Below are 72,089 nucleotides of genomic sequence, written 5' to 3' on the forward strand. Positions count from 1 at the left end.
TTTGAAAAAAAATGCTGAATATCTGCGGTCGCCCGTCACATTGACGGCTAGGGTGCAGTCACACAGTAGAGAAGTGTAAAGTCACTGAAACCACTCACCCTTCTCTCTGCCTGTGACCTGGCCAACGCTCCCTGCCCACACTCATTTGTATACTCGCCTGTCAGATGTGAATTTAATTGCTGTGTGTACCACCAGGACAGGAGGAGAGGAGCTGTCATCTCCCTTGCTCCGCTAGGATCTCCAGCAATACACAGGCCGCTTCCAGGTAAGGCTGGTTTCACATTTGTGTTTTTTTTCGCGGTAATTTAGCGCTAAATAGCGCATGCGTTTTTTTTTCCTATACTTTGCATGGGATGCGCTTATGCGCGCATACACATGCGTTTGTACGCGTTTTACCGCGCTTGCGTTTTTTTGCGGTATGCGCTCGGGCGCACAAAATGCAACTTGTTGCATTTTTTGTGCGTCCGATTTGCCTCAAAAAAACGCATGCGCGCGCAATGCGTTTTTTTACAGCAAGACACCCAATATAAGTCTATGGGTGCGCATATGTGCGCATTGGCATGCTTATGTATGCGTTTTTTTGCACATGCGTTTTTTTTGTTAACCATGGAATTTAGGGGTTTGGGTTAGAGTTAGGGTTAGTTAAGGGGGTTTAGGGTTATTGTTAGGGTCAGGGTTAGGGTTAAGTATGGTTTGGTTAAGGGTTAGGGTCAGGGTTAGGGTTAGGGTCAGGGTTAGGGTTAGGGTTAAGTATGGTTTGGTTAAGGGTTAGGGTCAGGGTTAGGGTTAGGGTTAGGGTCAGGGTTAGGGTCAGGGTTAGGGTTAAGTATGGTTTGGTTAAGGGTTAGGGTCAGGGTTAGGGTTAGGGTTAGGGTCAGGGTTAGGGTCAGGGTTAGGGTTAAGTATGGTTTGGTTAAGGGTTAGGGTCAGGGTTAGGGTTAGGGTTAGGGTCAGGGTTAGGGTTAGGGTTAAGTATGGTTTGGTTAAGGGTTAGGGTTAGGGTTAGGGTCAGGGTTAGGGTCAGGGTTAGGGTTAAGTATGGTTTGGTTAAGGGTTAGGGTCAGGGTTAGGGTTAGGGTTAGGGTTAGGGTTAGGGTCAGGGTTAGGGTTAGGGTTAAGGTTAGTTAGGGTTTGGGTTAGGGTTAAGTATGGTTTGGTTAAGGGTTAGGGTTAGGGTTAGGGTCAGGGTTAGGGTTAGGGTCAGGGTTAGGGTTAGGGTTAAGGTTAGTTAGGGTTTGGGATAGGGTTAAGTATGGTTTGGTTAAGGGTTAGGGTCAGGGTTAGGGTTAAGTATGGTTTGGTTAAGGGTTAGGGTTAGGGTTAGGGTCAGGGTTAGGGTTAGGGTTAGGGTCAGGGTTAGGGTTAGTAAAGTCATGGTTTGGGTTAGTGTGAGGGGCCACCTAATGTTGGAAAAAAACGCAAACGCGGTAAAAACGCACTAAAAACGCATACAAACGCATAAAAACGCTGCGTTTTTTTCATGCATGCTCATAAAAATGCTTGAAAAAAACGCAGCAGTTGTATGCTTTTGTATGCGTTTTTCAATGCGTTTTTTTGCGGGAAAAACGCGCTGCAAAAAAAAGCAAGTGTGAAACAGGCCTTAGAACTATTGCTAAGGACATACTGGAAATTGTAGGGTCATAGGTTCATGTGATACAATTCTTTATGGGGCGGACTTGATAATACAATTGATTCTTGTACTAAGCTTGCTTCCTGTATTCATGTACTCTGGTTCTGGTCATGTATTCATGTACATGCGAGGGTTCTGGTGACTTATTCATGTACTCATGGAGGTTCTGGAGACGTATTAATTTACTGATAGTGGATCTGGTGACAGTCAAATACTGATGGTGGGTCTGTTGATGTATTCATGTGCTGATGGTGGTTCTAGTGATGTATTCATATACTGATGGTGGTTTTGGTGACATTCATGTATTGATGGAGGTTTTGGTGATGTATTTATTTACTAATGATGTTTTTGGTGCCATATTCATGTACTAACATGTAAATCAACAGCCGCGGAGACACCATCACATGTTTCTCAACGCAAGCAATGACTAGCCAGGTCTTTCACCGGGAAGGAACAACCACGGGAAGGGCAGTCTCCAATGAAGGAAACCACCTATGCCAAAACATGGTATCCATCCACAGACAGCTGTTTCGGGGTATTGCCCCTCATCAGTGTGGAGTAGGAAACTGGCTAGTAGGAGCAATGCCTAGTAAAAAGACTGTGAACATGAGGATGAGTGACCTCATGGAGATCAACATCCAACACTGCGGAGACACCATCACATGTTTCTCAACGCAGTGATTCTAGGGCATTGCTCTAGAATCACTGCGTTGAGAAACATGTGATGGTGTCTCCGCAGTGTTGGATGTTGATCTCCATGAGGTCACTCATCCTCATGTTCGCATATTCATGTACTATTGATGCTTTGATATAATGATGTACTGATGATGATTTTGGCTTCATATTGTGAGGCAGTGACAGGTATTATTTGCGAGGATCACTATGTGTCCCCCATGATATGGACAGAGTCCTATTAGACCCACTGGAGTGCCTTGTTTTTACAGCAGGATGCCTGTAAGTCACGAGGCAAAATAAAAGTAAGTGTGGACTTGGTCAAGCTATTTGGCTAAGGCAATGTTCAGGAAAACCCGTTAAGGGCCTTTATTTTTTAAGCGGCCTACAGGATGGTAGTGGGGCGGTCTGCTTTTTCCAGGCCGGGTCTTACAAGTGGCCCATGGCCACAGGTTCCACTTTAAAAACCCTGCAGCAGAGGGTTGGGTGTGTCAGTCTTGGCTTGCAAACTTGCAAAGCAGGAGTGTCATGTCGGACGCTATTCACACCACAGCGTCCGGCAGGCAGAGGTAGTTTCACCTCTGTCCACTATAGCCTCAGTGGCGCCGGCTTGATTGTTTCAGGCTATTGGGGGTTAATCTAGCTGGAGATCAGGTTGGATGTTTGTTCACGCCCACGGTCTTTAAATAGTCATGCTGGTCTATGGGTGTCGCTGATTATAGCTTGTGTTTCATACCAAGTGGTTCCGGTCTGGAGTGGAGGTGTTGGAGAGAGAGAGATTCGTATCTGGTGGCGTATGATCCGTTGTTACTTTTTCGCCTTCCCGTATCTGTGTTTTGTTGTGCCCTGTTCACATTACTGTATAGTCCTGTGTGTATGCGGCGCGGTGCAGTTTAAGTTCTCCCCGTCTGTCATTACTGTGTTGGGCTTTGGTGGTTTGTCTCCTCACTGGGTGGAGGGTGGAGGGTTAAGCTTAGGGCTTAGCAGGAGATAAGGAAAGGTTGGAGGCTCAGGCATTTGCACCATTAGCAAAAACCCTGGGTTGAGGGTCAGTCAGGGTTTCACCTAGTTAAAGGGACACCACAGGGGCCCCGGGTATTTCAGCCTTAGCCGACCTAAGCCCCGCGTGACATTATAATCGGACTACATTTTTCAGGAGTCCATGGATCCCATGGATTCCATCACCCGCCAGTTGGCGGCGCTGTCCTTACAGGTCTCCGAGTTGAAAGGGGCAGTTCAGCAGCAGGGCCTGGTAGTAGCGAAGGTGCAAACGGCATCTGCAGGTATCGGTGCAGAGCCGAAGATTCCGCTGCCAGAATGATTCTCAGGGGAACGCAGCAAATTTGTCATATTTCGGGAGGCCTGCAAGTTATACTTCCGCATGCGCCCTATCTCCTCAGGTAATGAGGCTCAGCAGGTGGGTCTGGTGTTATCTTTACTGAGTGGTGAAGCATGGGCATTTTCCTTACCAGCTAACTCTGCTACATTTCATTCTGTCAATAATGTTTTTTCTGCACTTGGGCTCATTTATGATGATCCTGACAGATTGGCTCTAGCGGAATCTAAAATCCGCGCCCTCCGCCAGGGGGAGCGCTTGGCGGAGGACAATTGTTCGGAATTTCGCCGTTGGGCAGTAGACACACAGTGGAACGACCCAGCGCTGCGGAGCCAGTTTATTCATGGGGTCTCAGGGAACGTTAAACAGGCCCTCCTGATGTACAGTGGGGAAAAAAAGTATTTAGTCAGTCAGCAATAGTGCAAGTTCCACCACTTAAAAAGATGAGAGGCGTCTGTAATTTACATCATAGGTAGACCTCAACTATGGGAGACAAACTGAGAAAAAAAAATCCAGAAAATCACATTGTCTGTTTTTTTTTCATTTTATTTGCATATTATGGTGGAAAATAAGTATTTGGTCAGAAACAAGCAATCAAGATTTCTGGCTCTCACAGACCTGTAACTTCTTCTTTAAGAGTCTCCTCTTTCCTCCACACATTACCTGTAGTAATGGCACCTGTTTAAACTTGTTATCAGTATAAAAAGACACCTGTGCACACCCTCAAACAGTCTGACTCCAAACTCCACTATGGTGAAGACTAGAGTTGAGCGAAACGGGTCGAAAAAATTCAAAAGTCGCCGACTTTTGGCAAAGTCGGGTTTCATGAAACGAAACCCGACCATAGGATGAGGTCGGCCACGAGGTCGGCAACTTACGCGCCAAAGTCGCGTTTCAAAAGTTTGTTTTGCGCTCTTTTTCAGCCAATCAGGATCCACGGACACTGTGGGCAACGTGATGACCTAGGCACGGGTCACCACCATCTTTCAGAAGGGCATGCAAGTGATTGGCTTGCTTTGGTGGGCGTCACAGGGGGTATAAAAGGGCGTGCACGCCGACCGCCATCTTACTTCTGCCGATCTTAGTATAGGGAGAGGTTGCTGCTGATTCTGTAGGGAGAGCGTTAGGCAGGGAAGAAGACAAAAAAACTGCTTCTGCTGCTAGCGATTTGGCCTGCACAACACACAAGTCACTGTGTGTGCAGTGCAAGGGGAGGCTATATTGTGGTGTATCAGTGGTGTTGGTTGTTGGGCTGCCTTTTAAGGCTTCCTGACACGCTGGCATTGCTGTTTACCCACTGCTCCGCAAACTGCTTTTTTAAAAGCAATCCAATCTCCCTTATCCTCTAGTCACTTTTGTCACAGCTGTGCCATCGAGCGTGTCACATAGCGCTCAGATATCAGTGGGCCTCACACAATCCACAAGTGTCCAGTGTCCAAAAGTGTACGCAGAGATTCAAAATCTCCATTATCCTCTCGTCACTTTGGTCACAGGCAGCTGTGCCATCGAGCGTGTCACATAGCGCTCAGATATCAGTGGGCCTCACACAATCCACAAGTGTCCAGTGTCCAAAAGTGTACGCAGAGATTCAAAATCTCCATTATCCTCTCGTCACTTTGGTCACAGGCAGCTGTGCCATCGAGCGTGTCACATAGCGCTCAGATATCAGTGGGCCTCACACAATCCACAAGTGTCCAGTGTCCAAAAGTGTACGCAGAGATTCAAAATCTCCATTATCCTCTCGTCACTTTGGTCACAGGCAGCTGTGCCATCGAGCGTGTCACATAGCGCTCAGATATCAGTGGGCCTCACACAATCCAAAAGTGTCCAGTGTCCAAAAGTGTACGCAGAGATTCAAAATCTCCATTATCCTCTCGTCACTTTGGTCACAGGCAGCTGTGCCATCGAGCGTGTCACATAGCGCTCAGATATCAGTGGGCCTCACACAATCCACAAGTGTCCAGTGTCCAAAAGTGTACGCAGAGATTCAAAATCTCCATTATCCTCTCATCACTTTGGTCACAGGCAGCTGTGCCATCGAGCGTGTCACATAGCGCTCAGATATCAGTGGGCCTCACACAATCCACAAGTGTCAAGTGTCCAAAAGTGTACGCAGAGATTCAAAATCTCCATTATCCTCTCGTCACTTTGGTCACAGGCAGCTGTGCCATCGAGCGTGTCACATAGCGCTCAGATATCAGTGGGCCTCACACAATCCACAAGTGTCCAGTGTCCAAAAGTGTACGCAGAGATTCAAAATCTCCATTATCCTCTCGTCACTTTGGTCACAGGCAGCTGTGCCATCGAGCGTGTCACATAGCGCTCAGATATCAGTGGGCCTCACACAATCCAAAAGTGTCCAGTGTCCAAAAGTGTACGCAGAGATTCAAAATCTCCATTATCCTCTCGTCACTTTGGTCACAGGCAGCTGTGCCATCGAGCGTGTCACATAGCGCTCAGATATCAGTGGGCCTCACACAATCCAAAAGTGTCCACTGTCCACAAGTGTGTGCAGAAATTCTAAATCTCCCCTGTCCTATAGACACCTTGTACCTTGTTTTACATTACTATATAGTTTGTTGGATTTTGTCTACATTTCTACCAAAAATGAGGAAGGCTGGTGGAAGAGGCCGTGGAATTGGGCGGGGGTTGGCAGCTGGTAATGATGGTGTTGGTGGTGGATCTGATGGTAGTGGCAAAAGCAAAATAGGACCGAATGCAGGAGGTGCTGACCCTGCGTCATCGTCTGGCTACATAAGGCCTCGAACGCTTAGTTTTCTAGGAGTTGGCAAACCGCTTTTAAAGGCAGAGCATCAGGAAAAAGTTTTGTCTTACATTGCTGACTCAGCCTCCAGCTCTATCGCCTCCTCTTCTTCAGTTGTAAAAAGTAAAAGCACTGAGTCGTCATTGGAGGCTCATGTTCATGAACCACACCTTTCCTTGTGTCCTTCACCCCAACCAAGATTGAAGGATGACGCAGGCCATACTACTGATTACTCCATGGAGCTGTTTTCACATACCATGCCTGGATTATCAAGTCAAATGGTGAATTACCCAGGCCAAGATGAATCTGACATGGAGTGCACTGATGCACAGCCGCTGATGGATGATTCTGCTGGTACATTCACTCAGAGCACTACATTGTCCTCGCAGTGTACAGAGCCAGATTTTGACCCTGATGAGACTCAGGTGCCCCTTCCCGCACACTATACCACCATACACGGTGACACAGAGAAAGGTGCACATGACATAGAAGAGGAGGTGATGGATGACCCAGTTGTTGACCCAGATTGGCATCCATTGGGGGAAGAGGGTGCTGCTTCCAATAGCTCAGATGAGGAGCATCCACAGCAGACATCGACATCGCAACAGCTGTTATCTGGCAGGCCCAGAGCACTCCAAAGACAGTTTCCAAACATCAAAAGAGTTGCTGGACAGCTTGTCCAGAGGGTCAAAAGATCACAGCGTGCTAGGCCGCAAAATGTCTGCCAAAGTAGGAAGAGTGCAGTGTGGCACTTTTTTGAACAAAATCCTCATGATCAGGCCAAGGTTATCTGTAAGAAGTGCGCAAAGACCTTTAGCCGAGGGAAAAATCTGAAAAATTTGAATACCAGTTGCATGCTTAGACATTTAACCAGCATGCACTTGCAAGCGTGGACACAACACCAAACCTCAAGTGCCACATGTGCAACTGATCACAACGAAGGTAGTCAGCAACGCTACATTGTTTCCCCCACTGTAAGCCCACCGGTTAGCACAGCAGCAAATGTTGAGGTGTCGTTGCAAGGCCACAGCAGTCAGGGAATCCCACTGTTATATCAACGAAAGACTGATTCTAGGCCATCAGAAAGAACACCAACTCCATCACCATCATCAACCCTCTCTCAGTCCGCCCTGTCCACCGCTACTTCCACCATATGCAGCTCTCAAGTCCAGCTCACCCTCCCAGACACTATGAGTAGGTCAAGAAAGTACTCAGTCTCTCATCCGCGTACACTGGGTTTGAACGCCCACATTGCCAAACTAATCTCGTTTGAGATGATGCCCTTTCGGTTGGTGGAAAGCACAGCTTTCCGCGAACTCATGGCCTATGCAGTACCACGCTATGACCTACCCACTCGCCACTTCTTCTCTCGCAAAGCCATCTCAGCCCTCCACCATCATGTGAAAGACCGCATTGTCCATGCACTCAAGCAGTCAGTGAGCGGAAAGGTGCACCTCACAACTGATGCATGGTCCAGTCGGCATGGCCAGGGCCGTTACGTGTCCATCACTGCGCACTGGGTTAATGTGGTGGATGCAGGGTCCACAGGGGACAGCGGTGGTGGGACAGTGCTGCCTAGCCCACGGTATAGGAAACAGTTGGCTGTAGGCGTTCCACCCTCCTCCTCCTCCTCCTCCTCCTCCAGAAGCGAAAGCTTGTCCACAGAGCGCAGTCGTACGAGCACTCCATCTGCAGCTGCCACTGTTGCACACGATGTGTCCCCCTATCAAGCAGCTAGTGGAAAGCGTCAGCAGGCTGTGTTGCAGATGATGTGTTTGGGCGACAGACACACCGCCGAGGTGCTGGCCGAGTACTTGAAGCGACAAACTGAGTCATGGCTGGGCAGTGTACATCTTGAGGCAGGCAAGGTAGTTAGTGATAACGGCTGTAATTTTGTGGCAGCCATAGCCCTTTCAAAACTCAGCCACATACCTTGCTTGGCTCACACCTTGAACCTGGTGGTGCAGTGCTTCCTCAAAAATTATCCGGAGTTAACAGCCCTGCTCCAGAAGGTGCGAAGACTGTGCGTGCACATCCGCCGGTCGCCTGTACACTCCGTTCGTATGCAGAAGCTGCAGCGATTGCTCCACCTTCCCAACCACCGCCTCATTATCGACATTGCAACAAGGTGGAACTCCACCCTGCACATGGTGGAGCGGCTGTGCGAGCAGAGGCAGGCCATAATGCATTTGTGGGAGGATACACGGCCAGGCACTTTGAGAGCAGACATGGAGTTGACAGGCGTGCAGTGGTCGAAGCTGAAAGACCTTTGTAAAGTCCTTCAGTGTTTTGAGGAATGCACACGGCTGGTAAGCGCAGACGACGCCATCCTAAGCATGAGCATCCCACTTATGCGTCTGCTCATGCAAACTTTGACGCACCTTAAGGAGCAGGCGTCTGCAGCCAATGTTGATGAGGAGGAAGAGGAGGAGGGAATCCTTGATGACATTCAGCCATTGTCTGCTCAGGGACCTCTCCTGGACGAGGTGGAGGAAGAAGAGGAGGAGGAGGATGATGATGGGGATGATTACTTAGGGGAGGAGGATGCATCTCGTGGGGCAAGTGAAAATGTTGGCGTGGCAAGGTCTGGTACAGGGTTTGTGCGTGACTGGAGGGATGTGGATTTGCAAGAAAGTGCTCCTCCACCCAGCACTCGCAGTGCATCATTGACACCGGGAACATTGGCCCACATGTCAGATTATGCCTTGCGGATCCTAAAAAGGGACCCCCGCATTGCCAAAATGATGAACGATGACGACTACTGGTTGGCCAGCATCCTGGATCCACGCTATAAAGGCAAATTACAAAACATCATGCCACAGGAGAACCTTGACCTAATATTGGCTAATAAACAAGCAACTCTGGTAAATCGGTTGCTTGAGGCATTCCCAGCACACAGCAGCGGTGATGGTTCTCACACGAGCCGTACGGGCTGGGGGCAGCTTGGCAGAGGTGTTCGTGGTGCACACAGCAAAATGGCGTTGGAGACAGGGGTTTCATGACAATGTTGTGGACTGATTTTTCAAATACCGCTCACACAACTGGTAATACTGCATCGATGGAAAGTGACAGGAGACAGCAGTTGTCAACTATGGTTACAAACTACTTTTCCTCCCATATCGATGTTCTCCCACACAGGTCATTCCCCTTTGACTATTGGGCCGCTAAACTGGACACCTGGCCTGAATTGGCCCAATATGCCTTACAGGAGCTCGCTTGCCCAGCTGCAAGTGTGCTATCGGAAAGAGTCTTCAGTGCAGCTGGATCAATCCTGACAGAAAAAAGGACCCGTCTGTCAACCAAAATGTGGATGATCTAACCTTCATTAAAATGAACCACGCATGGGTTTCCAAGGATTTTGTCCCACCTTCCCCTGATGACACATAGGGTGACAGAAAAATGGCTTGCTTTGGTCCACCTCTTCCTGGTACTTCACCTATTTCGCCTTTTGCATCAGCTGAATGTCCAACATCAACATATGCCACTTTCTAAAACTCCCTAACTGTGCTGCCTCCCCCCCCATGGCCGGGGTAACCACCTACCGCACGACACCGTGCGAGTGCCGTTGCCCTGGACAGGTGGGTAGGCCGACTCTTGGGCGCGGGCACTGGCACAGGGTCCCTCATAGTGCAATCAAGTGTCTCTGACGGTGGTGGTGCACACCCGCCGTCAGACACACCGCTGTACTATGAGGGGCCCAGTGCCAGTACCGACGCCCACGAGTGGGCCCCCCTTGCTTGGGCAGGGCCCCAGCATTTGCAATCTTTACCTCTCCCTGCTCCTCCGCTGTGTAATCTGGGCCGTCAAATCCATACTGTGCCTGACACCGTCTGAGCCTGCCTCCTGAGACATATATTTTGAATGTGTACGCTATCCATACATGTTATCCAGGGATACGGTACCCTTTCTAACCTTTGTGCAATCACGTGCAATCCATACTGGGCCTAACACCGTCTGAGCCTGCCTCATGCTGTATAGACATATATTTTGAATGTGTACGCTATCCATACATGTTATCCAGGGATACGGTACCCTTTCTAACCTTTGTGCAATCACGTGCAATCCATACTGGGCCTAACACCGTCTGAGCCTGCCTCATGCTGTATAGACATATATTTTGAATGTGTACGCTATCCATACATGTTATCCGGGGATACGGTACCCTTTCTAACCTTTGTGCAATCACGTGCAATCCATACTGGGCCTAACACCGTCTGAGCCTGCCTCATGCTGTATAGACATATATTTTGAATGTGTACGCTATCCATACATGTTATCCAGGGATACGGTACCCTTTCTAACCTTTGTGCAATCACGTGCAATCCTTACTGGGCCTAACACTGTCTGAGCCTGCCTCATGCTGTATAGACATATATTTTGAATGTGTACGCTATCCATACATGTTATCCAGGGATACGGTACCCTTTCTAACCTTTGTGCAATCACGTGCAATCCATACTGGGCCTAACACCGTCTGAGCCTGCCTCATGCTGTATAGACATATATTTTGAATGTGTACGCTATCCATACATGTTATCCGGGGATACGGTACCCTTTCTAACCTTTGTGCAATCACGTGCAATCCATACTGGGCCTAACACCGTCTGAGCCTGCCTCATGCTGTATAGACATATATTTTGAATGTGTACGCTATCCATACATGTTATCCGGGGATACGGTACCCTTTCTAACCTTTGTGCAATGACGTGCAATCCATACTGGGCCTAACACCGTCTGAGCCTGCCTCATGCTGTATAGACATATATTTTGAATGTGTACGCTATCCATACATGTTATCCGGGGATACGGTACCCTTTCTAACCTTTGTGCAATGACGTGCAATCCATACAGGGCCTAACACCGTCTGAGCCTGCCTCATGCTGTATAAACATATATTTTGAATGTGTACGCTATCCATACATGTTATCCAGGGATACGGTACCCTTTCTAACCTTTGTGCAATCACGTGCAATCCATACTGGGCCTAACACCGTCTGAGCCTGCCTCATGCTGTATAGACATATATTTTGAATGTGTACGCTATCCATACATGTTATCCGGGGATACGGTACCCTTTCTAACCTTTGTGCAATGACGTGCAATCCATACTGGGCCTAACACCGTCTGAGCCTGCCTCATGCTGTATAGACATATATTTTGAATGTGTACGCTATCCATACATGTTATCCAGGGATACGGTACCCTTTCTAACCTTTGTGCAATCACGTGCAATCCATACTGGGCCTAACACCGTCTGAGCCTGCCTCATGCTGTATAGACATATATTTTGAATGTGTACGCTATCCATTCATGTTATCCGGGATACGGTACCCTTTCTAACCTTTGTGCAATCACGTGCAATCCATACTGGGCCTAACACCGTCTGAGCCTGCCTCATGCTGTATAGACATATATTTTGAATGTGTACGCTATCCATACATGTTATCCGGGGATACGGTACCCTTTCTAACCTTTGTGCAATCACGTGCAATCCATACTGGGCCTAACACCGTCTGAGCCTGCCTCATGCTGTATAGACATATATTTTGAATGTGTACGCTATCCATACATGTTATCCGGGGACACGGTACCCTTTCTAACCTTTGTGCAATCACGTGCAATCCATACTGGGCCTAACACCGTCTGAGCCTGCCTCATGCTGTATAGACATATATTTTGAATGTGTACGCTATCCATACATGTTATCCGGGGATACGGTACCCTTTCTAACCTTTGTGCAATGACGTGCAATCCATACTGGGCCTAACACCGTCTGAGCCTGCCTCATGCTGTATAGACATATATTTTGAATGTGTACGCTATCCATACATGTTATCCGGGGATACGGTACCCTTTCTAACCTTTGTGCAATGACGTGCAATCCATACTGGGCCTAACACCGTCTGAGCCTGCCTCATGCTGTATAGACATATATTTTGAATGTGTACGCTATCCATACATGTTATCCAGGGATACGGTACCCTTTCTAACCTTTGTGCAATCACGTGCAATCCATACTGGGCCTAACACCGTCTGAGCCTGCCTCATGCTGTATAGACATATATTTTGAATGTGTACGCTATCCATACATGTTATCCGGGGATACGGTACCCTTTCTAACCTTTGTGCAATCACGTGCAATCCATACTGAGCCTAACACCGTCTGAGCCTGCCTCATGCTGTATAGACATATATTTTGAATGTGTACGCTATCCATACATGTTATCCAGGGATACGGTACCCTTTCTAACCTTTGTGCAATCACGTGCAATCCATACTGGGCCTAACACCGTCTGAGCCTGCCTCATGCTGTATAGACATATATTTTGAATGTGTACGCTATCCATACATGTTATCCGGGGATACGGTACCCTTTCTAACCTTTGTGCAATCACGTGCAATCCATACTGGGCCTAACACCGTCTGAGCCTGCCTCATGCTGTATAGACATATATTTTGAATGTGTACGCTATCCATACATGTTATCCGGGGATACGGTACCCTTTCTAACCTTTGTGCAATGACGTGCAATCCATACTGGGCCTAACACCGTCTGAGCCTGCCTCATGCTGTATAGACATATATTTTGAATGTGTACGCTATCCATACATGTTATCCAGGGATACGGTACCCTTTCTAACCTTTGTGCAATCACGTGCAATCCATACTGGGCCTAACACCGTCTGAGCCTGCCTCATGCTGTATAGACATATATTTTGAATGTGTACGCTATCCATACATGTTATCCGGGATACGGTACCCTTTCTAACCTTTGTGCAATCACGTGCAATCCATACTGGGCCTAACACCGTCTGAGCCTGCCTCATGCTGTATAGACATATATTTTGAATGTGTACGCTATCCATACATGTTATCCGGGGATACGGTACCCTTTCTAACCTTTGTGCAATCACGTGCAATCCATACTGGGCCTAACACCGTCTGAGCCTGCCTCATGCTGTATAGACATATATTTTGAATGTGTACGCTATCCATACATGTTATCCGGGGATACGGTACCCTTTCTAACCTTTGTGCAATGACGTGCAATCCATACTGGGCCTAACACCGTCTGAGCCTGCCTCATGCTGTATAGACATATATTTTGAATGTGTACGCTATCCATACATGTTATCCAGGAATACGGTACCCTTTCTAACCTTTGTGCAATCACGTGCAATCCATACTGGGCCTAACACCGTCTGATCCTGCCTCATGCTGTATAGACATATATTTTGAATGTGTACGCTATCCATACATGTTATCCGGGGATACGGTACCCTTTCTAACCTTTGTGCAATCACGTGCAATCCATACTGGGCCTAACACCGTCTGAGCCTGCCTCATGCTGTATAGACATATATTTTGAATGTGTACGCTATCCATACATGTTATCCAGGGATACGGTACCCTTTCTAACCTTTGTGCAATCACGTGCAATCCATACTGGGCCTAACACCGTCTGAGCCTGCCTCATGCTGTATAGACATATATTTTGAATGTGTACGCTATCCATACATGTTATCCGGGGATACGGTACCCTTTCTAACCTTTGTGCAATCACGTGCAATCCATACTGGGCCTAACACCGTCTGAGCCTGCCTCATGCTGTATAGACATATATTTTGAATGTGTACGCTATCCATACATGTTATCCGGGGATACGGTACCCTTTCTAACCTTTGTGCAATGACGTGCAATCCATACTGGGCCTAACACCGTCTGAGCCTGCCTCATGCTGTATAGACATATATTTTGAATGTGTACGCTATCCATACATGTTATCCAGGGATACGGTACCCTTTCTAACCTTTGTGCAATCACGTGCAATCCATACTGGGCCTAACACCGTCTGAGCCTGCCTCATGCTGTATAGACATATATTTTGAATGTGTACGCTATCCATACATGTTATCCGGGATACGGTACCCTTTCTAACCTTTGTGCAATCACGTGCAATCCATACTGGGCCTAACACCGTCTGAGCCTGCCTCATGCTGTATAGACATATATTTTGAATGTGTACGCTATCCATACATGTTATCCGGGGATACGGTACCCTTTCTAACCTTTGTGCAATCACGTGCAATCCATACTGGGCCTAACACCGTCTGAGCCTGCCTCATGCTGTATGGACATATATTTTGAATGTGTACGCTATCCATACATGTTTTCCGGGGATACGGTACCCTTTCTAACCTTTGTGCAATGACGTGCAATCCATACTGGGCCTAACACCGTCTGAGCCTGCCTCATGCTGTATAGACATATATTTTGAATGTGTACGCTATCCATACATGTTATCCAGGGATACGGTACCCTTTCTAACCTTTGTGCAATCACGTGCAATCCATACTGGGCCTAACACCGTCTGATCCTGCCTCATGCTGTATAGACATATATTTTGAATGTGTACGCTATCCATACATGTTATCCGGGGATACGGTACCCTTTCTAACCTTTGTGCAATCACGTGCAATCCATACTGGGCCTAACACCGTCTGAGCCTGCCTCATGCTGTATAGACATATATTTTGAATGTGTACGCTATCCATACATGTTATCCAGGGATACGGTACCCTTTCTAACCTTTGTGCAATCACGTGCAATCCATACTGGGCCTAACACCGTCTGAGCCTGCCTCATGCTGTATAGACATATATTTTGAATGTGTACGCTATCCATACATGTTATCCGGGGATACGGTACCCTTTCTAACCTTTGTGCAATCACGTGCAATCCATACTGGGCGTGAGAACGGCTGGCGAGCTGTTAAGCAAGCTACAGCACCTGTCCAGACAAGTACAGGGATTCCCTAGCGAGGAGACTTATTTGATTGTTTTCAATGTTGGGACAGCAATTTTTGGGGAGCACTATACTCTGGAGAATGATAGATGGGGCCCACCATACACTGGAACATTCCAAAGGTGGACATCAGACACTGGAGCAGCATTTACAGGGCCCATTATACACTAGAGCATTAGAAATGGGGCCCATTATGTTTGGAGCATTATTTGGGCCCATAAGACAGTGGAGCTTCATCCATGGGGACCAACATATTCTGTAGCATTATGTGGAGCTCATCATATACTGTTTCAAACATTATATGGGACCAATGATTCTGTATGGAGAAATAGATGGGCCTCGTCATGAGATGTAAAAAGTGAGGTATTTTTCATTGTACTATACCGCTATTTATCTGCCGTATCGGAGCATGATGAGTTGTGGTATGTGTTAAAGGGGCGCTCTTTCGCCCAGGGCACATGAAAACCTGCAGCCAGCCCTCCCCCCCCACAACTTTAGCCAAATAACCCCCATTTTTCAGTGCGTAACTTATATTATGAAGTTAATTAAGGTTGACAAGCTTAAGTAAGAAGAATTGATGCTTTTGGCATTCAAATGGGCACTGTAGGTGTGTTTCCTGTCCTCCTCTCACTGCTGACTTTTATTCCCCATTGACTTACATTGGGTTTCGTGTTTCGGGACGACCCCGACTTTTCCCTATAATCGGACGATCTTGCTAGACCCGACTTTTGGAAAAGTCGGGTTTCACGAAACGAAACGCGACCCTAAAAAACCAAAAGTCGCTCAACTCTAGTGAAGACCAAAGAGCTGTCAAAGGACACCAGAAACAAAATTGTAGCCCTGCACCAGGCTGGGAAGACTGAATCTGCAATAGCCAACCAGCTTGGAGTGAAGAAATCAACTGTGGGAGCAATAATTAGAAAATGGAAGACATACAAGACCACTGATAATCTCCCTCGATCTGGTGCTCCACGCAAAATCCCACCCCGTGGGGTCAGAATGATCACAAGAACGGTGAGCAAAAATCCCAGAACCACGCGGGGGGACCTAGTGAATGAACTGCAGAGAGCTGGGACCAATGTAACAAGGCCTACCATAAGTAACACACTACGCCACCATGGACTCAGATCCTGCAGTGCCAGACGTGTCCCACTGCTTAAGCCTGTACATGTCCGGGCCCGTCTGAAGTTTGCTAGAGAGCATTTGGATGATCCAGAGGAGTTTTGGGAGAATGTCCTATGGTCTGATGAAACCAAACTGGAACTGTTTGGTAGAAACACAACTTGTCGTGTTTGGAGGAAAAAGAATACTGAGTTGCATCCATCAAACACCATACCTACTGTAAAGCATGGTGGTGGAAACATCATGCTTTGGGGCTGTTTCTCTGCAAAGGGGCCAGGATGACTGATCCGGGTACATGAAAGAATGAATGGGGCCATGTATCGTGAGATTTTGAGTGCAAACCTCCTTCCATCAGCAAGGGCATTGAAGATGAAACGTGGCTGGGTCTTTCAACATGACAATGATCCAAAGCACACCGCCAGGGCAATGAAGGAGTGGCTTCGTAAGAAGCATTTCAAGGTCCTGGAGTGGCCTAGCCAGTCTCCAGATCTCAACCCTATAGAAAACCTTTGGAGGGAGTTGAAAGTCCGTGTTGCCAAGCGAAAAGCCAAAAACATCACTGCTCTAGAGGAGATCTGCATGGAGGAATGGGCCAACATACCAACAACAGTGTGTGGCAACCTTGTGAAGACTTACAGAAAACGTTTGACCTCTGTCATTGCCAACAAAGGATATATCATAAAGTATTGAGATGAAATTTTGTTTCTGACCAAATACTTATTTTCCACCATAATATGCAAATAAAATTAAAAAAAACAGACAATGTGATTTTCTGGATTTTTTTTTCTCAGTTTGTCTCCCATAGTTGAGGTCTACCTATGATGTAAATTACAGACGCCTCTCATCTTTTTAAGTGGTGGAACTTGCACTATTGCTGACTGACTAAATACTTTTTTTCCCCACTGTATGAGACTCCTGCATCGTTGGAGTCTGCCATGAGTTTGGTTATACGTATTAATCGCCGTTTGCGTCAGGGGGCATAGGAGACGCTACCCCTGGGGGAAAGCAGAGGTGCAAGTGAGGTTGCTGCAGGTGAGCCCACTGAACCTATGCAAATTGCGGGGGTGTCACAGGTTGAGCGTCGCGTTCCTGGGTTCAGGAAGCCCGGAGCATGTTTTTACTGTGGTAAAAGAGATCATTATGTTAACGCTTGTCCTGTGCTACTGAAGAAGGTCACACCGGCGGAAAACTGTTAAGCTCAGAGGGTATGGAGGAGGCCCAACTGAGCGTATGCATATCCTCCATGATGGTATCTCAATGTATGCTCCCTGCCAAGGTTATTATCGCGGGCAGAGAGCTACCAATATCAGTGTTTGTGCATAGCGGTTCCGCCACCAATCTCATGGATGAGGAGTTTGCACGCACTGCCGGGTTTAAGATCGAAAAACTCCCTCATCCCATTCAGGTGGTTACCATTAATGCCGCTCCCCTCCCACAAGGGGAGATTACGGAGTTTGTGGCTGAGGTGAAACTCCACATTGGGGTCCTACATTCTGAGTGGGTTACATGTAGGGTCCTCCGTAATCTCCCAGCACAAATGGTCCTGGGTTTTCCATGGTTGTCCAGGCACAACCCGGTGATTGATTGGAAAACTCAGGACATAGTCCAATGGAGTGGTTTCTGCCAGGACAATTGCTTGGCCACATGTGTGTCCGCTGTGACGCCCAGCCTTCCGGAGGCTTTGCAGGATTTCGCGGATGTATTCTCTGAGAGGGGTTGCTCAGAACTGCCTCCACATCGAGCCTATGACTGTGTGATTAGGTTAAAACCCGGGGCCAAATTACCTAAGGCCAGGATGTTTAATATTTCTGGTCCAGAGAGACAAGCTCTGAAAGACTACATCGCGGAGAGTCTGAGCAAAGGACACATCCGGCCTTCGTCCTCGCCTGTAGCAGCGGGGTTTTTCTTCATTAAGAAGAAAGATGGGGAGTTACGCCCGTGTCTGGATTTCCGGGAGTTAAACCAGATTACGATCCGTGATCCCTACCCGATGCCTTTGATCCCGGATTTGTTCAACCAGGTGGCGGGGGCGAAGTGGTTTTCCAAGCTTGACCTCAGGGGGGCGTATAACCTCATAAGGGTCCGTCAGGGGGATGAGTGGAAGACGGCGTTTAACACTCCTGAGGGTCATTTTGAGAGCCTGGTTATGCCATTTGGGTTGACAACCGTGCCTGCGGTTTTCCAACATTTTATTAATGATGTATTTGCTCATGTCCTGGGGAAATTTGTGATTGTATACCTGGATGATATCCTCATTTATTCGAGCGACCGGGACACTCATTTAGAGCATGTCAGGCAGGTGTTACAGTTGCTCCGGGAGAATAAGCTCTATGCTAAGCTGGAAAAATGTTTATTTTTTGTTCAGGAGTTGCCTTTTTTGGGATATATTGTGTCCGCCGCAGGGTTTAAAATGGACACCGCGAAGGTGCAAGCGGTGCTGCAATGGGAAAGGCCTCATAATCTGAAAGCGCTCCAGCGGTTCCTTGGGTTTGCTAATTATTATAGGAAATTTATAAAACACTTTTCTACTATAGCCAAACCGCTCACGGACATGACAAAAAAAGGTACCGATCTGGCTAGCTGGTCTGAGGTGGCGATACGTGCATTTGAGCGTCTGAAGAACAGTTTTGCTTCAGCCCCCATTCTGGTGCAACCGGATGTGTCTAAACCTTTTGTTGTGGAGGTTGATGCGTCTGAGGTGGGAGTGGGGGCAGTACTGTCACAGGGCTCGTCCTTGAGCGATATGCATCCATGCGCCTACTTCTCCAAGAAGCTGTTGCCGGCCGAACGGAATTATGATATCGGCAACAGGGAGTTGTTGGCCATCAAATTGGCCTTTGAGGAATGGCGACACTTCTTGGAGGGGGCGGCTCACCAGGTCACAGTCATCACCGACCTTAAGAACCTGCTCAACCTGGAGTCGGCCAAGCGTCTGTCTCCTAGGCAGGCTCGCTGGGCATTGTTTTTTACACGTTTCAATTTTCTGGTGACTTACCGTCCCGGGGCTAAAAACACCAAGATGGATGCCTTGTCCAGGTGTTTTCCGGGGGGAGAACCTCGGGAAGAGCCGGTACCAATCCTCCAGGAAGGTGTAGTGGTCTCGGCTCTTACGACTGAGGTAGAGGCGGAGATTGCTGAGGCCCAAGAGGAGGTACCGCCAGGACTTCCCGCCAACAAATCATTTGTACCCCTTCATCTTCGTCTTAAGGTGTTGAGGGAACACCACGACTCAGTACTGGCTGGTCATCCAGGGGTTAAGGGCACCTTGGAGCTGGTATCGCGTCGTTTCTGGTGACCCAAAATCCGGCAGGACGTGGTCTCGTACATGGCGGCTTGCATCACGTGCGCTAGGGCCAAGTCGCCCCGAGCCCATCCTGCTGGCACGCTACAGCCTCTGGGGGTACCTAATAGGCCATGGACAGAAATCGCCATGGATTTTATCACTGACTTGCCAGCCTCGGCGGGGAACACGGTCATCCTGGTGGTGGTTGACCGATTCTCAAAGATGGCGCATTTTGTGTCGTTGCCTTCCTTGCCCAATGCAAAGACGTTGGCTCAGGTGTTTGTGCAGGAGATGGTCAGACTCCACGGAGTTCCGTCGGACATAATATCTGATAGGGGAACTCAATTTGTGGCGAGGTTTTGGAAAGCTTTTTGCTCACGTTTGGGCATCAAGTTGTCACATTCATTGGCGTTTCATCCACAGTCTAATGGTCAAACTGAGCGCATGAACCAAAATCTGGAGCAGTATTTACGATGCTTTGTGTCCGACAACCAAGAGGAGTGGTCTACTTTCCTTCCTCTGGCCGAGTTCGCGTTAAATAATCACCGCCATGAATCATCGGGAGAGTCTCCGTTCTTTTGTGTTTACGGTCAACATCCTCAATTTTGTACCTTACCTCAGGGTGACTCTGGGGGCGTCCCGGAGGAGGACCAGCTAGGAGCTCAATTATCATCGTTCTGGAGGAGGGTGAAACAGCGATTGTTGAGCATGAGTGCGAGATACAAATGGGTGGCTGACAGTAGACACGTGCCAGGTCCGGACCTGTGTGTGGGTGAATGGGTGTGGTTAGCGACTAAAAACATAAAACTCAAAATTCCATCTTTAAAATTGGGTCCAAGGTTTATTGGCCCTTTTAAGATTGCTGCCATCATTAACCCAGTTGCTTATCGGTTGGAACTTCCTGCGGTATACAAAATACACAACGTGTTTCACAGGGCTTTATTGAAAAAGGTGGTAGGCTCTGTGGACACGACGCCGATGCCACCTCCGGTCATGGTGGATGGCGATTTAGAGTTTGAGGTCTCCAAGGTAGTGGACTCTCGAGTAGTGCGCTGCACTCTTCAGTATTTGGTACACTGGCGGGGGTATGGTCCGGAGGAGAGGTCTTGGGTACCAGCCCCGGACATACATGCGGATCGGCTGGTCAGTTCTTTTCACCGTCGTCATCCGGACAAGCCGGGTCCTATGAGTCTTGAGGGCCCTGGGGTCCCTCGTAGAAGACGGGGTACTGTCATGTCGGACGCTATTCACACCACAGCGTCCGGCAGGCAGAGGTAGTTTCACCTCCGTCCACTATAGCCTCAGTGGTGCCGGCTTGATTGTCTCAGGCTATCGGGGGGTTAATCTAGTTGGAGATCAGGTTGGATGTTTGGTCACGCCCACGGTCTTTAAATAGTCATGCTTGCCTATGGGCGTCGCCGATTATAGCTTGTGTTTCATACCAAGTGGTTCCGGTCTGGAGTGGAGGTGTTGGAGAGAGAGAGATTCGTATCTGGTGGCGTATGATCCGTTGTTACTTTTTTGCCTTCCCATATCTGTGTTTTGTTGTGCCCTGTTCACATTACTGTATAGTCCTGTGTGTATGCGGCGCGGTGCAGTTTAAGTTCTCCCCGTCTGTCATTACTGTGTTGGGCTTTGGTGGTTTGTCTCCTCACTGCGTGGAGGGTGGAGGGTTAAGCTTAGGGCTTAGCAGGAGATAAGGAAAGGTTGGAGGCTCAGGCATTTGCACCATTAGCAAAAACCCTGGGTTGAGGGTCAGTCAGGGTTTCCCCTAGTTAAAGGGACACCACAGGGGCCCCGGGTATTTCAGCCTTAGCCGACCTAAGCCCCGCGTGACAAGGAGGCTCTGCAAAGCTTCACCCTGTGTGAAGTAACACTGAGCTAGGTGGAGCCAAAAGGCATGGCACCCCTCAGCGTGACACGGCGGTGCAGTCGCCCACGGCAACGGTCTTGGATATGGACTGTCTTGTTTCCTGGCTACGATCCGGAGCATACCGTGCGCAGTTTATTTTGTGAGTTTGGACATTAAATATGTTTACTTTGAACTTTCCAGGGTCACTGCCTCATCACTGCACAGTGTGAACACGGCTGCACTACAATATTCATGTACTGGTGACGGTTTTGGTGATGAATATATCACAATCATCATTACTATATGAATACAGCACCAGAATATATGAATATATCACCAGAATCATCATCACTATATGAATGCAGCACCAGAACAACCATCGCTAGATTAATATGTCATCAGAACCAGAATACATCACCAGAACCATCATCAGTTTTGTGCAAGTTGTATTTGTCACATGACAGATGCAAAAACCATTAGATGCATCCCTTTATTCATTTCTTCTTGTGTAGAGCAAGACAGGGAGGGGGGGAGCAGTTGAATAAGCCCCGCCCATCGGACCGGACCGTGGCAGTTTACATACATCTGAACCGATATAAAAAAGGTATTTATGCATGAAAGGTGCAGGGTCAGGGGGAAGCAAAAGTACTAAGAGAATCCTTATGTGACACACAATTGAATGATATCATTATATGATATCTCAAAAAAGGGTGACAGATTCCCTTTAAGTAGTATATTATGTACATGTGGAATTTTAGAAAACTGGAAATGCAATATTGCTTGGAAAATTAATAGTAAAAGAAGGTACTTGGCACATATTGCGATGGAGTAAACTCCCAAAAAACGCTTTGATTGCTGCAGGTGACCAATTTTGTGGAGTAAAAGTGTGACACCATTGTTTTCAGCAGCGATCTGTGAGTCAGAGATGCTTCCAGGTGTCTTCCCCATGCTGTTCTTTCCACTCAGCAATTTTCTCACCCATTTGAACATTTTCACTGCCCCCAAGACCTCTTTGTAGGCTCTGCTGGAATAAAGCTCAGGTTTCTCATTGACTCACATTATACTTGTTATTGTTATTATAATTGTTATTCAAAATGAGCATGCTTGTATTAGGAATTGCTTGGTTCAAGCAACGATCACCTGAGCATTTTAGTGCTTGCTCATCTATAATAATAAACTGCATGCCAAACTGGAAAAATGTGTATTTGCCTTACAGGAGTTTAAATGTTTGGGCTACCTGTTGTCAACTGTGGGTTTCTGGATGAATCAAGATAAAGTACGCGCAGTTCTGGAATGGGATCATCCGGAAAATATGAAAGCCTTGCACCACTTTTTGTGGTTTGCCAACCACTATTGGAGGTTTATCCAGAACTTCCTGTCGATTGTCAAATCTCTCACTGATATAACTAAAAAAGGTATGGATGTTTCAAAATGGTCTGACTGCGCCCGTCGAGCATTTTCTTTCTTGAAGAGATGCTTTGCCGCGCTCCTGTACTCATTGAACCTGATGTCTCCCAGCTATTTGTTGTTGAGGCTGATCCATTTGCGGTCAGGGCTGTGTTGTCTGAAGAGCCATCTCCTAATAAGTGGCATCCCTGTGACTTTTCTCAAAAAAGGATTCACCGGCTGAAAAAATAGAGAATTTTTGACCATTAAGTTGCCTTTTGAGGAGTGGCGTCATTTCTTGGAGGCGGCCGTTCACCGTCTCAGTAATTGCTGACTATAAAAATCTACTATACCTCGAATCCAATAAATGTCTTAATAATAGACAAGCTAGATGGTCTTTGCTTTTTACCAGGTTTAATTTTATTGTCAATTACCGTACTGGGATCTAGAACGTCAAAGTCGATGCTTTGAACTGGAGTGGGAGGTAGTTCGGGTGACTCTGTCCCTATTTTTTACAAGAGAGGGTGGTCATTTCCACTGCGTGTTCTGAGCTTGAGAGTGAGGTGTTGAAGGCTCAGAAGGACTCCCCTGCTTCTTGTCCTTCAGGGAAATTGTTTGTGCCATTAAATTTAGTGAGTTAATTTTTCCCTTCACAATTGAGGTCTGATGAACTCCCTCCTCTGGTGAAGGAAGGTAGTGAGGCTGATTATCAAACACCTGGGCAGCTAGATGATGAGTGGGTGGCTGGAATTGAGGACTGGATATAAGGCTGCCGACGCCCTTCTTCCTGGCTGGTGATTTTCCTGCTGGATTCTTGGAGACCAGTCTGATTCCTGCATATCAAAGCTAAGTTTTTCTGCTCTGCTTTGTACTCTTCAGTTTTGTTTTGCCTTGTTTTTTGGGAGTTCTGCCATCCCCGGCCGGGGGTGAGCTGAATTCCATTTTTGTCTCTGATCTGTTAATCTTTTGCTCTGTCTTCAGAATATACCTGATTGCTGATATAGTCTTTTGAAGCCTAGCAACTTCAGGGCCTGTTTTTCCTATCAGTCGGTTGGCTCATTTTGATAGGGTTTTTGCGGATGGCAGACAGCAGCTTTCCTATCCTGTCCTATGTAGTTAGCTTGGGCCCCATCATTTGCTCAACCTATCTTTCTATCTGTGTTAGTGTTTTCATCTTGCTTCACCGTCATTATATGTTGGGGGCTGCCTATTGCTTTGGGGTCTGCTCTGGGGCAGTTTAGTTTTTCCCCTTTCTGTCTTTAGGCTATGTAGTTCTCCGGCTGTGATCGAGGGGTCTAGGGCACCGTAGGAACCCCCCACGGCTACTGCTAGTTATTGTGGATAGGTCCAGGGGTCTGCAATCCGATAGCCTTAATTGAAAAAGTAATTACTAAATAATTTAGAAATAGATTGATACAATATTGTTATTCAGTGTAATATATATATATCTACATATAGTAGCTATTGGTAGAACGACTGTAATAAAACATCTTTTAAACTTTGACGCTCTTTTCCTACACTCCCTGATTTCATTATGTGCCACGCATAGCTCTAATGTATAGAGCCAACCTCTCTGGTTTTTCTGGACTTAGCTGGTATTTTGTTTTTTCCTCCTTCGGTGACTCATCATAACAGGCTGCGCGGGACGTCGGAAGGTAAATATACCCGGATTTTTTATTTTTTTTTTAACATTCTATCTTTTACTAGTGATGCCCCATAGGCAGCCTCAATAGTAAAAAGCTGGTCACACTTGTCAAACACTATGTTTGACGAGTGTGACCAACACTTTCCAAGCGATGCTTCAAATCGCTTGGAAAGTGCTTGAATTTCGCACGCAGAAATCGCGGCAAAAACGCAAACATAATCGCAGTAAAATCGCATGGAAAAAAACGTGCGTTTTCTGGGAAGGAGTCCGGTTTTGAGTGTCCGGTTTAAAACGCTACGTGGGCACATAGCCTTAATATTTTCATGTGTGAATCCAGCCATATAGTACCCTTACACAGAGTATTTTGACTTGGATACAAAAAACATTTTAAATGTGGTTTCTCCAATTTAATCAATAAATTTATTTTAAGCTTTTTATATAGCATTATAAAATAAATGGGAGGCTCATGCAAACAATAAAGCTTTCTCAGGGGAAAAGATGTGTGAAAAATAACCAACTGAATAATAGTCACCTACTGACATCCACTTGGATTCAGATCAGGCCGCTCCACGGTTTGGGAACCAGTTGACGGACCGCTACTGCCTATGTTTGACTGAAGCGGTCAGGTGACTTGTGCCGGGTGTCGTTGGATGACATGTTGCACAAGTCATCTCACTACAGACATAAAAGTAGCCACAGGCAGTGAAACTAAGATTTCATTAGTAAAAGGAGTACATTAGCCTTAATTGAAAAAGTAATTACTAAATAATTTAGAAATAGATTGATACAATATTGTTATTCAGTGTAATATATATATATCTACATATAGTAGCTATTGGTAGAACGACTGTAATAAAACATCTTTTAAACTTTGACGCTCTTTTCCTACACTCCCTGATTTCATTATGTGCCACGCATAGCTCTAATGTATAGAGCCAGGCCTGATCTCACAAGACTCCCCCATCACACACCCACACACTGTATCCCTCCGTAACTAAACCCTGTGATCCCCAGACAGCTTGTGATGGCTTTATGATGAACAGCATACAGGTGCAATCAGCTGAGAGCAACTCTCTCATTGCCTGAGACCTGGGGCACAGACGCAGCTCAGCACCATGTATCCAGCAGTAGGCATGGGATAAAAGCTTGTAAAACATTTGTTTTAAGTCTTAAAATATCAAATTCCTCACAGCTCGTAATTGCAAGGCCTGAGCTGAGAATGTTTGTGTGATTAAAATAAGCCAACGGGGACAATAATGTAACAAATCCTATGTATTTTATATAAGGGGGAGAGAACCCCGGCATTTTGATTGGATGTCTGCTAATCGTTCTCATGTTGCCAACTTAACCCATTGAAGAATAAAATGTAGCTTTATTCCAATAAACTGAAAGATAAAAAGGTTAATATGGAACTTTATCTAGCACGCTTGACCTTCACTCATAGCAGACATTCTCCCAAGCTAAGGGATGAAAAGGATCATTGTGGCTGGTCCATTCTCCTGGCACCACCAGTCTCACTCTTGAAGATCCATAAGACATGTCCTCTTTCTAATACCTGTCTTGGGTTTCTCAGGCAAAACAGAGGATCTCTGTCACATTGGGAAGAAGCTCCTCTCTGAAGTGACTCAAGGCTTCTATGATTATCCCATTGCATGGTGGGACAAAGCAATGTTTGACATTCCACACTCCGACCGTAATTGAAATTCATTATGAACTCAATAGGTTTGGGTTCTCAGCTCAGTCGAGTGAAGTGGCTTTGACAGTTCTGGAAGTCACCTTTTTCGATTGGCTGCCCCAGCAATCAGCCAGTCGCTCATGCGTGGGTACTGCCCACGACATCTTCTTTAAGTGACTGTCATCATTATACACAGGGTTACACAGCTCTAAGTCCCCGGCTCATTTCACGCTGCTCACACCAATATCCTTCTACCTTATGACATGTTTTTCTTGTGGCAAATTTGTTCGCATTTCACGTAGAGAAATAATCGCACTGAGTATATAGGAATATGAATTTTCATTCTTGTCATGCTAAATGAATTCACACACCAAAAATATGAATTGGCTTTTAGTAAGACTGGCATACGATACACTAATCTTGTTAAAGAAGATGGTCATGATTTGCAGCAAATTTATTAAATGGAGGGCCCTTAATAGGAATGTGTTATCAGAAAATTACCTATTGTCATTATAGGATTTTGTGTTACATATTTTTTGAAAAAAAATGCAATTTTTTTTCCATATCACAAGCTGCATTTAAAAAAAATTGAAATCTTGCAATTTTCACACTGGTTACTCGCTTTTTTTGGACTCCCTATGATTACAGGAAGAGTTTTTAGCAAGGGTCATTATTAACAGAGGCAGGCTTACAATGAGAGGGAACAATTTTATACACAACTAATAACACAGACGCTGATCTTTTCACACACTCATTAGATGCTTCAATAGGAAAAATAGGGTTAGTCTAAAGCTGCTAATGTACATGTGAATTTACTGAAATACCAGGAAGTCAGGAAGTATGAGTGTTATATGGCCCCAGCGGACAGCGTGACAATTGCAAGATGTCTAATTTTAATTTTTAATACATATTGTGATATAGAAAAAAAAACATTGCCCAAAAGTAAAAAAAGTTGCATTTAAGGAAAAAAAATGTGAATAACAAGTTATTTTTAAGATGACATATTCCTTTTAAAAATGAACATTCAGAACCAACTGAAAGGCAGAAAATTAAATCTATGCCTTATTGCGCTTAGGAAAGTTACTTAGATTTCGATTTTCTCACTCATCACTTTCCAAATTCAGCATATGCTGAGAAAAGTGGCAGTATTATATGCAAATTTGTCATATATTGACATTTGAGACTTTTGGGGGCCCAATTCATTGAGACCAATGTTGTTCATACCGGTCTTGATGAGGGGACTTGTTGGAATCAGATGCTCTTGATTTATGAAGAGGTGTATGCCTCTTCATGTCTCAAGAGCTCAGGCCAATGGCGTTCACCTACCGTGTGCACTTCACTACAAATCCTACTCCAGTCCCTGGTGAAGGAAGATTTAATAATCATGAATGAATTTGGCGAGAGACATTCATAACGACCCCGCCCCCTCCCCGTCCAGCCCAGTATTACAATTGGAAGAAGTTGATGGAGAGGTTTGGTCACATGCTCCTCCACCAGTTGCCAGAAGTACTGGTCAGTATGTTTGGAAAGCTGGCCAATGGCCAATCCATTTAAGCACAAAACAGGCATTGCAGTTTATTAGTGGATTTTTTTTATGTATTTGTAAGTTTTTAGTGTGGGGAAAAAAGTAAATTAATAAAAAAAAACTCTAAATGCTCTAGATGTGATGTTCTTTTCAGGCATCATAAATTCATAGCATTCATTACAAGTTCCAAAAGAAACATAGAAGTCCATCCATTGATTTAAAGTAGTTCGGGCAAAATTGCATTTTTACTGTTGGCTTGGTAAATTAAAAAACAACTACACTCACTGGGATCCAGATCAGTCAGCTCCGTGGTCTATGTTTACACTGGCAGGAAGTCAACAGAGTGTAATGTGGCGGCAGGAGCACTGGGACCTGTGATTGGCTTCTCTGGTCAGGTGTCTACAATAACGCATTAGAATCATAGAATCATAGAATCATAGAATGGTAGAGTTGGAAGGGACCTCCTGGGCCATCTGGTCCAACCCCCTGCTCAAAGCAGGATTCGCTAAATCATCCCAGTTAGATGTCTGTCCAGCCTCTGTTTGAAGACTTCCATTGAAGGAGAACTCACCACTTCTCATGGCAGCCTGTTCCACTCATTGATCACTCTGTCAAAAAGTTTTTTCTAATATCTAATCTGTGTCTCCTCCCATTCAGCTTCATCCCATTGCTTCTAGTCTTTCCTTGTGCAAATGAGAATAAAGTTGATCCTTCTACAATGTGACAGCCCTTTAGATATTTGTAGACAGCTATTAAGTCTCCTCTCAGTCTTCTCTTTTGCAAACTAAACATTCCCAAATCCTGCAACCTTTCCTCATAAGACAGGGTTTGCAGACCGGTCACCATTCTGGTCGCTCTTTTCTGAACTTGCTCCAGTTTGTTGATGTCTTTTTTAAAATGTGGTGCCCAAAATTGGACACAATATTCCAGATGAGGTCTGACCAAAGAGGAGTAGAGGGAAATAATTACTTCACGTGATCTAGACTGTATGCTTCTGTTAATACATCCTAGAATTGCATTTGCCTTTTTTGCTGCTGCAACACACTGTTGACTCATATTCAGTCTGTGATCTATTAGTATACCCAAGTCTTTTTCACATGTGCTGTCACTTAGCCCTATTCCTCCCATTCTATATATGCTTTTTTCATTTTTATTGCCCAGATGTAGTACTTTGCATTTCTCCCTGTTAAAAACCATTCTGTTAGTTGCTGCCCACTTCTCCAGTTTATTTAAATCTTTATGAATCCTCTCTCTCTCTTCTCTAGTATTAGCTATCCCTCCTAGCTTTGTGTCATCAGCAAATTTAATCAGTTTACCCTCAATTCCTTCATCTAAATCGTTGATAAAGATATTGAACAATACAGGGCCCAGGACAGAGCCCTGTGGTACCCCACTTGAGACATTCTTCCAACTGGATATGCAGCCATTTACGACCACTCTTTGGGTCCGATCACTAAGCCAGTTATGAATCCACCTAACAGTTGCCTTGTCCATTCCATACTTAGTCATTTTTTCAATAAGGATTGTATGAGAGACTTTGTCAAATGCTTTGCTGAAGTCAAGATATACTATATCTACAGCATTTCCTTGATCCACCCAATCAGTAATACCGTCATAGAATGAAATTAAATTAGTCTGACATGACTTATTAGTTACAAACCCATGCTGACTCTGTTTAATCACTTCATTCTTATCCAGGTATTGACATACATGTTGTTTAATAATTTGTTCAAAGATCTTTCCTGGTATAGAAGTCAGACTCACCGGCCTATAGTTGCCTGGGTCCACCTTCTTCCCCTTTTTGAAGATAGGAACAACATTTGCTCTTCTCCAGTCTTCTGGCACTTCTCCTGTTCTCCAAGAATTTTCAAAGATTATGGAGAGGGGTTCAAAAATTTCTTCTGTTATCTCCTTCAGTACTCTGGGGTGTAATTCATCTGGACCTGGAGACTTGAATTCATTTAGGTTAGCTAAGTGTTTCCTCACTATCTTTCTGTTTATAGATATCCTGGATTCTTCTATTCCCTTAATAGGACAGTGAATAACAGTTGATGTTACATTTCCTTTCTGAGAGAAAACAGATGCAAAATAGGAATTTAAAAGTTCAGCCTTCTCAACATCCTGTCTTACCATTTCATCATTTTCATCCTGTAAAAATCCTATCGCATCTTTGACTTTTCTTTTACTTTTGACATATCCCCAAAATCCTTTATTATTGCTTTTGACATCTCTTGCAAGCCTCAATTCATTTTCAGCTTTAGCTAATCTGATTTGTGCCCTGCAGGTTCTGCAGACAGCATTATATTCTTCTTTAGATATGCCTCCCTCTTTCCATTTTATAAACATTTTTTTCTTCCTTTTTAGCATGTGCTTAAGTTCTGTGTTCATCCATCCTGGTTTCCTTAAATGATTCCTATTCTTCCCTCTTTTCGGAATTGTTAACAACTGTGCTTTGAGAATTTCATTTTTCAAGATTTCCCATCCTTCCTGGACATTTTTGTCTTTAAGGATATCCAGCCATTGGATCCCTCCAATTCTCTTTCTGAATCCCTTAAAATCTGCCTTTCTGAAATCTAACCTTGACGTCTGAGTCTTCACAGATCTTCCGCCTCTAGTTATCCAAAATTCTAAAATAGCATGGTCGCTACCTCCTAGGGTCCCAGCCACTTTTACCTCCTCAACCATTTCCTCCCTGTTTATAAGGATTAGATCCAAGGTAGCAGTTCCCCTTGTTTTCTCCTTTACCTTTTGGAAGATAAAGTTGTCAGCAAGAGAGGATAAGAATTTCCTTGACCTGTTAGTTTTGCCTGAGAGAGATTCCCAACAAATGTCTGGATAGTTGAAATCTCCCATGACAACTATGTCATATTTTTTGGAGAACTTGGCCATTTGATGCATAAAGAGTTCATCCATATCTTCAGCTTGCACAGGCGGCCTGTAGTAAATGCCTACAATGGTGTCCTTTCCATTGTTCTGTCCTTGTATTCTTACCCAAACAGTTTCCACAGAACTCCCAGTCTCTGAAGCTTCAATCTCTGTGCAGATATACGCATTTCTAACATACAATGCGACACCCCCTCCTCGTTTATCAAGTCTGTTTCTTGCAAATAAGTTGTATCCTTCTAGTCTTGTATTCCAATCATGTGTATTGTCCCACCAAGTTTCAGTGATTCCAATGACATCATATTTCTTTTCCTGTGTTAGTAGTTCCAATTCTCCTTGTTTGTTGCCCATGCTTTGTGCATTAGTATAGAAACATTTTAGTTTGTGATTGGTTTCTCTTTCTCCAATATTTTTATTAATTAGATTCTTTCGTCTTTGTTCTTCCTTTCCACTTCTAATAGCAGAGTTCTCAATAGCATTTGTCAGGTGTATGGCTTTTTCTGGTCTTTTGCTTCCCTTCCCATGTTGTTCTAGTTTAAAGCTCTCCTTACAAGTGTAGCAAGGCGACTTCCAAATACCTGCTTTCCAGTCTTCGTAAGGTGCACCCCATCTCTAGCAAGTAGTCCATCGTATAAGTAGTTCACTCCGTGATCCAGAAATCCAAATCGTTGCTGACGGCACCATCGACGTAGCCAGTTGTTCACCTGCAGAATCTTATTCCACCTCCTTGTTCCATGGCCATCCACTGGGAGGATGGAAGAGAAGACCACCTGCGCTCCCAGTTCTTTCACTTTCTTGCCTAAGTCTTCAAAGTCTCTGCAGATGGTTTCCAGGTCGTTTCTTGCGGTGTCATTTGTCCCCACATGTAGTAGCAGGAATGGGTAGTCATCTGTAGGTCTGAAGAGTCCTGATATCCTGTCAGACACATCTTTAATTTTTGCACCTGGAAGACAGCACATTTCTCTTGAAGTTATATCCGGTCTGCAGATAGCGGCCTCTGTTCCTCTCAACAGGGAATCCCCCATGACCACCACTCTCCGTTTCTTCTTCACAACATTTTTCTTTCTCCATCCAGGAGGACTCTGAAGGCGTACAAGGTTGCTGTTTGTTGGCAAAGTCTTATCCTGATGTATTTCTTCATCGTTTTCCTGCGTGAGAGCCTGGTACTGGTTTCTGAGCAGTATGGGTGCTGACTGCCTCCTGATCCTCCTGCTTCTCTGGGTCACATGTCTCCATTCCTCTGTTTCTTCAGGTGCACTTCGAATTTCTTCTCTTTCTGTATCATGAAGAGATAATTCTGCTCTGTCCAAGAACTCTTCACCTTCCTTAATGATCTTCAACGTAGCTAACCTCTCTTCGAGATTTTGCAACTTTTCCTCCAACAGGGTCACAAGCTTGCATTTGTGGCATGTGAAGTTTGGCTTTTCCACTGGTAAATCTGTGAACATGTAGCAAGAAATGCAGCTCACCAAATGGCTCCTGGCCTCTTCCATCTTGAGATTTCTTAAAAACGATGAAAGATGAGCCAAAATTTGCGCGCCGATAGGAATATGCAAATGATCTCCTCAAGACTCTTCCCCTGGTTTTCCGATTTCCTCTTTTCAGCTGCAACGGCCAAAACCCAGTGATTGTTGAGCTCGCGGAGACTCTTCACTTATCCCAGAAGGCACTGGGAATATGCAAATGATCTCCTCAAGACTCTTCCCCTGGTTTTCCGATTTCCTCTTTTCAGCTGCAACGGCCAAAACCCAGTGATCTTTGAGCTCGCGGAGACTCTTCACTTATCCCAGAAGGCACTGGGAATATGCAAATTATCTCCTCAAGACTCTTCCCCTGGTTTTCCGATTTCCTCTTTTCAGCTGCAACGGCCAAAACCCAGTGATCGTTGAGCTCGCGGAGATTCTTCACTTATCCCAGAAGGCACTGGGAATATGCAAATGATCTCCTCAAGACTCTTCCCCTGGTTTTCCGATTTCCTCTTTTCAGCTGCAACGGTCAAAACCCAGTGATCGTTGAGCTCGCGGAGACTCTTCACTTATCCCAGAAGGCACTGGGAATATGCAAATGATCTCCTCAAGACTCTTCCCCTGGTTTTCCGATTTCCTCTTTTCAGCTGCAACGGCCAAAACCCAGTGATCGTTGAGCTCGCGGAGACTCTTCACTTATCCCAGAAGGCACTGGGAATATGCAAATGATCTCCTCAAGACTCTTCCCCTGGTTTATCGGCGACATCAGCCAATTACAGGTCCCAGTGGTTCTGCTGTTGCTTTGAACAGTGACTATATTCTCCCAATTTAAAAATAGACCATGGAAAAGACTGTGCTAGACCACAGTGAGTGGTGGTCAGTGAGTTTAGCTTAGTTTGTTGTTTTTTAATTGACTAAGCCAACTGTAAAATTTTAATTTTCCTCTGACAACCCCTTTAAGCAACAATCACCATCTGTGGAAGAGAGCATCCTACTGAACCTAAACAAATGCATATAGAGCTCCAGCAGTGGAGCAAGAAAGTTAAAGAAAACAGTGATGTGTATTGGAGAGAAGTGGCTACTTTACCATTGAACCTGCTACATTACAGCTCCAGGGGCAAATCAATGACCCATAGTGTTGTCTGCGAGAAGATATAACCATCTAATTGAGCTACGTCTGCTTTACCAATCCACAAGCTCTGTGATAGCAAGAAATAACCAAAATGGTCAAACATAGTAACATTAAATATTGATATAAAAATTTCACATGAAAAAGTATACGAATAAGCAGAAACTAATGTAAATAGATAGATAGAAAGAAAAAAGTAGCAGAAGAACCAGGAAAAATGTTGGTGCCAAGCCCATAGTGATAAAGTGTGAACTTTCTCCTTCTCACACAATGAACTGAAATGTTGCCGCAATGGTCTTTTGTTAAAATTATTTTACACTTTACCTTTGTGGTATGCTGCCTCCATTTGTTTTTAATATATAGATAGACATATACAGTAGTTAGATAGATAGCTAGATAGATACTGAATCTCCATTTTATTATAGACACCTGCCCTTTCACAACTAGAATTCCTTGGCATGGAAATTAGACAATTGACCCCAAAGTGTAGCATACAATCAAGTGAGCATTTTTTCCTTGCATCAGATTAAGAGTAAATCTATATTAGAACAGGAAATTTGAGCAATCTAAGCGACTTTGATTATGGCATGCTCATCGGTGACAGACTACCTGAGACCTGAATTTCAAAAGATACCAACTTGTGTGGATTTTCTTGTCCTATGGTGTTGCAAGTAAACCAAGAATGGGGGATCATGTGAACATAAACAACTTGTCAATGCAAGGGGTCAAAGGATGTCACAAATTGTTCTGATGAACAGGCATTGTAGTCAAGCAAACTGCAGCCAAATACAATTTTAGTGCCCCAAACAACATGTCAGAATATACATCAGAACCACCACACATGTGTAACGATGTAGGAAATTGAAAAGACGAGTATGATTAGTGTCTGAGTATCTGTGGTCGAACATCACATTCTGCAGGTCAAAGGCGAAAGTGAAAGTAAAGAAAGAATTATTTTAGTACGAACCCAAGAATGAAGTACAGGGGGAAGAGTTAGAAGACGACACCAGGTCAGGTGTCACCTCTGTCACAGTTATTAATTGTAAAAAGGCCTGGCCGGACCGATAGCGGAGAAGTTTGAGACAGAACTTGGAACAGGCAGGTTGTGTGGTACGGAGTGGGCTTACAGACAGCATTTCAACAGAAGGGTCCAAGCGCGGTCAAATGCTGGAGAGTGCCTGAGTTGGATAGAAGGTTCAAGACCAGCACCCGTAACAGCACTAGTTGAAGATCTGTGACCAGCCTCAGTAGCAGCGCCAGTAGAAGATTTAATTTAAATTAAGTAAGCAGTGCCAATAGAATGATGTAAGCAGAGCCAGTTGAAGACCGTGACCAGATCTGAACCAGGTGTTGCTGGGATACTGCAACAAAGAGGGGTCAGAAGACCGCAGCGTCTGTCACTTAAAATCCTGCACTTATTAGAACTGCTTCATTATCCTATTAAACAGTGCAGGTTTTCCATTGCTCTGTTATTGCAAGGGTTAATCAGTTCAGTTGATCTTCTGGAGCTCTTCATCATGAATTTTCTCAGCTGTTCTGGGTTGGCCACTCCTCTCTAGTATATATGCTCGCGACTGGCACTTAGGAATTGCCAGTGATAGTTCTTCCTTTCTGGTTAGGTGGTGGAGGAGAAATTCAGTGTTTGGAGTAGGTGATTGGAGAGTTGTTCAGCAGATTTCTGTGTGGAGTTGGTTTGCATGTTTATCCTCATCCTGTCCCATTTGGGTTTTCCTATTTATCCCTCTCCTGTGTTCCACTCTTTTATTTTGTGAGTATATTTGCACGAGTGTAGTTTGCTTTCATTCCTGGCTGTCTTCCCTTGTCTGTCTGGTTAATGTAATCCTATACACTTCAGCCTTACACCGCTCTTGGTTGGGAAGGGAACAGGTTAGGTTTAATAATGGAGCATAGGTAAGTAAGTGACCCTGGTATCTCCACCTAATAATCAGTAATCAAGGGGACAAGGATAGACTGCGGAGCCTTCTAGAATGAGGGATCAGGTAGTCGACCACAGTCCCTAATCACAACGTAATACTAGGCTCAAGGGACGATCTGGCTGTAGCAAAGGATTGTTCCTGTGGGCCGTTACTTCCAGTTTAGACGTATGGTACATGGTGTGGGCTGGGCTGTGCTTCAGGGAACGGAGACTACCAGTGCGACAAGCACAGTGTATACCCAGTGAGTCGCATATCAAGGACTTGCGGCCTAGTGGCAAATACCGGTGACCCCCCTACCAGGGACAGACTGGGACTCAAATTCAGCCCTAGCATTTGAAAGCACACAGGCCCATGTGGTCCCCGCCCACGAGCCCCAGATAGGGATATCTATTACTAATATAACCCTACCTGGGGGAAATCAAGATTTACTACAAGACTAATATTTCTAATAATACCAAGAATATCAATATATAAGATTGAATAATGATAATAATAATACTGCATAAAGAGTGACAGCAGACTGGAGAACCTTCATCAAAACCACTGTACTACGACTGATATCACCACCATACAGTAACCATATAATGGTAGCAACATTTCTGCACCAGTGCTCTGCAGACCATATACAGTTGTATGAAAAAGTTTTTGCCCCCTTCCTGATTTCCTATTTTTTTGCATGTCACATAAAATAGTTAATAAACAATATTTCCCACATGTCTACTTTACATCAGCACAATTTTTGAAACATAATTTTCTTTGTTCAGAAGCTAGAAGGGTTAAAAGTTGACCACCGATTTCTCATTTTTACATGATTTACAAAACCATTTGAAGTGACTTTAATGGGTCTATATGACAGAAAATATCCCAAAGTGAAAATTTGTACCCCTCAAGGTGCTCAAAATCACGTTCAAGAAGTTTATTAACCCTTCAGGTGCTTTACAGAAATTAATGGAATGTGGGAGTAAAAAATAAACATTTACCTTTTCATCACAAAAATTTTCCTTTAGACTCATTTTTTTACTTTCACAAGGTTAACAGGAGAAAATGGACCATAAAATTTGTTGTGCAATTTTTCCTGAGTACACAGATACTCCATATGTGGGGGGAAAACTACTGTTTGGGCACATAGACGGGCTTGGAACGAAAGGAGCGCCATTTGACTTTTTGAATGCAAAATTTGCTGAAATAATTAGCGGATGCCATGTGGCATAGCCCCTGATGTGCATAAACAGTGGAAACCCCCCCACAAGTCACACCATTTTTGAAACTAGACCCCTCAGGGAACTTATCTAGATGTGTGGTGAGCACCTTGAAACCCCAGGTGCTTCACAGAAGTTTAGAATGTTGATCCAAGGAAATAAAATAATCACATTTTTTCCCACACACATGTTTTTTAGCCACAAATTTGGCATTTTCATGAGGTTAACAGGAGAACTTGCACCAGACAATTTGTTGTGCAATTTCTTTTGAGTACGCTGGTACCCAATATATGGAGGAAAACTACTGTCTGGGTGCATGGCATTGCTTGGGAGGGATAGAGCACCATTTGACGTTTTGATGCAAAATTTGCTGGAATAAGTAACGGATGCCATGTCATGTTTGAAGAGCCATTGATGTGCCTTAACAGTAGAAGCCCCCCACAAGTGACACCATTATGAAAACTAGACTCCTCATGGAAGATATCTTAATGTGTGGTGAGCACTTTGAACGCCCAGATGCTTCATGGAGGTTTACAACGTTGAGCCGTGAAAATAAAAAAATCACATTTTTCCCACAAAAATGTTTTTTGGCCTGAAATTTTGCATTTTCACAAGAGAAGCAGAAAATAGACCCAAAAATTTGTTGTGCAGTTTCTTCTGAGTACACCGATACCCCATACTTGGTCAAAAACTACTTTTGAGACACAGCACAATGCTCAGAAGGGAAGAAGTGCCTTATTAGAGTACAGATTTTGCTGGACTGATTTGACGGTACCATGTCACATTGGTAGAGCCCCTGAGGTGCCCGCCCAGCATAACCTCCATTAAAGACCCCATTTTACAAACTAAACGTTTCAATTCATTCATTTGGGGTGCAATGATCATATTGACACAACAGGTGTGTCATAGAATTTTCTAACATTGGGCAGTGAAGAAAAAATACTGTAATTACATTTTAACCACCAAGATTCTGTGTTAGCCCCAGATTTTGCATTTTCATACCTGGAAATGGGTAAAAATGGCACCAAATTTATCCCACAATTTTTGCTGAATGTAGAAATACCCTATATATGGCCGTACAGTACTGCTTATCCACACTGCGAGACTTGTGAGGGACGGAGCGCTATTTGCCTCCTGGAGCACAGAGTATCCTAGAATAGTTTGCGGACTCCATATACAGAGCCCTTAAGTGATAGAGAAGCAGAATCCCCTCTCAATTGACCCCATTTTGGAAATTATGCCCCTGCGGGAAGTTATCTACAGGTGTAGTGACAATTTTGACTCCATGGGTGTTTTCCAGAAACAAGCAGAAGTGGATGTTGCTGAGTGAAAATTTCTGTTCTGCTATTTTAGTGACCAGTACATTGTAATGCCTAGTATGTTGTAGTTGCCAGTACGATTTGCACAACTCATGCTTTGGCTGGCTCTCATCGCTACAGAAATGCCAAATGTCTATGCTAAATGTGGTTTACACACACTATGGTGCTCAGTCGGGAGGGGAGCATTTGGATTTGGGAGTGCAAAATTTGCTAGATTTCTTTTTGGGGGTGAGGAGCTATAGCTCTTTTCCAGAGCCTTTGTACTACCACTAACATGGAATACCTCTATTTTTTTTATAACAGATGACAGACCTGAGTGGGGACTTGCTTTTTTGTGGATTGAGTTAAAGCTTTTATTGGGATCATTTTACATAACATTTAGGATAATTTTATCCGGTACTCTACGCTGAGCACTTACTTTGGGGTTTCCATCTAAATCGCCGAGTGACGTAACAGATGAAACCCCTAGGGATCCATTCAAAATAATGAGACAGCAGAGTTATCTGGACTCCGTCTGGACTCTGTTCAGCGGTGTCTTCTTTTCAGATGTGCACAAAACTGGCACTTTTATGCTCATCTAAAAAGATGGACACCGTCGGATCACAGGTCATATGGCATCCACAGTGCCCTTCTCTGCCTCATTATAAGAAATCTTGTGCCAATGCTTCTGTTTGAATCACATATTTCAGAGAATTACATGGAAACACCGGAGTAAGCGTTCAGTACAGAGCACAGGATAAATATGAGCCGAGCCATACTGCGATCTTTGGGAGGCAGAATGAGCAAATCAACAGCAGGTGAAGAATTGATTTTATTTTCTATGCAGTTCCTTGTGTGGTATCAGTGATTAAGTGACTTTATTCTTTGGGTTGGTGCGATTACAGCGATACCAGATTTATATTGGGTTTTTATGTTTGGCTGCTGTCACACACTAAAAGATGCTTTTTATTGCAAAAACTAGTTTTTGCACCCCCATATTTAGACAGCTATAACTTTTCCACATTTTGGCCCACAAAGTCATGTGATAGCTTCTTTTTTTGCAGGACAGGTCAACATTTTTATTGCTATCATTTTCAGGCACATGACTTTTTTTTATCACTTTCTATTCCGATGTTTGGGAGTCAGAATGAACAAAAAACAGCAATTCAGGAATAGTTTATTTTTTTCATACTGTTTCGGGTATGGTAAAGTTAATAAGGCAGCTTTATTCTTTGGGTCAGTACAATTACAGCAATACCACATTTATATAATTTTTTTAAATGTTTTGGGCCTTTACACAATAAAAACTACCGTATTTTATAGAAAAACTAATTATTTTTGCCTCACTTTATTCTGAGAGCTATAACTTTTTTATTTTTCTGCAGATGGATTGCACGCTTTGTTCGGCGATATCATGATAAAGCATAGGTTTTTGCCTTTTTATTTATTGATTTTTTTACGGTGTTCACTGATGGGGTTAACTAGTCTAAACAGTTTTATAGGTTGGGTTGTTCTGTAAGTGGCAATACCAAATATGCGCACTTTTTTCTTGCATAAATAAATGTATTTGCTGGATTAATAATTTTTAATTTTTTTGTTCTTTATTTCGGAATTTTTAAAAAATAGTTGTGCAATTTTTAATAACTTTTTTAAACTTTTTTAGTTTGTCCCTCTAAGGGACATCATCCTTACACTGACAGATCGCTGATCTGATACTCTGCAATGCAGGGCATCAGAGCAGCGTCGGACAGGCACAGAGAAGGTGTGTCCTGAGGATGCCAATTTTGTTAAGGTATCTGCACATGATCAGCAATTTCTGCAGGTTTGATGCTGCTTCAACCGCAGTGGCCAGCTGTTACAGCATAGTGGATGAGATTTCAAGAAATCCCGTGTCCACTATGCGTCCACAGAGATGGACATGCGGCGTGTTTTTCCAGACCACTGCATGTCAATTTAATTTCACTGACGGAATGTATTCGTTGCAGTAAATCCGCATGGTTCAGTGAACACATGCAGATTCACCTGCGTTCAACAGAAGGCAGCGCTTTGGACGCAGTGAGCATGCACACGCAAAACTCCAGTAGGTCAAAAAGAGATCAAAAATTGTATAATTCTCTTAACAATGGAAAAACATTGACTGGTCAGATAAATGTAGATTTCTGTTGAATCATGCTGATAGCAAGGTCAGAGTTTGTTACACACACCATTAATAAATTTACTTTACCTATAAGATGTCAACATCTCAGGTATATTGGAGACAGCCCAGGTATAGTGGAGGTAGAATAATGGTTTGACTCCAGTAAAATAAAAAAGCTTATACTCACCTCCCGTGCCAGTGCCATTCCAGTGGTGTCGGCACTTGCGGTCCCTGGGCTCTTGTGTGGTTGTGTGACCCGTGGTGCAAGGACTGCAGCTGATTACTGACTTCCTCTTCATGTTCAACACGTCCGAAAGTGGGGTCAGTGACACCAGTGCTGATTGGGCACTGGGCACCATGTGCCATACAACCGCACGAGAGCCCAAAGACTGCTGACAATTACAAAGCTGACATCAAGCCATATAAAAACACAGACTCCTTTATTTGCTTTATTTGAAAGAAACACTCCCCACCCTCCCACCCTTGTTCACCTATTTATTACTGTAAAGTTTAAAAAAATAAAACACCATATTCCTCACCTGTCCAATGATAATCCACATGTCCCATGATGTGCTCTAACTGCAACATCTGGATTTCATGGCTGATCAGTGGCATGATGCGTCCGCTCAGCTGTGAATCCAGGACACACTGAGCTGGGCCTGAGAACTCAACTGCAGCTCTAAGCAGTGACATCAATAAGGTGAGTGGAGTTCATTGTCGAAAAACTCCAGTGACCTCACTGACGTCAGCGATGGCTGCGTGAGAACTGTCTCATGAGCGCAGACATTAACTATGAACTCCATCAGCGTTGCAGCTAAGTTCTAAGGCTGAGCTCAATGTCTGCTGATTCACGACTGAGCAGTTGCACCATGCAACTGCTCAGCCATGAGTTGGAGTGCATTGTGGGACATATGGATTATCATAGGACAGTTGAGGAATATGTTTTATTTTTATTTTTAATATTTGTAAATAAATTGGATTAAGAGGGTGGGGAGATTAATTTCAAATAATGGACTTTATTCTTGCTATGTCTATATTACATTATGACGACGGGGTTAGTAATGGTAGTGTCTTATAGATGCCTCTCCAATACTAACCTTTGGGCTTGATGTCAGCTGACATTACAAAGCTGACATAAACCCTAAAAATATTACCACACTTGCCACTGCACAAGGGCAAGTGGGAAGAACCAAGACTAAGCACCAGAATTGGAGTATCTAAAGGATGTGTCATTTCTTGAGCAGCTGAAGGTTGATGTTATTAGTCTGGGAGGGAGACAATATCCATAGCCCTTTCCTAGGCTATTATTATTAGACCACAGCTGTGTGTTTAGCCTTTGCTGGTTATTGAATATAAGGGGGGACCGACATCATTTTTTGGGGGTCTCCCCTATAATAACCAGAAAAGAGCTGTAAGCTGATTTTAGTAGCCTAGGAGCCTTTTCCCAGAATATTAACATTAGCCTCCAGACGATGGGTTTCCTTGAGCTGGTTATTAAAAATAGGGGGACCTCGCATATTCTTTTCCATTTGCTTATTTTTTAATTGATATTAGTAATAAATACATGAAAAGAATGTTGTGGGTTCCCCCCTATGTTTACTAACCAGCTAAGGGAAAGCAGATAGCTGAGGGCTGCAGCCCCTTGCTGTCATCTTTTCCTTGGTTGGCTATTAAAAATGGGTCCAACCATCCCTCCATCATCCATCCATGCATCCATTCATTCCTCCCTCATCCAGTCATCTAGCATTCATTCTACATTTTTTCTTAGGCAAATGACTTAAAATAACAGAGACAAAAAGTGAAATAAACAAAAGTGAAAAAAATAGAACCACTGCTCAGATGTCAAATTGGAGGAAGGGGTGGCGGTGGACTTGGTGGTGTATATGGAAGAAGAGGAGTGTTATGGACTGACCTGAGTTGGAGTAGTGATATTGCAACCACCAGGGGCAGTACCAGCAGGTAGCGTCATCAGGAAATAGCCAGAGGTCGGTACACGGAACAGCAGTAAAATCTTGAGGATAAGCAGCAGGTGGAACTAAGATAGACTAAAGGCTGGAAGCTCAATAATCTCATAAGGAAGGAACTGCAGTACCAGGTTTAAGTAGAGTATTCAATCAGGACTTCACAGGGTTGAGCCAATCGGGAACTTGGGGTGGAGACAATCAGGAACTCATGTGTAGACAATCAGGCACAACACAGGTGCTGGTATCTGGTTTAGAAAAGAACTGTCCAGCAAACTGAATGTCTCAGAGGAAAGAGCTGCCGCCTTGTGCACAAGAGCTGCTGGGTTCGAGTCTTGACAGTGCTACTCCCCTCCAGGATGTCCTCTGAACATCTCAGGTGCTGGCTTACCTGGAGGTCTTTGGTGAAAGGCTGTTGTAAAATACAAAATTACTAAGACTCCTCCTGGACCTGTCCTCTGCCTTTGACACAGTGGACCACTTCTTATTACTACAGACCCTCTCATCACTTGGCATCACTGACTTGGCCCTATCTTGGGTAGCGTCATACCTAATAGACCAGACATTGTGTCTCCCACTCACACACCACCTCTTCACCTCACCCCCTATCTGTCGGAGTCCTGCAAGGTTCAGTCCTAGGACCCATGCTCTTTTCCATTTACACCTTTGGCCTGGGACATCTCATAGAATCTCACGGCTTGCAGTATCACCTCTATGCTGATGACACACAGATCTACCTCTCTGGACCAGATATCACCTCGCTACTAACCAAAATTCCAAAATGTCTGTCCGCTATTTCATCCTTCTTCTCTGCTAGATTTCTAAAACTTAACATGGACAAAACAGAATTCATCATCTTTTCCCCATTTCACTCGACTCGCCCAACAGACCTATCCATTAAAGTAAATGGCTACTTACTCTCCCCAGTCCCACAGGTTCGCTGCCTTGGGGTAATCCTTGACTTTGATCTCTCCTTCAAACCACATATCCAAGACCTTTCCATTTCCTGCCGACTTTAACTCAAAAATATTTCCCGGATCAGTACATTCCGCAACCTAGAATCTTCAAAAACTCTAGTGCTTGCCCTCATCATCTCCCGCCTTGACTACTGCAACCTCCTTCTTTATGACCTCCCCTCTAACACTCTCACATCCCTCCAATCTATCCTAAGCTCTGCTGCCCGACTAATCCACTTGTCCCCCTCCATATTCCCCAACCTCTCCTCTCTATCAATCCCTTCACTGGCTCCCTATTACCCAGAGACTCCAGTTCAAAACCCTAACCATGGCATACAAAGCCATCCACAACCTGTCTCCTCCATACATCTGTGACCTTGTCTCCCAGTACTTACCTACACGCAACCTCCGATCCTCACAAGATCTCCTTCTCTACTCCCCTCTTATCTCCTCTTCCCACAATCGCATAAATGCTTTCTCCCACGCATCCCCCCTCTCTGGAACTCTCTACCCCAACATATCAGGCTCTCGCCTACATGGAAACCTCCAAAAGAAACCTGAAGGCTCGCCTATTCTGAAAAGCCTACAACCTGCAGTGACCACCGATCCACCAAACCACTGCGTGACCAGCTCTGCCATTGCCTATTGTATCCTCATCCATCTTTTGTAGATTGTGAGCCCTAGCAGGCAGGGTCCTTTCTCATTCTATACCAGTCATGACTTGTATTGTTTAAGATTACGATATTTGTTTTTTATTATGTGTACCCTTTTCACATGCAAAGCGCCATGGAATAAATGGCGCTATAATAATAATAAATAATAATAATAAGACAGAAAGCATCATCTATCACGCAGTCCTAGGCCTATGTAACCAGACCACTGAAGGCGAAGGCCATCAAAATACTTCCACCAGGAATGTATACATGCAAGAATAGAGTAAAAACAATCCACCAATAAAGTACAAAAAAAGATAATTTATTTAACTCAATACATAAAAGGCACATCAAGATTAAAAGACTATATCAATGACAGAGCTATTTAACCCCTTAGTGACTGAGCCAATTTAGTACTTAATGACCAAGCCAATTTTTACAATTCTGACCTCTGTCACCTTATAAGATTATAGCTCTGGAATGCTTCAACTGATCAAACTGATTCTGAGAATGTTTTTTCATGATATATTGTACTTCATGTTAGTGGTAAAAGTTTCAATATGACTTGCATTTATTTATGGAGAAAAACAGAAATTTGGCAAAAATTTTGAATATTTTCAATTTTCAAACTTTTAATTTTTGTGCCCTTTAATCAGAGAGTCATATCACACAAAATAGCTAATAAATAACATTTCTCACATGTTTAATTTACATCAGCACAATTTTGGTAACAATTTTTTTTGTTAGGACGTTATAAGGGTTAAAAGTTGACCAGCGATCTCTAATTTTTCCAACAAAATTTACAAAACCATTTTTTTAGGGACCACCTCACATTTGAAGAGAGTTTGGGGGAGTCAATATGACAGAAAATACCTCAAAGTGGCACCATTCAAGGTGCTCAAAACTACATTCAAGAAGTTTATTAACCCTTCAGGTGCTTCACGAGAACTAAAGCAATGTGGAAGTTAAAAAAATTAACATTTTTCTTTTTTCACAAAAAATTTACTTTGGAACCAAACTTTTTTTATTTTCACAAGGGTATCAGGAGAAAATGGACCATAACATTTGTTGTGCAATTTCTCCTGAGTACGCTGATACCTCTTATGTGGGGAAAAGCCACTGTTTGGGTGATGGCAGGGCTCAGAAGGGAGGGAGCACCGTTTGACTTTTTGAACTCAAAATTGGACAGAATCAAAGGCTGGCGCCATGTAGCGTTTGGAGATCCCTGATGTACCTAAGCAGTGGAAACCCCCCAATTCTAACTCCAACCCTAACACAGCCCTATCCCTAACCCTAATCCCAACCTTAGTACTAACCCTAACCACAACTCCAACACCACCCTAACCCCAACATCCTAACCCTTAACCCCAGCACCACCGTAACCCCAGCACAACCATATCCCCAACACAACCATATCCACAACACAACCCTAGCCCCAACCCTAGCCCCAACTCTAAACCTAGCACCAACCCTATCCCTAGCACCAACCCTAACCCAACCCTAAACCCTAACTCTAACCCTAGCCTCAATCCTAACCCTAGCCCAACCCTAACCCTAGCTCTAGCCCCAACCCTAACCCTAGCCCCAACCCTAATGCTAGCCCAACCTTAACCCTAGCTCTAACCCCAACCCTAACGGAAAAATGGAAATAAATACTTTTTTTAAAATTATTTTTAATTAATGGGGTGTTAAAGGGGGTTTGATTTACTTTTTTTTTATTTTGATCACTGTGATAGGGACTATCACAGTGATCAAAATGAACCAATAGGAAAAATGTATTGTTGCTGGGAGTACAGAATTTTATCCATAATGTACTCTTCTTCACCATAGACTTTTTCAGGTGGAGGAGTTCTTCTGGGAAACGGGTTCTCACTGAATGGTTTGAGCAAGGATACATGAAATACAGGGTGTATTTTCAGGCTGTTAGGAAGTTTTAAAAAGAAAGCAACTTGGTTAGTTTGTGCAGAAATCTGAACCGGTCCTATGCATTTTTAACCCAATTTAGAAGATGGTACGTTCGTTTTCAGATTTTTTGTAGCCAAACCTTGTGACCAACCTGATGCAATGTTTTTGCAGTGGTGATTGCTTTGCGATGTTTATCCACTGTTTCTTTGTAATCTTCTTGGGCCTTTTGAATCATCTCAGTTAGTTCTTGCTGAGCTTTCTGCAGCTTTGTAAGTCTAAAAAATGAATAAAAAACAAATCTGAACTGAGAAAAGTAAGTTAATGTGTATGCACAATGTAAGTGCATATTAACACATGACCATTAACCAGAGAAAACAAAACAAAAAACACAAATATCCTGAACTAAAAAGTAAAAAATATACTGCAAATAATGCATAAAGGTAATAATAATAATAAGGGTATTTAGTAAACATAATTTTGATCAAAATAATGTACAAGCCATCCCGCCACGTCACGGCAACCCTTGTGGGACAGTCCCTACTCTAGTATTTAAAACCTTTTCACTTGCCAAGTGGCGTGAATGTGAATAAGGGTCGAGCGGCTGAACCACTAGTAACAGCTTAGGCCAGACTGGATGGCTTTCCCAGCTCAGAAAGAGGGCAGTCACACCCATATATGCACTGAATGCACAATGAAATGAATAAAAAACAAATCTGAACTGAGAAAAGTAAGTTAATGTGTATGCACAATGTAAGTGCATATTAACACATGACCATTAACCAGAGAAAACAAAACAAAAAACACAAATATCCTGAACTAAAAAGTAAAAAATATACTGCAAATAATGCATAAAGGTAATAATAATAATAAGGGTATTTAGTAAACATAATTTTGATCAAAATAATGAACAAGCCATCCCGCCACGTCACGGCAACCCTTGTGGGACAGTCCCTACTCTAGTATTTAAAACCTTTTCACTTGCCAAGTGGCGTGAATGTGAATGAGGGTCGAGCGGCTGAACCACTAGTAACAGCTTAGGCCAGACTGGATGGCTTTTTTGTAGCCAAACCTTGTGACCAACCTGATGCAATGTTTTTGCAGTGGTGATTGCTTTGCGATGTTTATCCACTGTTTCTTTGTAATCTTCTTGGGCCTTTTGAATCATCTCAATTAGTTCTTGTTGAGCTTTCTGCAGCTTTGTAAGTCTGTCAGTAACAGCAGGAACCAAAGTATTCAATGGAAGATTAGGAATAAATACCGGATGCAAGACATAGCAAAAAATGGGCTCTGGGATGTATAACTGTGTTTGGAGTTATTATAGGCATATTCTGCTGTTGGTAAATAGTTCACCCAGTCATCCTGCAACTAAGAAATAAAACAGCATAGGTATTGTTCGAGAGTTTGGCTAGTTCTTTGTTTCTAGCCATTCGATTGTAGGCGGCGGCTGTCGCGGACAGGAGTGGATGGGCCACACCTATGGGGTGGAGTCAGGCATTGGCTGCTGCGGGCAGGAGCAGTCAGGCCGCACCCACGGGGTGGAGTTGGGCTGTGGCGGCCGCGGGGCGGAGCCAGGTGGTGTCTCACCGTTGGATGGCGCGGTGCCGTCTCCCTTCTGTTAGCGGTGAGTCTCCCTTCAGTCTCTCCTGTCGCTGCTCTGCTCTCCTTGCTCTGGTTCTGGCTCTCGCTCTGGCTCTCTGGCACCCTCTAGCTTCCTCGGTTCTCCTCTCCTGCTGCGTTGACTGACCCCTGCTGGTGTCCTCAGCCCTTTTTATAGTAGCTCCTCCCCCAACCTTTCCAGAAGTCTCTGCGGTCCATCCCCCAATTGTGTCCCCCGAAAACAGTCTCCCTAGGAACCTTGGTGACGGCCCCTTGGATCCGGCCCGGAAACATAGTGGGGACTCCTCCTCCTACACTCCCCCATCCTGTATGCTTACCAGTCCTCGGGCGAGGGCTTGGGAAGGCCTGGGTCGGTGTCTCGAGACGAAAGTTTCCTTTGCCATATGAACTGATCCTGTTCGTAGTGTTTGGGGGGTTTGCCAGCTGTTGACCGCTCGGAGCGTCTTGGTTCGACTGTGGTGGAGTCTTCTGGGGTGGTGGAAGGTGGCAGGTCAGTTGGGCCTGGTGGGTCGACTGGGTCCGCTGGGATATTATTCCTTGAAGTGTCTGTTTGTACTGCTGGGAGGTCTTCCTCGTCATCCTCATCCCAAACTGCTGGCAAAGGTTCTGAGACCTGAGGCGTCCGATTAAATTGTTTACAGGCCCCATTCCTTTGTGGGTGGTACGGAGTGGTCCGGGATTTATCGATACCATACAGACGGTGTAGTTCTTCCATGACATTTCCCAGGAAGCACGCACCCTGATCTGAATGTATCCGTTGGGGGCAGCCACACACTTGGATGAAGTTTTTACAAATAGTGTAGGCAGCCAACTCCACAGTTTGATCTCGAGTAGGGGTTACAACGGTGAATTTGGTGAAATGGTCCACCATGACGAGACAATGTTCATACCCCTGGTGCATGGGGCCAATGGTCAAATAGTCAATCATTGAGAGTTCGAGGGGTGCAGATGTTACTATGGTCTGCACTGGGACCTGTTGTGCGGGTGGTTTAGTTAGCTCGCATAGGCGGCACGCACAGCAAGCTTCTTCCACTGCGGTCTGCAAGCGAGGATGGTAAGCTATTTGTTGTAACCACTGAAAAGTCTTTTGAGCCCCAAAATGAGCCCCTTTTTCATGGGCCTCTAGAGCTAGTTCATTAAGATGGGCTCCTGGTACGACTACCTACCAAGCTATTGCTGATGTTGTCCGCAATACCGCCTTGCGGTACAATAGTCCTCCTTTGATTACCAATTTCTCCCATTGGTGTAGCATTAACAAAGTGTCCTGAGTCAAAGTTTGTCTCTGAGTGTCGTTAGGTATTTTGCCGGTGGCCACCCATTGGCGCAGGGCCCCAATCTCTCCATCTTCTTGTTGCTGCTGGATCCATTTGTCCCGGGATTGTTCTAGCATGCCTCTAGTGAGTCATATGTGGGATTGTTCTCGGGTCGTGGCAGTGAGTCCGGCGAGGGTCAGAGCGAACGGCGTCTCTTTTCCTTCCAGTTCGTTGTCTCGACTGTGCCCTGGGGTTGTACGTCGAATCCTATAGAGGGCATCAGCATGTACATTCTCCGCTCCCCTTTTATAGATGATCTTGTACTTGTACTTGGCCATCCGGGCCACCCATCGTTGCTCCAGGGCCCCTAATTTGGCATTTTCGAGGTGGGCCAGCGGATTGTTGTCGGTTCATACCACCACGGAGCCCGCCAGGTACTCTGCGAACCACTCCGTCATGGCTCACACTACTGCGAGGAGCTCGAGCTTAAAGGAGCTGTAATTGTCGGGATTACGTTCGGAGTCGTGGAGCGATCGACTGCCGTAAGCGATCACTCTTTCCCGGCCGTCTTGGACTTGTGACAATACAGCTCCTAGCCCGTGTAGGCTCCCATCAGTGTGCAGTATGAACGGCTGCGAGAAATCCGCATAAGCTAACACCGGGGCTTCCGAGAGTGCGGCTTTGAGATCTCGGAAGGCCTCTTCCTGCGGTTCTCGCCACTGAATCTTCCATCCATTCGCTCTGGCAGGGGCCCCCTTCAGCAGGTCTTGCAGGGCTCGGGCTCGACGTGCAAAATTATTTACGAAGCTACGGTAATATCCGGCCAACCCCAGGAAGGCTCATACATCTTTTATCGTCTCGAGAGTAGGCCACCCTTGGATCGCGACGACCTTTTCCATGGACGGTCTAACTCCTTCGGCAGAGATGGTATGTCCCAGGTATTCGATCTATGTATGAAACAGGTTGCATTTTTGGGGCTTTTCCTTCAACCCGTACTTCTGCAACTGCCCAAGCACCTGCCCCAATCGCCGCAGGTGGTCCTCAAATGTGGCGGCATAGATGATGATGTCGTCCAGGTATATCAACGTGGCCTCGAAGTTGAGATCTCCCAGACACCGCTCCATCAGCCGTTGGAAGGTCCTTGGGGCGTTGGCCAGCCCGAACGGCATACGATTAAATTCAACAGTCCCATGGGGAGACTGAACGCGGTCTTGGCATGGTCTACCTCTGACATTGCTACCTGCCAGTACCCGCTGGCCAGATCTAAAGTCGAGAAGTATGTCGCCTTCCCCAGGGCGGATAGGGACTCCTCTATCCGAGGCAGCGAGTACGAGTCTTTGATGGTACAAGCGTTCAATTTTCGATAGTCCACACAGAACCGCAAGGTGCCATCTTTCTTGTGGACCAACACGATGGGGGCCGTCCAGGGACTCTTGCTTTCTCGGATAACTCCTTTCCGCAGCATTTGGCTCAGTAATGTTTTTACCTCCTGATATAGTTGCGGGGGAATCTGTCGATATCGTTCCCTTATGGGAGCCGTTCCTGCAGTGGGGATGCCATGCGTGATGGCTGTGGTACATCCAAAATCATCCTCATGGGTGGCGAATACCTCCTGGTACTGGCCCAAAAGCATTTCTACCTAGAGGATTTGAGTAAGGACAGAGAGTTCTGCTCGCATTCTCTCCAGGATGGCTCGGCCCTTTTCTTCGGTCAAGGTCCCGGTGGTCTGAAGAGACCAGATAGACACCGCCCAAGGGTACCTTGCCTGCACTTTCAGTTGGAATGCAGGGGTTGGAAGTACCTTTTCCAAAGGTCTCACCAGCTTCGCCATTTCGGCTCGTGGCTTCAGGACGATGTCTTGGTCTTCCAGGTTGATGCAGCGCACCAGGACGGTCCCTTTCTGCACAGTGGCCAGGGTACGGCCCACCAGGACTCCAGAGGGTAGGTGCTCCAAGAGGCACGGCTCCACCTGCATCTCCACTCACTCCAGGGGCACCGGGGCCCGGATAGGTAAGGCCACTACTGTCTGCCCGGGCGGCAGCACGAATGGAGGAGCCGCCGGTGCAATCACCTTCCCCAGTACCTCGCCCTCTTGGCAGTCCTGGAGGACCCACGCTCCCTGCACCAACTGTTGGAAGATCCGCTGATAGGGCGTGCGGGAGCCCCACTGGCTTAGAGTCTCTTGCGTGGGCTCATTAAGGAGTAGGTTGCCGAACTCTCACAGTATGTTCATACACAGGGTAACCGGATGTTTGTCATTTGCGTCTCCCTGGGTCAGGATCACTCCCCGGCGGCCGAGTGATTTGCCGCATAGCGAAATCTGCATCCAGACTTCTCCGACCACAGGAACCGGTAGCTGGTTGGTGGCTACCAACTTTATCACTGATCCCCACTGACGTCTCACTGCTTCGGGAAAATGCTGCCGAAAATAAGTCTCTGGCATGGTCGTTACTTGCGACCCTGTATCTCCTAGGCATCATACGGCATGGCCTTCGACCTCTGCCCATACCACTGGACACTGCGCGATCAGATCTTCGTGACTTCCACCACCCCGTGTGGTGGGCTCTGGCTCCGAGCGGCGTTCCCCCTGCTTAGGGTCCTCTGATTGTAATTGCCAGTGGGGCAGGTTCCTCCTGCAACGTGGGCACTCTCGGGCATAGTGTCCCAATCCTCCACAATCGTAACATGCGAGTGGTCGTGGGAACTGACTCTGGGGAGGGCAGCGATGGTTCGTGCCTTCTCTGCCCGGCCCCAGCCGACTTCTTGTGGCCTCTTTCTTCGCTTCAGCCAATTCACCTTTAATACTTTGTAGCTCTTGCCTCATCTCTTCCAAGGCATTTACAGATGCTTCGATACTCCGAGCCATCCCCACAGGGACCGTCACCCTTTGCTCCTGTTCCCGAACATGTGCCTCCTTTCCTATCTCCAAAAAGGTCAGATGCGGGGCTACTCGCACCCGCTCTCGCAGAGCCTGTTTCGTCAGGGTGTCTCATAGCCCGGTCACTAAAAGGTCACGTAATGTTACGTCCACGGTCCCCAAGCTGATCCCATCCTTCCTTTCAAAGGCTACAAACAATTCCTGCAAAATATTCATATATTGCGTCACTGTTTCCCCCTCTTTCTGCATGCAACTAAACATCCGGGATCTCAGTTCTCCCATATCAATCGTGTCCCTATGGGTCTCCTCTAAGATTTGTAACACCCTGACAAAGGTATTTCGCTGCCCCGGGGGCCTCAACATTACGGAATCCTGGGCCTCCGAGTCCAACGCCATTAGTGCCACTTCTGCCTCTTATTCAGGGGTCAGCGGATACATCCTAAATATCCCTCGCATTCGCTCTGTCCAGTTCCACAGCATAGTATTGCTGCCGGAGAACCTGGGTAGATTGCTCTGCATAGCCCCCAAGGATAGGCGGGCCGGGGCCCACCATTGCCCCCCTGGCCCACACCATCTCCGCTCACGCTCGGAGACTGCATCCTGCCGACTACACCAAATATAGTAATCACAGGTTCGTGGGATGCAGTGACGAGACGGGAGACGGGATGAACTCTAAGATGTAACTTTTATATAAATATAAATGCCTATAGGGGCTATCTCGAGCAACCAAACAAGCTAACAGCAGTTATCCTCGCAGGGATCAAAACAAGAATACACTGGTGACACAAACACGACTAACCTGGCAAAGACCGGTCACTATAGGGCCCCTGAAGAGTTCCTCTGCGTCGCACCTCCCAGCGGATGTGGGACAGCGTTGCCTGGGGTCCGGACGGCGCAGGCCGCAGCCGCAGGCTGGAGCTGAGCTGCGGGGGCCGCAGGCGGCAGCAGACAGGCCGCAACTGCGGGCTGGAGTGGAGCGGCCGCGGCCACGGGCGGCAGCAGACGGGCCGCACCCGCGGGCTGGAGTCGGGCGGGAGTAGTCGGGCTGCACCCGCAGGGTGGGGTTGGGCGGCGGCTGCCGTTGGCGGTAGCGAGTTTGATATAGAGCTTATTATCCTGTAGACCAGGGGTCCCCAACCAGTAGCTCGGGAGCCACATGTAGATAGCGGTCCCATGAATTGTGGCTCGCGACTGTCAGCTTGGTGCGTTAGCTCCAGGTCTAGCAAACAGATATGAAGAGCACATCTCAAAATGGTGAATTTTGTGAGTAGCCTTGCACAGAAGTGCAGATCTGGATGCACATATACTGTCTTGGGGTTTAGAGATAATTTAGCTATGGCACACTGGAGGATGATACTACCTGTTAGAGGAGGTTCTTGAAGCTGGATGTGACTGTGTGTTGGGAGTCCTTGATGAGAGAATACTGAATGGGGGTATTGTTGGAACTCCTCGATCTCAGTGTACTGCTTTGGAGTGATTTCTGTGGAAAAGCTTTGGTTATCATTATACCTGTAGTGGGGGCTTTGGTTGACACTACTTTGAGGGGGGTGGGAGCTGGACTAGGCAAACCTCACTGTTCACTGTACTATCCACACTCCCAACTACCTCAGGAAAAACTCTTTCCCTAGCTCCTCCCACTAGCTAACATCCTATTGGTTTAACTATTTCCTATCTTAACTCAATCTAAACTTCTACTCTATAGTGCCCCCAACTGTTCTAAGTCCTATTTTACCTCTTGCTAACACTAAACCTTACCCAAATACTATATTTCCCTATCTCTATCCGTAATAGACAATGCATGAACATGTACATTGCTTAACACATTAATGTACAGTAAGACAGTTATACTTCACATGACACATTACATGTAAAACGTACCCGGTTTCATAAAGAAGGTATGCAGAGGGATGCAGGGCACAAGCTAGCCTCCAGCACACCCTCTACAGCAGTCCCACAGTACAGATGTTCCCAACCGCTACTCTTTTCCAGATAGGCCATCCCTGTCCTGCACACACATGTTAATGACAAAATCAGGTGTGGACTGCGCAACGCCATCAGTGGCAAGGTCCACATGACGACTAATACATTCACCAGTAAGCTCAGCCATCTCCCTAACTGCTCACTGGGTAAATGTAGAGATGGCTCAGCCAGAGACAGAAGGCAGTTTGGTGGATGTCCTACTACCATTGAGCATTGCTGGATGTTCCTTTGGTCAGGTTGCATGTTACTCCACCACCTCATCATCCGCTCACACTAAGACCTGCACCACCAACTTGAGCTCAGCCAAGGGGAAACAATGGCAGACGTTTTTGAAACTGATCTGTTTGGGTGACAGATCCCACACTGCACAGGAGCTGTGGACTGGGATCATAGAGAGAAAGATGAGAGTTTGGTGCTACTGCATCTCAAGCCTGGCCTGGTGTTGTGCGGTAACAGGTGAAATGTGGTAGCAGCTCTGGGCCTAGGACCCGATGAGTGAGCCAGGTCAGGACTGAAGTATATGGACTGCAAACGCTCCTGAACTGTTGGAGCTGTGGTAAATTGACCACGTGGGCCTTGATGTGTATGTGGACACTGGGACAAACAGGAAAGAGACTGGCCAATGGGCCTGGTGTGTCCTTTTTGTGAACTGTTTATGTGTCCGGGTCCCGGAAGCAAGGGGACCGGGGTCAAATGGACCCCTGGTGATGACTGGACAACCCAAGGATCGAGCCAGGTTATAGAGGACTGTACTCATGTGTCAGTGGGCAAAGGCGTATTATTGGCCAAATGGGCCATGTTAGCAATAGAACTTGAACTGTGTGTTCGAGGGTCCCAACCAAGTGGGACCAGTACCTGTCCTAACCAAAAACAGGGTCAGAGGAGGTTAAGAAATGAATGGACTCTTATGTAGAGTGTAATAAATGTTTGCAGTTAAACATGTTTTAAAAGAATGTTTCATGTGGTTGTATCTAACCAGTACCGCATGGTCGGGGATGACCATGGTTTAGGAGGGAGGTGTAGGGGGTGTGCTGGAGACAAGTTTGTGCCCTGAATCCCTCTGCATCCCTTCTTTATGAAACCGGGTTCATTTTAAATGTAATGTATCTTGAATATAACTATCTTACTGTACATTAATGTGCTAAACAATGTACTGATGTTCAAGCATTGTGTATTAGGGATAGAGATAGAGAAATATAGTATTTGGGTAAGGTTTAGTGTTAGCAAGAGGTAAAATAGGACTTAGAACAGTTGGGGGGCACTATAGAGTAACGGTGACAGTTGTGTGCTGCAGCCCGCAGCAGTCAGTTTTACCTACTTTGGTTAGCAAAAATAGAGGGACCCCATGCAATTTTTTAATTCTATTTATTTATTGCACAGCTGAATACTCTTATCATATGCCTGCTCTTGGTGCTATCAGCGAGACCAGGTGTCCAATGATGAGAGTAGGTCTGTCATCAGCCAACACCTGTGACTGGCGGTAACTTTTTTATCGCCAGTCACAGCTGCTGGCTCACACGCTCTCACACGAAGTTACCGCCTATCAGAGCCGGTGTTTCTCGTGCTGTCACACAGATAACAGCATTAGAAACACCAGATGTTCAGGCCCCCCATTAATTTGAATGGGATGTGGGTCGGGGTTTGAGTTTGGGTACCATTCTAATACCCAAACCAAATTTTTTTAAAATGTTCAACCAAACTCACCGAACCCGAACATCCATGGGTTCGCCCATCACTACAGTTAAGCAAACTGTAGATGAAATGATTTTCCGTTTTGTAATTTTTAAAATGTAAATAATGACTTTTTTTGCCTAAAATACAAAGGAAATGTGTCATCTTTAACTTTAGGTCTTTTAGAGATCAATTCATCTTCAACTTGCTTAACTGTTCACAATAACAGTCATTTTGACCAAGGGTCAAACTTTTAAGGCCCCGTCACACACAGCGAGATCGCTAGCGAGATCGCTGATTTTGTGACATCACAGCGATCTCGCCAGCAACATCGCTCTGTGTGACACACATCAGCGACCGGCCCCCACGCCGGGTATCGCTGATCGTGCAGGATCGTCCTGGGCCATTTTTTGATCGTTGGTCTCCCTCTGGTTAGCACGCATCGCTGCGTGTGGCAGTGGAAGATGAACGATCAGCGATGCTGCATGCTGGTTTCCAGGGTAATAGCGGTTATCCAAGTGCCATGCGGCTCTTAGAAACCCGCTGTTTACCTTAGCTACCAGCTTGCTCACTGGTCCTGATTGCTGGAGGGGCTGTCGATGTGACAGCTCACCAGCGATCAGTCTAACGATGTCCCAGCGATCCCATCCATGTCGGATCGTTGGTGGGATCGCTGGGACATCATTATGTGTAACGGGGCCATTACATACCACTGTAGATAGATAGATAGATAGATAGATAGACAGATAGATTGCCTCTGCCTTGCAGTCTGTCTGGTTAACAAGATTTTAGGGTGTATGAAAAAATAGATAAAATCCAGTGATCCCAACGTATCCAGTTTTGGGCTCCACATTATAAAAATGATATTCAGAAGTTCAAAGTTTAAAGGCGGTCAACTAGATCACTAGATGGCATGGAAGGTCTCTCCTATGATGAGGGGTTGGAAAAGTTGGGCTTGTTTAGCTTAGAACAAAGACTCCTCAGAGGAGATCTCATTTACATATATAAATACATGTGTGGTCAATACAAAGGACTGGCACATGAACAGGGTACATTGATTACATGTGAAGGAAAGGTGATTTTGGCAGACAAATTGGAAAGGATTTGGCAGTTAGAGCAGTAAGACTGTAATGCCCTACCGTAAGAGTTAGTAATAGCGTATACTTTAGCAGCATTTAAACACATCATCCCATCAGCCAGAGCTACCGGACTACTACCCCTAATATCCCACATCGTCCCGTCAGCCAGAGTCACCGGACTACTACCCCTAATTTCCCCACATCATCCTGTCAGCCAGAGCTACTGGACTACTACCCCTAATATACCACATCGTCCCATCAGCCAGAGCCACCGGACTACTACCCCTAATATCCCACATCATCCCATCAGCTAGAGCTACCGGACTACTACCCCTAATATCCCACATCATCCCATCAGCTAGAGCTACCGGACTACTACCCCTAATATCCCACATCATCCCATCAGCCAGAGCTACCGGACTACTCCCCCTAATATCCCACATCATCCCGTCAGCCTGGGGTCAGAACAAGAGTGGAATGGTCCTAACTTCCATAACAGGGATCCCTTTAAGAGAGGCCTGGCGTCAGAACCAGAGCGCTGAGTGGATTTACCCTGACTTCCATACCAATGATCTCTTTAATAGAAGCCTTGGGAGAGAATCAGAGCGCTGAGGGATTTACCCTAACTTCCATACTGGAGATCCCTTTAAGAGAGGACTGGGGTCAGTACCAAAGTGCAGAGTGGATGTGCCCTCACTTCCATACCGTGGATTCCTTTAACAGGGGTCTGGAGTCAGAAGAAGAGTGCTCAGTGGAATTTCCCTAACTTCCATACCAATGATCCCTTTAAGAGACCCTGTGGTCAGAACCACAGAGCTGAGTGGAGCGGTCCTAACTTCCATACTGGGGATCCTTTAAGAGAGGCCTGGGGTCAGAATCAGAGCACTGAGGGATTTGCCCTAACTTCCAAACCAGAGATCCTTTTAAGAGGGAAGATGTGCCTATGGGATGGAGGATGTGTGATGGGTTTATGGGCACGGGAGGGGGGATTCATTTCTGTCATGTGCTCTGTGCTCCTTTCTAGGGGGCAGACAATGGCTGGGAGCTTATGTTTCCGGGGAGGCTAGATTTCTCCCACCCAGTCAGTGTCTGCTGAGGTGTTGGCATGGAGTGGGAAAACTGTTGTTCATAGCAACCAATCACAGCTCAGCTTCTTTTAAATAGCTCTGGTGAAATGAAAGATGCTTAGTGATTTGTTGCAGTGAAAACTGTTGCTCATAGCAACCAATCACAGCTCAGCTTCTTTTAAATAGCTCTGGTGAAATGAAAGATGCTTAGTGATTTGTTGCAAGGAAAACTGTTGCTCATAGCAACCAATCACAGCTCAGCTTCTTTTAAATAGCTCTGGTGAAATGAAAGATGCTTCGTGATAGGTTGGTGATACACACATACATTCAATTTTATATATATAGATAGATGTACAGACAGAGGCAGCATCATATTCATGTCACAATTTATCCAGTTCACCTAATATATAAAGCTCAAGTGTGTGTATGTATGTGTGTGTGTGTGTGTGTGTGTGTGTGTGTGTGTGTGTGTGTGTGTGTATGTCTGGGATTGGCATCCGCACCGTCGCAGCTACAGCCACAAAATTTGGCACAGTGAAACGTCTGGACCCCGAGAGTGTCCTAGGCTATGTTGTGAGGCAAAATTTTTACCCCGCGTGTTCCAATTCACCAAACAATTTTGCCCCTATCTACATAATTGGGAAAAAGTGTGTGTGTATCAAGCCCTGCCCCTCATTATGTCATCATAATGGTTGCCATGGCGACGCTGATGTCATCATAGGTTGCAAGCCCCGCCGCTCATTATGATGTCATAATGGTTGACTATGGGATGGAGGATGTGTGATGGGTATATGGGCACTGGACTATGGGATGGAGGATATGTATGACGGGTATATGGGCACTGGACTATGGGATGGAGGATGTGTGATGGGTATATGGGCACTGGACTATGGGATGGAGGATATGTATGACAGGTATATGGGCACGGGACTATGGGATGGTGGATATGTATGATGGGTATATGGGCACGGGACTATGGGATGGATGATATGTATGATGGGTATAAGGGCATGGGACTATGAGATGAAGGATGTGTGATGGGTATATGGGCACTCGACTATGGGATGGCGAATATGTATGATGGGTATATGGGCATGGGACTATGGGATGGAGGATGTGTGATGGGTATATGGGCATGGGACAATGGGATGGAGGATGTGTGATGGGTATATGGGCACTCGACTATGGGATGGAGGATATGTATGATGGGTATATGGGCACGGGCCTATGGGATGGAGGATAAATATAATTTGCTATAACTAACCACAGTTAGTTACTATGCCCGGGCAGCGCCAGACTCTTCAGCTAGTTGTTATATAAATTTGTGATGAGGATAATGTCACATTTGCATGTAGCTGAAAAGTAGGGCCCTGGAGTTGGTTACTGGAGGGCCCTTTGCACCCCAGTCCGACACTTGAATCTATGTATTTTTTCAACATATATAACTTTGCAACTATGTAAGTTACATTAAAAATTAAAGAGGCCCCACTGCTCCATGAGCACTATCAGAAGTGAGCTAAGATCATGAGAAACCACTATGACTATTTTGTTCCTTGTCTTGTGCACACAGCGATGTCAGCGACTGTACATGATAATGCACACAGTAATGTCACAGTACATGATAATGCACACAGTGATGTCAAAGTACATGATAATGCACAAAGTAATGTCACAGTACATGATAATGCAGACAGTGATCTAGACGATGAGAATGAACGGTCAGCAGAGTGCTAGGAACACAAGGACAAAGTAATTATTTCTTCTTTAGCCCACAACGTGTTTCAACGGTAACCCTGTCTTCATCAGGTGGCACCAGTTCACTATCCTCCATTGGAGGTGCACGGCTGGAGCTGCAGTGGATCACTGACTCCCATTTACTTCATTTAACCCCCCTCCTGGCGCTCCCTAGTGACCGCTACCCCTATTGACTTCTAATGCACATCGTGATGTCACAGTACATGATAATGCACATAATGATGTCATTGTACATGATAATGCACACAGACATGTCACAATACAGTGGTATGGTCTAATAATATCTAAGGACAAGAATAACAGACAGAAAAATGCCATCACAAACACAATGATATCACAGCACATGGATAAAAAATACAGAATGATGGTGACATCTACACAGTGATTTTACAATAAGGGACTAGCGCATTTAGTCATAGCAAATGAATAAAACATAAGGCAATGACACCGCGTATAGGAATAGTGCATATAGTGATGCGACAGCACAGGAATGATGCATATACTTATTAACGGGACCATATCCATTAATGGAGATGGGCCCCATAGCAGCTGCATTGTCTTGTATTTTGACAGATTTTTTTCATGAAGTCATAAATATAACTAATAATGAAGAACGAGGGTGCTCAGATATTGTGCTATCCAAGCATGCTTGGGTGTTATCCAAGTATCGCGGGGGCTTGAGTGATATGTTGGAGACCCCGCGGCTGCATGATTCACGGCTGTTAGACAGCTTCAACACTTACATAACATAGTAACATAGTTAGTGAGGCCGAAAAAAGACATTAGTCCATCCAGTTCAGCCTATAAAATTCTGTCAGAATAAATCCCCAGATCTACGTCCTTCTAAAGAACCTAACAATATCTGTAAGATACAATATTGTTACGCTCCAGGAAGACATACAGGCCTCTCTTGAACCCTTCGACTGAGTTCGCCATCACCACCTCCTCAGGCAGGGAATTCCAGATTCTCACTGCCCTAACAGTAAAGAATCCTCTTCTATGTTGGTGGAAAAACCTTTTCTCCTCCAGACGGAGAGAATGCCCCCTTGTGACCTTCACCTTCCTTGGTATAAACAGATCCTCGGAGAGATATTTGTATTGTCCCCTTATATACTTATACATGGTTATTAGATCGCCCCTCGGTCGTCTTTTTTCTAGACTAAATAATCTTAATTTTGCTAATCTCTCTGGGTATTGTAGTTCCCCCATCCCCTTTATTAATTTTGTTGCCCTCCTTTGTACCCGCTCTAGTTCCATTATATCCTTCCTGAGCACCGGTGCCCAAAACTGTACACAGTACTCCATGTGCGGTCTAACCAGACATTTGTACAGAGGCAGTATAATGCTCTCATCATGTGTATCCAGACCTCTTTTAATGCACCCCATGATCCTGCTTGCCTTGGCAGTCGCTGCCTGGCACTGACTGCTCCAGGTAAGTTGATCATTAACTAGGATCCCCAAGTCCTTCTCCATGTCAGATTTACCTAGTGGTTTACCGTTCAGTGTGTAATGGTGATATTGATTCCTTCTTCCCATGTGTATAACCTTACATTTATCATTGTTAAACTGCATCTGCCACCTTTCGGCCCAAGTTCCCCAACACTTGGAGATTGCCTGCTTTTTACTCAAACCTCGCATATGTTGCGGATGTCTAACAGTTGCAAAACATGCAGCAGCGGGGTCTCGAACATATCACTCAAGCCCCCATGATACTTGGATAACACCCAAGCATGCTCAGATAGCACAGTATCTGAGCACCCTCGCTCTTCACTACTAACTAATTCTAAAAATCTAATAAAACAATCTTAGTATTATTATTATTATTATTGTTATTAATCTGCAGATTCCTAACATTTGTTATTCTCTTACTTACTTTCAAGCAGTAATATCTTACAAAAATCCAGACTGTGGATTCAGCAAAATCCCTCCACTTCTTCATGTACAGTTGCAACTTGTCAGAATACAATAACTCCCCCGTCAGGAGGTGCGATCTTTCCCTTGCAGCTAGTGCCTGATTTACCTAAATACTTAACAAGGGACTCAGTAGGAGGCTGCAATACTAATGAAATGTAAGACTTTAATAGCTACTACAGAAAGTGATGGATTTGGCAGCAATTATGAGAACAATTTTGCTGAAGTGCTAATTGCACATGATAAGTAATACAAATACACAGATTGTTAACCTCTTCATTTATTATGTTTTGGATCATAGTGTTGACTGGCAGGCCGATTGGCAGTAATCCTCGGACATTATGCAGATCCCGCCAATTACTATTGACAATACAACGGCAGCTACTGAGCGACACACCTCCAGGTTCACACTAATGTTTCCTCCTGTCCATTTATTTTCATTTTCGGGTTGAACCGATTGAATTATGTTTTATTTGTGTCTCATTTTTTCCACTATTCTGTTGCATACAGGACCTAATTGTATAGGAGGCTTTAGTTGTTTCCAGCCATATAGAATGGGTGCAGTCCCACAGTAATGGGATGGATCCACTAGGCTAAATTCACAAACAGTGTCTTGAAAAACTATTCATACTCCATGAGTTTTTCCACATTTTTTTACGCTATACCCACAAAATTAAATGATAACCGTCCTTTAAATTTTTATTTCTTAAATCAATAGCACACATGAAAATAAAAATTTGTAAAATACAGCTCTGGCAAAAATTAAGAGACCATTATCAAATGTTCATGTTGTCTGATTTTTCTCTTTATAGGTATATTTTTTAGTAAAATGTAAATTGTTCTTTTAGTCTACAAACTTCTGACAAAATGTCTTCGAATTTCCAGGCAATAAATTTTGTTGTTTTTTTCTGAAAAGGATAAATGGTCAAAATAAAAAAACTTCAGTTCTTTCAGACCTCAAATAATGCAAAGAAAACAAGTTCATAATCATTTAGAAACAACAATACTAACGTTTTAACTCAGGAAGAGTTCAGAAATCAATATTTTGTGGAATAACCATGATTTTTAATCACAGCTTTCATGCGTCTTGGCATGCTTGCCACCAGTCTTTCACACTAGTTCTGGCGCAAAAATTTAAGCAGTTCATCTTTGTTTGATGGCTTGTGACAATCCATCATCCTCTTGATTACATTCCAGAGGTTTTAAATGGGGTTGGAAAATGGGCTGCCCGTGACAGGGTTTTGATGTGGTGGTCTCTTAATTTTTGCCATAGCTTTATATGTTATCAGAAAAATATGCTTCTTTCTCTGGCAGAATTGATCAGTCATTATCAACATTCTTAATTCTGCGATAAAAATGGTATTCAGTGAAGTCAAGCTCCCGTAGTGAGCCTGGTCAATACCTGGAATGTGATGGCTGTGTATTATAGCCAGGACCTGCCACTAACAATTGCGGGTATAGAGATGCTTTGCCTGCAATTACTAACCTGTTAAATGCTGCTATCAATCTCAGACAGCAGGATTCTAACACCCGCCTGTTGTGAATTCGCTTTCTGACCTACCTCTGGTTACTAGTGAAGGTAGTGGAGCTGGTTATATTGACAGAGGGGTTGCGAGTTCTCTTTCCGGGCTCCCTCTGGTGGTTACTGGAGGTAATGGAGCTGATCTAATTAACATTTGATCTGGTTTTGTCTATTTAAGTTTTGTGTGGTCAGCCAGCTTCCGCTGGGGCTGTGCTGAATTTCCATCCTTATGTTACTGCTTGTGCCAGTTCATTTTTGTCCCTTATTAGATTGGCCTCTTTTTGCTCTGCTTTCAGAATATACCAGAGTGCTGATATAGTGGGCGAAGTCGAGTGACTTCAGTATTTTTCTATCAGACGTGTTGGACATTTTTTGCAGGGTTTTTTGCATGATTGCAGACAGTGTCTTTCCTTTACTGTCCTGTCTAGTTAGTGTGGGCCCCATCATTTGCTCAGTCTATTTTCCTACCTGCGTTTGTGTTTTCATCTTGTCTCACCGACTATATATGTTTGGGGGCTATCTATTCCTTTGGGGTCTGCTCTGGGGCAGTTTAGATTTCCCCTTTCTTGCTTTTAGGCTTATTTAGTTCTCCGGCTGTGTCGAGGCGTCTAGGATCATTATAGGTACACTCCACTGCTACTACTAGTTGTGTGGATAGGATTAGGGGTCTGCAATCCGCTTAGTTACCAACCTCTCTGGTTTTCTGTGACTTAGCTTGGTCTTGCTTTCCTCCTCTGTGACCCAATAATAACACCCGCCAATATGCGTGCGTAATTATACTTACCTGTTGACGATGCGTCCTCCCGTCCCGCTGTCTCCCTGCTGCATCTGCTTCCGGGACCTCTCATTAACTTCTGCCGGTATTCACTGTACTTGGCAGTCTTCGTTTTTTTCCAGCAGTGTTCGTGCGGTGACGTCATGGAAACCCATGTTCGGGACCATGTGACCGAACACCAAGTGTTCGGTACGGTCCCAAACTTTACAGTTCGGGTTCACCTATCTCTACCCGTGACATGATACTGGGTCGCCGAAAGGTTGTCATGACAGGCAGGGGTCAACTGATGACACCCATGCCTGTATTTACGCATATCCTTTAACCCCTTAAACACAACTGGAAGAGCCAATCGAAAAGAAACAGGATTAAGAATCTCCAAAATCTTATAAGGTCCAATGAATCTTGGCTTGAACTTTGGAGACGCAACCTTCATATGAATATGCTTTGACGACAACCAAACCATATCACCCACTTTAAACCGGGGACCAATTGTCCTATGCCGGTTGGAAAACCGTTGGGCTTTTTCCTGAGAGAGGGACAACTTATCCACCACTTGGTCCCAAATCTGCTGCATTCTCTCTACCACAGAGTCCACACTTGGGCAGATCGGAGATTCCACTTGCCCTGAAGAAAATCGAAGATGAAACTCAAAGTTACAGAAAAAGGGCGACATCAAAGTGGCAGAACTAGCTCTATTGTTTAGCTCAAATTCAGCAAAGGGCAAAAACAAGACCCAGTCATCCTGATCAGCAGATATAAAACATCTCAAATAGGACTCAAAAGTCTGGTTTGTTCTCTCAGTCTGCCCATTGGTCTGAGGATGAAATGCAGAGGAGAAAGATAACTGAATTCCCAGTTTGGAACAAAAAGCTCTCCAAAATCTGGAAACAAACTGGACTCCTCTGTCCGACACAATGTTCTCAGAAATCCGATGCAACCGAACCACCTGTTGTAAAAACAAGGGCGCCAACTCTGAAGAAGATGGCAACTTTGGGAGTGGTACAAGATGGATCATCTTAGAAAATCTATCACAAATCACCCAGATAACAGTCATTCTCTGAGAGACAGGAAGATCAGAAATAAAATCCATTGAGATATGGGTCCATGGCCTCTTGGGCACCGGCAGGGGCATCAACAACCCACTAGAACGAGAACAGGGTTTAGACCGAGAACAAGTTCCACAGGACTGCACAAAATTCCTGACATCATGAGATAAGGCAGGCCACCAAAAAGACCGACTCACCAAATCTCTGGTACCAAAAATACCTGGATGACCAGCCAACGCGGAGCAATGAATTTCAGACATTACTCTCTTCCTCCACTGGTCAGGAACATACAATTTTCCCATAGGACAACGTTCAGGTTTGTCCTCCTGAAATTCCTCCAGGGCACATCTCAGATCAGGTGAGATGGCGGAAAGAACTACCCCCTCATTTAGAATGGTAGTAGGCTCGGTCACAATAAGAGAATCCGCAAAGAAACTCTTAGAAAGGGCGTCCGCCTTGACATTCTTAGTGCCCGGAAGAAAAGAGACCACAAAATTAAAACACGTGAAAAACAAGGCCCATCTAGCCTGTCTAGGATTCAAGCGTTTGGCTGATTCAAGATAAATAAAATTCTTGTGGTCGGTGAGGACCACAACTTGATGTTTAGCTCCCTCCAACCAATGTCTCCACTCTTCAAATGCCCATTTCATGGCCAACAATTTCCAATTCCCCACGTCATACTTACGTTCAGATGGGGAGAATTTTCGAGAAAAGAAGGCACAGGGATTCATTTTAGAAGTCACCGGATCTTTTTGGGACAAAACATCTCCTCCACCAATCTCAGAAGCATCTACCTCCACCTGAAATGGGAGTGAGACATCAGGTTGCCGTAGAACCGGAGCAGAAGTGAATCTCCGCTTAAGGCCTCTTTCACACTTCAGTTTTTTGCATCAGTCAAAATCCGCCAAAAGGACGGATGGCGGATCCGTTTTAGTACTGATGACAACGGATGCCACCCGTCCGTTTTTTTTTTGACGGATCCAACAAATGAAGAATTTTAAAGGAATCGCAGCCTGGAAAAGGAGAGAGAGAGAGAGAGAGAATTTTTTTTGTCCGTCACCCAGAAAGAATTTCGGGTTAAATCAGTGTCTGGAGAATCCGCCAGAGAAAAAAACGTTGCAAGCTCCGTTTTGAAATCTTTGAGGATGGTGACGGACAGCAACTTTTGGGGGATCCGCAAAAAAAAGGATGCAACGGACGCCAATCCATCACAATCCGCCAATAATGGAAGTCAATGGGGAAAAAAAAACGGATCCTCAAAAGAAAATTGCGGATCCGTTTTTACAAAACCTGGCGGATTGTGACTGATTGTAAAAAACTGAAGTGTGAAAGAGGCCTAAGCTCCTGAAATGCCGAGACTGCCTCTGGAGACCAATACACCACATCAGCGCCCATTTTGGTCAGATCAGTCAGTGGTTTGACAATACCATAAAAATTACTTATAAATTTACGATAGAAATTAGCAAAACCCAAAAACTTCTGGAGAGCCTTCACAGAAGTGGGCTGAACCCAATCATAAATTGCCTGTACCTTGGCCGGGTCCATTTCAATAACCGACAGGGACAAAATAAATCCCAAAAATGACATCCTCTGTACACCAAAGAGGCACTTCGATCCCTTAACATACAGGGAATTTTCCCTCAAAATCCAGAACACAGTCCGGACATGTTTCACATGAGAATCCCAATCACTGGAAAAGATCAAAATATCATCCAGATAACTGATCAAAAACTTACCACAAGGTCCCGGAAAATATCGTTCATAAAAGATTGGAAGACAGAAGGGGCATTAGTGAGCCCAAAAGGCATCACCAGGTACTCAAAATGTCCCTCCAGAGTATTAAACGCCAACTTCCATTCATCCCTGTGCTTAATGCAAATAAGATTATACACCCTACTGAGGTCAAGCTTGGTAACCAGCAGGCAGTTTTAACTCTGGAAAATAAATCAGAAATCAGGTGTAACGGGTACTGATATTTAAAAGTGATTTTGCTAAGGGAACGATAGTCAATACAAGGCCTTAATGAACCATCTTTCTTTGCCACAAAATAAAAACAGCACCTAAAGGTGAAGAGGATGGTCTAATATGACCCTTCTCCAACGACTCCTTGATATAAGATCGTATAGCATCATGTTCGGGTACTGATAAGTTGCAAAGCCGACCCTTGGGAAATTTACACCTGGGCATTAACTCAATTGCACAGTCATAACTCCTATGAGGATGCAAAAACGCAGACTTACTCTCACTGAATACATCAGAAAAATCAGCCAAATAATCAGGAATATCATGAGAGTGGGGAGAGGTGGAGAAAACAGGAGTAAAACAGGAGTGTCACTAAGAATACACTGACAACCCCAACTCACCACAGACACAGATTTCCAATCCAAAACAGGATTATGAGTTTGCAACCAGGGAAAATCCAGAACAATAGTATCATGCAAATTGTGCAACACCAAAAATTTACAATTTTCTTGGTGGTCCCGGTGACCCGCATTATCACCTGGGTCCAAAACTGGGGTTTATTCTCCGCCAAAGGAGTAGCATCAATACCCCTCAAAGGGATAGGAGTCCGTAGGGGTATCATGGGAAAACCACAATGTTTAGCAAAGTCTAAATCCATCAGATTCAAAGCTGCTCCTGAATCCACAAAAGCCTTAGCGGAAAATGTAGACAAGGAGCAGATCAGAGTAATTGCCAAAAGGAACTTAGGCTGTACACTGCCCACAGCAAGTGTGTGCGCCAAACGTTTTTCTCGTTTAGGGCAGACAGAAATAGTATGAGAGGCGTCTCCACAGAAAAAACACAGCTTATTACGCTTTCTAAACTCCTGACGTTGCACCCTAGAAAAAACCCTATCACATTGCAGGGGTTCAGATGTTCGTTCAAAAAGCGGCAACGCCTCTCGTGTATTTTTATGTTCACGTAAGCGCCAATCAACTTGAATGGCTAATGACATAGAATCATCAAGACCAGAGGGAGCAGGAAATCCCACCATAACATCTTTTACGGTTTCTGCCAAACCCTTCCAAAAGAGCGCTGCTAAGGCACCATCATTCCATGTGGTAAGGACCGCCCAGTTTCGGAATTTTTGACAGTATAACTCTGCAGAATCCTGACCATGGTTCAATGCCAATAGGGTTTTCTCAGCTTGATCAATAGCATTAGGTTCATCATACAACAACCCCAAGGCTTGAAAAAATGCATCCACATTAGTCAGAATAGGATCTCCAGGTGTCAGAAAAAAAGCCCAATCCTGGGGATCGCCGCACAGCAAGGAGATGACAATTTTAACCTGCTGCACAGAGCTCCCTGATTAGTTAGGCTTCAAGGCAAGAAATAGTTTACAATTATTCTTAAAATTAAAAAATTTAGACCGATCCCCAGAAAACACATCAGGAGTAGGGATTTTTGGTTCAACAGCAGATGATTGAGCGAGAAAGGCGGAAATTCCCTGCACTTCAGCAGCGAGCTGCTCAACACGATCAGAGAATTGCTTAATCTCCATTAAAGAAAAAATCCTCCCATGTCACCAGAGAAAAAGAGGAAAAAATATATATAAAAAAAATTCTGACACTTTTTTCTTTTTTTTACAATTCTCTCTTGCTTTTGCGTACCCTAGAATCTGCGCTTTAAGCTGGTGATTCTGTTATGATTGGGTCACCGAGGAGGAAAGCAAGACCAAGCTAAGTCACAGAAAACCAGAGAGGTTGGTAACTAAGCAGATTGCAGACCCCTAATCCTATCCACACGGCGCTGTGGAGTAAGTAAATAGTGCCCCCCAGTGTCGGATTTTCTCCGGGGTCTCGGCTGCCGGGGGTAGCCGAGACCCCAGAAAACATGAATCGGTCGGTTTTAACCGACCCCGCTTTTGCGATCGCCGTTATTAACCCTATAATGGCGACCGCAAAAAAGCTGCGATTTTGAATTTAATTACTCTTTCCTCTGATGTGATCGCACATCAGAGTAGAGAGAAATAGGTCCCCGACCCCCCCACTACCTCTCCGTGGTCCAGGGTCCCCTCCCGGTGGTCCCATGTCCCGCCGGCGTCCTCCGGTGGGCGCCGCCATCTTGGATCCAGAAGAAAATGGCGGGCGCATGCGCAGTGCACCTGCCGGGAATCTGACGGCTCCAGCTGGCAGATTCCATTCATTCATTTTGATCACTATGATAAACTATCATAGTGATCAAAATAAAAAAAATAGTAAATAACCTCCCCCCGTTTATCACCCCCTTAGTTAGGCAGACATAATGAAATAAAGAAAATATTTTTTTTTTCATTTTTCCATTAGGGTTAGGGTTAGTGTTAGGGCTAGGAGTAGGGCTAGGATTAGGGCTAGGGTTAGGGCTAGGGTTAAGGCTAGGGATAGAATTAGGGTTAGAATTAGGGTTAGGGCGAATTAGGATTAGGGTTTTGAATTAGGATTAGGGTTGGGATTAGGTTTAGGATTGGGATTAGGGTTAGGGGTGTGTTGGGGTTAGGGTTGGAGCAAAAATTGAGGGGTTTCCACTATTCACCAACTTTGGGGGTCTAAAAATTTGGGTCTAAGAAATCACGTTTGTGGAAATGAAAAAGACTTTTTATTTTCATGGCTCTGTGTTTATAAACTTCTGTGAAGTGCTTGGGGGTTTAAAGTGCTCACCACACATCTAGATAAGCTCCTTGGGGGGGTCTAGTTTCCAAAATGGGGTCACTTGTGGGGGGTTTCCACTGTTTAGGCCCATTAGGGGCTCTGCAAATGCAACATGACGCCCGCAGACCATTCCATCAAAGTCTGCATTCCAAATTTGCACTCCTTCCCTTCCAAGCTCTCCCATGCGCCCAAACAGTGGTTCCCCCCACATATGGGGTATAAGCGCACTCAGGACAAATCGCACAACAACGGTAGGGGTATGATTTCTCCTGTTACCCTTGTAAAAATAAAAATTTTGGGGTGAAAAGATCATTTTTGTGGAAAAAAAATGGATTTTTTATTTTCACGGCTCTACGTTATAAACTTCTGTGAAGCACTCGAAGATTCAAAGTGATCACCACACATCTAGATAAGTTCCTTAATGGGTCTAGTATCCAAAATGGGGTCACTTGTTGGGGTTTTCCACTGTTTAGGCACATTAAGGGCTCTCCGAATGCAACATGGCATCCGATCTTAATTCCAGCCAATTCTGCGTTGAAAAAGTCAAACGGCGATCCATACTTTGCGAGCTCTGCCGTGTGCTGAAAAAGTGGTTTACCCCTACATATTGGGTATCGGCGTATTCAGGAGAAATTGTACAACAAATTTTGTGGTTCATTTTCTCTTTTAACAATTATGAAAATAAAAAAATTGGTTCTGAAGTAAATTTTTTGCAAATTAAAGTTAAATGTTAATTTTTTCCTTCCACATTGCTTTAGTTCCTGTGAAGCACGTAAAGGGTTAATAAACTTCTTGAATGTAGTTTTGAGCACCTTGAGGGGTCTAGTTTTTAGAATGGTGCCACTTTTGGGTATTTTCTGTCATGTACAGCCCTCAAAATTACTTTAAATATGATGTGGTCCCTAAAAAAAAATGGTTTTGTAAATTTTGTTGTAAAAATGAGAAATCGCTGGTCAACTTTTAACCCTTATAACTTCCTAACAAAAAAATTTTGCTTCCAAAATTGTGCTGATGTAAACTAGACATGTGGGAAATGTTATTTATTAGGAAATTTGTGTGACACATCTCTCTGATTTAAGGGCATAAAAATTTAAAGTTTTAAAATTGCAACATTTTCAAAATTTTCCCCATATTTCCGTTTTTTTCATAAATAAACACAAGACATATCGAAGAAATGTTACCACTACCATGAAGTACAATATGTCATGAAAAAACAACTGTACATGGCATAAGTGATCGGACTATCCCATCTTTAAGCTCCCTAAGGGGGCTAACAGATTCTCAATGGGATTTAGGTCTGGACACTGACTGGGCCATTGATTGCAAACAAAATCAAAAGAGGGGGCACCACAGATTTGATCTGAAGGGATCCAACCACGGCCTATACAAACAACGTAGTAGTATAAAGAAGAGAAAGGGATAGGCCACAAAAGGGGATCACCTCGAGGCATGGACTAGCATAAAATCCTAGCTCTGCCTGGTTTTACTCCACATGGGTTCCCTTTGTAGATATTACTAATTTATGCCTTTTTTCCTGGGTGGCTATCTTTGCCCACTTTTTTTTTCTACTCTCATGTGCTCTGTGTCTGCTCTACCACATTGTTTATTCATAGTGCTTAGTTCTTTATACTGTGGACTCTGCTTAATTATACTTTGCAGGCTGGCCATTAAACCTATTTCTAAAACTTAGTGCACTATATATGAGGGGTGGTAGCCATCCTGGTAATATGTTTACATTCTGATAGCACTCCATGTGTGCTCTGCTGTGCAGTGATTTCTAACCATTACTATAGGTATTATCATATAGGACCCTTAATCACTTTTGTATGTGCTTGTATTTATTCAGAAATCAAACTGTTTTTTGTATAGGCACTGAATGTACCTTATACACTCAGTATTTAATGGTTTGCTGTTAATATGATCTTAGGGTTTCTATTTAAGTTACTATATTGTGGAGTAATTGCTTCAGGCAGTTGGCTTTATTATAAGCCTTGTATTGTCTGCATATATGTCACGTGTGACTATTTTAATGTGTTTTTATATGTTTTGTGCTTGTCTATCTGTGTTCAATAAAAATGAATTGATTTTATGCTAGTCCATGCCTCGAGGTGATCCCCTTTTGTGGCCTATCCCTTTCTCTTCTTTATACTACTGATTGGGCCATTGAAACACATATGCTTTGATCTAAGCCATTCCATTGTGGCTCTGTCAGTATGTTTAACTAGAGTTGAGCGACTTTTGGTTTTTTAGGGTCGCGTTTCGTTTCGTGAAACCCGACTTTTCCAAAAGTCGGGTCGAGCAAGATCGTCCGATTATAGGGAAAAGTCGGGGTCGTCCCGAAACACGAAACCCAATGTAAGTCAATGGGGAATAAAAGTCGGCAGTGAGAGGAGGACAGGAAACACACCTACAGTGCCCATTTGAATGCCAGAAGCATCAATTCTCCTTACTTAAGCTTGTCAACCTTAATTAACTTCATAATACAAGTTACGCACTGAAAAATGGGGGTTATTTGGCTACAGACTGGGGGGGGGGAGGGCTGGCTCCAGGTTTTCATGTGCCCTGGGCGAAAGAGCTCCCCTTTAACACATACCACAACTCATCATGCTCCGATACGGCAGAGAAATAGCGGTATAGTACAATGAAAAATACCTCACTTTTTACATCTCATGACGAGGCCCATCTATTTCTCCATACAGAATCATTGGTCCCATATAATGTTTGAAACAGTATATGATGAGCTCCACATAATGCTACAGTATATGTTGGTCCCCATGGATGAAGCTCTACTGTCTTATGGGCCCAAATAATGCTTCAAACATAATGGGCCCCATTTCTAATGCTCTAGTGTATAATGGGCCCTGTAAATGCTGCTCCAGTGTCTGATGTCCACCTTTGGAATGTTCCAGTGTATGGTGGGCCCCATCTATCATTCTCAGACGGTGTTAGGCCCAGTATGGATTGCACGTGATTGCACAAAGGTTAGAAAGGGTACCGTATCCCCAGATAACATGTATGGATAGCGTACACATTCAAAATATATGTCTCATGAGGCAGGCTCAGACGGTGTTAGGCCCAGTATGGATTGCAAGTGATTGCACAAAGGTTAGAAAGGGTACCGTATCCCCGGATAACATGTATGGATAGCGTACACATTCAAAATATATGTCTCAGGAGGCAGGCTCAGACGGTGTTAGGCCCAGTATGGATTGCATGTGATTGCACAAAGGTTAGAAAGGGTACCGTATCCCCAGATAACATGTATGGATAGCGTACACATTCAAAATATATGTCTCAGGAGGCAGGCTCAGACGGTGTTAGGCCCAGTATGGATTGCACGTGATTGCACAAAGGTTAGAAAGGGTACCGTATCCCCGGATAACATGTATGGATAGCGTACACATTCAAAATATATGTCTCAGGAGGCAGGCTCAGACGGTGTTAGGCCCAGTATGGATTGCACGTGATTGCACAAAGGTTAGAAAGGGTACCGTTTCCCCGGATAACATGTATGGATAGCGTACACATTCAAAATATATGTCTATACATCAGGAGGCAGGCTCAGACGGTGTTAGGCCCAGTATGGATTGCACGTGATTGCACAAAGGTTAGAAAGGGTACCGTATCCCCAGATAACATGTATGGATAGCGTACACATTCAAAATATATGTCTATACATCAGGAG

Source organism: Dendrobates tinctorius, unplaced genomic scaffold (assembly GCF_039654945.1).
Source record: "Dendrobates tinctorius isolate UK_male_01 unplaced genomic scaffold, ASM3965494v1 ptg000265l, whole genome shotgun sequence".
Taxonomy (NCBI): domain Eukaryota; kingdom Metazoa; phylum Chordata; class Amphibia; order Anura; family Dendrobatidae; genus Dendrobates; species Dendrobates tinctorius.